Source organism: Amblyomma americanum, chromosome 8 (genome assembly GCF_052857255.1).
Source record: "Amblyomma americanum isolate KBUSLIRL-KWMA chromosome 8, ASM5285725v1, whole genome shotgun sequence".
Lineage (NCBI taxonomy): Eukaryota > Metazoa > Arthropoda > Arachnida > Ixodida > Ixodidae > Amblyomma > Amblyomma americanum.
Genome location: NC_135504.1, coordinates 118,985,259 through 119,057,347, shown reverse-complemented (window position 1 = coordinate 119,057,347; position 72,089 = coordinate 118,985,259). Strand labels below are relative to the sequence as shown.

At 48.2% G+C, this 72,089-nt stretch overlaps 1 long non-coding RNA gene across 1 annotated transcript; it reads right to left on the bottom strand.

Annotated features, from left to right (window-relative positions):
• Positions 1-35,848: 35,848 nt before the first annotated feature.
• LOC144100656 (uncharacterized) lies at positions 35,849-41,547 on the bottom strand. The gene is made up of 5 exons (XR_013307781.1): positions 41,411-41,547; positions 40,141-40,198; positions 39,680-39,894; positions 36,715-36,874; positions 35,849-35,961 (listed from the first exon to the last, which is right to left on the bottom strand). It is a non-coding gene; the product is annotated as an uncharacterized LOC144100656 (long non-coding RNA).
• Positions 41,548-72,089: the final 30,542 nt, after the last annotated feature.

Genomic DNA, 72,089 nt, shown 5'->3' with positions numbered 1-72,089 from the left:
AGTCTGTTGAATACTCTGTTCTGCACAGAACCAAAAAATCATCAACATAACGAAAAATCCGTGTGACGCTATTTTCTTTCACAGATTCTTGTATTCTCTTGTCGCATGCGGCCAGGTACAAGTCACTGAGTAGTGGTGCTACCGTAGAGCCGATGCCTCTTTTTTGGACGAACAAGGAATCCCCATGAGCGACGATCGTAGAGCCAAGATAAGCGCGCAGCAGCTCTAGGAACCCTTCCACCGAAACTCCGGCCGAGTTTTGAAATGAAATAACTCCCTGCTCTTCAATGGTTTCTCTAAGTATGGTCATCAGTTTCTTGTGAGGAATTGAATAATACATTTCTTCGATGTCAATCGAGAACCCGTACATTTCGGTCGTTTTGAAACCTTTTATCTCAGACGTTACTTTTTCAGACTTCCAGATTCTAAAAGGATCTTCTACCCTCAACAGGGAAAGTTGCTTGAACAAGTGCTCTGACACCAGCTTCTGCCACGTGTCTGCTTCTGAAACGATGGCGCGGAAGGGGGTACCGATTTTGTGTGTTTTTGCGTTGAAAAACACCGACAAGGTGCAAATCTTAGTAGATTCTACCTTGGTATACAAACGGCTCATATTATTCTGTTCAAGAAGCACCTTGACTCTTCTTTTAGCTTGCTTCAGTTCTTTCTTCTCGACCTCGCGGAAATTTTTGTTGATGGCTTCTAATGCTCTTGTGTTGTAGCTACCGGAATCGAGCACTACAAAGCCGCGCTCTTTGTCTGCAAGACATAACTTTAAGTTATTCCCCTTAAGCTCTTTTACGGTCTTTTCAAAACTATGCTTACAATGTCCGCGTTCCTTTGAACAGGCCAAGACGTCAACACCTTCAGCCACAACCCGGCTAACGTCCTCTTCATTCGCTCTTGTTGCGACATGCCTGATAATGGCGAGCTTCTCTGCGGCGTGAAGTTTTGGGGGTAAGGCAAATTTAGGACCAAGTTCCAGTACTTCTTTTCAAGAACGTGAAAGCTGCACAGCTCCTATTGTAACTACTAAGTTCTTTCTTGTCGTAACATGCTTCTTCCGGCCTTGCATACATATTTTCAAACTCGGTAGGAACCAAACATTCCACATGTGCTGCGTACTAAACCTAGCGTTGGCCAAATGAAAACGATGCGATTTTTCGTCGCAACACCTCACCTTGAGGAAGCCGGTGAATAAACGTATCTGTCGCCACAACTCAGCTCTGATGATCTTCAAAACTTTCCTTGCGTGTCCTTCGGAGGGCGAAAATTCTCCAAAAATTGGCTTCAAATCTTCACAAAGTAAGTGCTTCTTGATGCAACGTGAATAGAAGCGGGCACGACAGGTGAAGAAAGCAATGTGATGGAACAATTGTTGCGGATCCAAAAGATGCGGGTAACACAAAGAAAGGCTCAGAGTGCTAGAGATGAACGTTAAAAGAGAAGAAAACTGAGCAAGTTGGTTCATTCTTCTTGATGGGAACAGCCGAAAAAACCAATACGCAGACACAGAAAGGAACACACAGAACGTAGACGAGGCTGACTGTCAACTAAAATTTTATTGGAAAATCCGCGCTTTTTGTTTCCTTGTCAAAAAGATCTTGCTTTTATCTCCCGTGGGGTTCATTCAAGAAGGAAATTTCTTTTCTTGATAGAGAGATGGATGGTGTGCTGACGCACCGCTGTCCTGTTTCCCGTATCGCCAATGCCTCAAGGATCTCACGTGTCAATTTGTCTGCATACCTTTTCATGACTTGAACTTCATGCAACTTGGGCTCACACTTGCGCACTTGTTTGCCTTTTTTCTTTTCTTTACAATCTCTGCAATGCAGGGCTAGATTGCTGCTTGGGGCACCTGATAGCGATGATGCATGTTCTCTTATCCTATCATTAAGGCACCTTCCCGTCTGTCCTATATATTGTTTTCCACAGGCCAGAGGTATATTATAAACCACACCTTTAACACACTCGCTGAATCTTGTTCGGTGTGCGATCTGGCATTGCTGCTTCTTTTGCCTGTTGACTCGAGAACACATGCTCATTGCCTTGTTCGGTGCAGAGCAAACAACCCGGACCCCGTGCCTCTTGCCAATCTTCATGAGGTTGTGGGTCAATCCATGAACATGCGGAACCACAGCTAATTTCTCCCTTTCTATGCCTTCTTCATGTCCACCTTTCCTTTCTTGCACTCCTTTCACTTTCCGCAGCAAGCTTTCAGCTACGCTGCTAAGCATCAGAACGGGATAGTCCGCATTTTTTAGCCTTTCGATCTGCCGCCGAAAACTTGTCACCATCTGATGCTCACACGATTTCTTCAGAGCTGAAAAAAGCGCGGCACCCGATATTGCCTTTTTCACGGTCTTTGAATGGCTTCATGAAAAAGGGAGAAACTGTTTCTTTGCCAAGGCTCGTACCTCCAACATAAGTGTCCGGGTTGGAATTCAAGGCGTAAGTCCAGGAATTGCAGCGAATCCTTGGCTGGAAGCTCGTGGGTGAATTTCAACTCTGGGCAGGTTTTGCGAAAGGTCCCCAGTACGCTATCCTTGAGTCGCTCAAAGTCTGTTGGATCCTCTGTTCTGCACAGAACCAAAAAATCATCAACATAACGAAAAATCTGTGTGACGCTATTTTCTTTCACAGATTCTTGTATTCTCTTGTCGCATGCGGCCAGGTACAAGTCACTGAGTAGTGGTGCTACCTTAGAGCCGATGCTGACGCCTCTTTTTTGGACGAACAAGGAATCCCCATGAGCGATAATCGTAGAGCCAAGATAAGCGCGCAGCAGCTCTAGGAACCCTTCCACCGAAACTCCGGCCGAGTTTTGAAATGAAATAACTCCCTGCTCTTCAATAGTTTCTCTAAGTATGGCCATCAGTTTCTTGTGCGGAATTGAATAATACATTTCTTCGATGTCAATCGAGAACCCGTACATTTCGGTCGATTTGAACCCTTTTATCTCAGACGTTACTTCTTCAGACTTCCAGATTCTAAAAGGATCTTCTACCCTCAACAGGGAAAGTTGCTTGAACAAGTGCTCTGACACCAGCTTCTGCCACGTGTCTGCTTCTGAAACGATGGCGCGGAAGGGGGTACCGATTTTGTGTGTTTTTGCGTTGAAGAACACCGACAAGGTGCACGAAGGTGCAAGGTGCAAGAAGGTGCAAGAAGTACTGGAACTTGGTCCTAAATTTGCCTTACCCCCAAAACTTCACGCCGCAGAGAAGCTCGCCATTATCAGGCATGTCGCAACAAGAGCGAATGAAGAGGACGTTAGCCGGGTTGTGGCTGAAGGTGTTGACCTCTTGGCCCGTTCAAAGGAACGCGGACATTGTAAGCATAGTTTTGAAAAGACCGTAAAAGAGCTTAAGGAGAATAACTTAAAGTTATGTCTTGCAGATAAAGAGCGCGGCTTTGTAGTGCTCGATTCAGGTAGCTACAACACAAGAGCATTAGAAGCCATCAACAAAAATTTCCGCAAGATCGAGAAGAAAGAACTGAAGCAAGCTAAAAGAAGAGTCAAGGTGCTTCTTGAACAGAATAATATGAGCCGTTTGTATTCCAAGGTAGAATCTACCAAGATTTGCACCTTGTCGGTGTTTTTCAACGCAAAAACACACAAAATCGGTACCCCCTTCCGCGCCATCGTTTCAGAAGCAGACACGTGGCAGAAGCTGGTGTCAGAGCACTTGTTCAAGCAACTTTCCCTGTTGAGGGTAGAAGATCCTTTTAGAATCTGGAAGTCTGAAAAATTAACGTCTGAGATAAAAGGTTTCAAAACGACCGAAATGTACGGGTTCTCGATTGACATCGAAGAAATGTGTTATTCAATTCCTCACAAGAAACTGATGACCATACTTAGAGAAACCATTGAAGAGCAGGGAGTTATTTCATTTCAAAACTCGGCCGGAGTTTCGGTGGAAGGGTTCCTAGAGCTGCTGCGCGCTTATCTTGGCTCTACGATCGTCGCTCATGGGGATTCCTTGTTCGTCCAAAAAAGAGGCGTCAGCATCGGCTCTAAGGTAGCACCACTACTCAGTGACTTGTACCTGGCCGCATGCGACAAGAGAATACAAGAATCTGTGAAAGAAAATAGCGTCACACGGATTTTTCGTTATGTTGATGATTTTTTGGTTCTGTGCAGAACAGAGTATTCAACAGACTTTGAGCGACTCAAGGATAGTGTACTGGAGACCTTTCGCAAAACCTGCCCAGAGTTGAAATTCACCCGCGAGCTTCCAGCCAAGGATTCGCTGAAATTCCTGGACTTACGCCTTGAATTCACACCCGGACACTTATGTTGGAGGTACGAGCCTAGGGCAAAGAAACAGTTTCTCCCTTTTTCATCAAGCCATTCAAAGACCGTGAAAAGGGCAATATCGAGTGCCGCGCTTTTTTCAGCTCTGAAGAAATCGTGTGAGCATCAGATGAAGACAAGTTTTCGGCGGCAGATCGAAAGGCTAAAAAATGCGGACTATCCACTTCTGATGCTTAGCAGCGTAGCGAAAAGCCTGCTGCGGAAAGTGAAAGGAGTGCAAGAAAGGAAAGGTGGACATGAAGAAGGCATAGAAAGGGAGAAATTAGCTGTGGTTCCGTATGTTCATGGATTGACCCACAACCTCATGAAGATTGGCAAGAGGCACGGGGTCCGGGTTGTTTGCTCTGCACCGAACAAGGCAATGAGCATGTGTTCTCGAGTCAACAGGCAAAAGAAGCAGCAATGCCAGATCGCACAGCGAACAAGATTCAGCGAGTGTGTTAAAGGTGTGGTTTATAATATCCCTCTGGCCTGTGGAAAACAATACATAGGACAGACGGGAAGGTGCCTTAATGATAGGATAAGAGAACATGCATCATCGCTATCAGGTGCCCCAAGCAGCAATCTAGCCCTGCATTGCAGAGATTGTAAAGAAAGCAAAAAAGGCAAACAAGTGCGCAAGTGTGAGCCCAAGTTGCATTAAGTTGAAGTCATGAAAAGGTATGCAGACAAATTGACACGTGAGATACTTGAGGCATTGGCGATACGGGAAACAGGACAGCGGTGCGTCAGCACACCATCCATCTCTCTATCAAGAAAAGACATTTCCTTCTTGAATGAACCCCACGGGAGATAAAAGCAAGATCTTTTTGACAAGGAAACAAAAAGCGCGGATTTTCCAATAAAATTTTAGTTGACAGTCAGCCTCGTCTACGTTCTGTGTGTTCCTTTCTGTGTCTGCGTATTGGTTTTTTCGGCTGTTCCCACCAAGAAGGTGTTTGAAGTCATAGGTTGTTTTCCGGGAGGCGTGGCAGGCGTCAGTGTTCCGGCAGGCAATGGTGCGACAGTAGGCAAGAAGGGAAGTAAATTCGTCATAGGAAAGGCCGGAAGAGGTTGTGGAGGCAGAGAAGAAAGATGCTTCGAGAGTGAAGGTAGGGGGGCGACCGAACACAAGAAAAAACGGGAAGAAACTGGTTGTTCGTTGCACGGCAGTATTGTAGGCAAAGGTTACAGAGGGGAGCATGGCGTCTCAGTTGGTGTGGGCGGGGTGAACGTACATAGACAGCATATCTGACAGGGTGCGGTGAAACTGTTCGGTGAGCCCATTGGTCTGGGGGTGATAGGCTGAAGTTGTTTTATGGGCGGTCTGAGAAGCATGAAGAACTTCGGCAAGGATGCTGGAGAGGAATGACTTGCCGCGGTCACTGATAAGGACACGTGGGGCTCCATGGCGCAGAAGAATGGCGTTGAGGAAGAAATGGGCGATTTCGGAGGCAGAGCCAGACGGAACGGGGGCTGTTTCAGCGTACCGTGTTAAATGGTCGACGGCTGTGACGATCCAGCGGTTGCCCGATGAGGTTAGTTGCAAGGGACCGTACAGGTCGATACCAACGACTTCGAAGGGGGAGAAAGGACAGGGAAGAGGTTGCAGAAGGCCAGCAGGAGGAGACGTGGAGCGTTTGCGGCGTTGGCAAGGGATGCAAGATGCAATATATTTGGCGACAGAGGTGGAGAGACCACGCCAAAAGAAACGGCGCTTTATACGGTCATATGTTTTCTGGAATCCTAAGTGGCCGGCCACGGGGTCGTCATGAAGCGCCTGCAAAACCTCACGGCGATGAGAATGTGGAATGACAGGCACCCAGGCGTGACCCAGGGGGCTATGATTGTGCCAAGGAAGGGTGCCGTCAACCAGCTTGAAACAGTTGAGTTGGCGTCGAAGGCGGGCATTTGGAGGCCGCATAGCACCACTCAGGCGTTCAATGAGAGTCCGGCAGTAAGGGTCGGCCCGCTGTGCTGAAGCGAGATCGCCGAGAGCGGGAGCGGGCACGAGATCAATGCCTGCGGCCGTCGATGCGCGGGTAGCGATGGAATTAGTAGTTGGGAGCGATGAAGCAACAGGAGCAGAGCACAGAGGTTCTGCGGAGGCGAGGGGGCAACGAGAGAGCGCATCGGCGTCTTTCTGTTTTTTTCCCGATTTGTAGGTGACTGTGAAATCATACTCCTGGAGGCGGAGAAAACAGCAGCCGAGGCGCCCAGACAAGTTCTTCTCTGACGACAACCAGCACAGCGCATGATGGTCAGTTACAAAGGTGAACTGGCGACCGTACAAATAGGGGCGAAATTTCTGAACGGACCACACTACTGCAAGATACTCTTGTTCAGTGATCGTGTAGTTCTGCTCCGCTGCATTCAGGGTACGACTTGCGTAAGCAATCACGCGCTCAGTCGAAGATTGCTGGCGCTGCAGAAGAATGGCACCAATGTCGTGTCCACTGGCGTCAGTGTGCAAAATCGTTGAAGCGCTGTCATCAAAATGAGCCAGTATCGGATCAGATGTGAGAGCCTGCTTTAGAGAAGTAAAGGCGGCCTCGCAGGCCACAGACCAAACGAAGGGCGTGCTGACTTCAAGAAGCTGATGCAAAGATGCGGCGATGGATGCGAAACCTCGGATGAAACGACGAAAGTATGAGGCGAGTCCTAGACAAATGCGCAGGTCTTTAATCCGTGTGGGGCGGGGAAAATGCAGTACTGCAGCAACTTGATCAGGATCTGGTTTTATGCCTCTGCGACTTACAACGTGTCCGAGAACTTTGATAGAAGTGGAAGCAAAGCAACACTTCTTTGTGTTTAACTGAAGTCCGGCCGCGGAAAGAGCACTTAGAACTTCATCGAGGCGGGCGAGGTGCTCAGAAAAAGTCGAGGAGAAAATTACGATGTCGTCCAGGTAGCAGAGGCAAGTTTTCATTTCAACCCGCGGAGTACGGTGTCAATCATGCGTTCTAACGTGGCCGGAGCATTGCACAAGACGAACGGCATAACGTTAAATTCATATAAGCCATCTGGCGTGGCGAAAGCTTTCTTCTCTTTGTCCTCTTCATGCATGAGGATTTGCCAGTAGCCGGATCGGAGGTCAAGACTGGAGAAAAATTGAGCACCTTGGAGACAGTCGAGGGCGTCGTCAATCCGAGGAAGTGGATAAACATCCTTTCGAGTGATCTTATTGAGGGCGCGATAGTCGACACAAAAGCGTACGGAATTATCCTTCTTTTGTACCAGCAGGACTGGTGAGCACCAAGGACTTGAAGAAGGTCGTATGATGCGGCGCTTGAGCATGTCGGTGACATTATCTTGAATAATTTTTCGTTCACTAGAAGGCACACGATACGGGCGGCGGCGAATGATGTGCGAACCGTCAGTGTGGATGCGATGCGTAGCCGCCGATGTTTGACCCAAAATTTCGTCTGGGTATCGAAAGAAGCGGCATGTTTGTTCAAGAGGGCAAGAAATTCTGCTTTTTGAGCAGGCGTGAGATAGTCGCTGATAGTAGCGGAAATAGTTGCCGGAGAAGAAGGATGGGACGAAATGGCGAAGCTGGATGGTGGCGAGGAAAGAACGGTGACAGGTTGAATGGTAGACAGGGAAGCCACTTTAGTACCAGCGCGCAGAAGAATGGGCTCCGACGTAGTATTGAGCGCAGTCAGAAGGGCAGTCCCATTGACAAAGCGAAGAAGGGATGCGACGAGGAGAATGCCCCTGGAGAGAAGACGGGGCACGGCTGTGGCGAAAACGTCCCCAGCATGTACGTAAGCAGAAGCAACTGAGATGACATCTTCGGAGCCGGGATAAAGCACATGGTCCACGGTGTTGATCAAGTGATGAGATGGAAATGCAGGAGCGTCAGAAGGGTCGGAGTCAGCAACTTCCCGAGTAGGAGGGCAACATGTAATGACAGCTTGCGCGGAGTGCAGGAAATCTCAGCCGAGGATGAGAGGGTGAGCACAGGATGGAAGTGCACCGAACTCGATGTGGTGCAGGATGCCGTTGATAAGGATGCGTGCTGTACACAGACCGGAAGGATGCATGGATTCGTCATTAGCAGCACGGAGAGAAGGACCGCAGTAAGGAGTGCGCACTTTACGAAGATGGGAACACAAAGCAGAACTGATGACGGAAACAGCGGCGCCGGTGTCAATCAATGCGTGTACAATGCTGCCTTCAACATTAACAGCTAACAAGTTCGACGGCAGCGTAGGAGGAATTGAAGGGTGGGCGAGTGGTGCAGCTTTACCTCCGGGCAACTGCACAATTTAGTTTTCCGTATTGCGACCAGGTGCCTGAGAGGCTGGACGTAGAGGCGATGAAGAGCGCCGGAACGGTGACGGGGAGCGGCGGCGCGACGAGCGGACAATCGGCGAGCGGTCGGGAGACGTGGAAAGAGAGAAGAAGCGGGGAGGACCGTCGGGGTGAAACGTTGGCCGATAAGGAAACGATCAGTATGTGTCGTCGTGATGAGGTGTATTGGAGGCAAAAGTAGGGCGGTAACTACACGATGAGTAGGTTTCGTCGTTGCGAACGGGACCAAACTGGTTACGCTCGTCGCGCTGACGCCGACGACAAACGCGGGCAACATGTCCACGAATTCCGCAGTAGTAGCAGATAGGGCGAGGCGAAGGCGGCCGCCAAACCCCTGGGTACATTGCGGGCCGCTGGGATAAGGAGGCGACAGTCGGCTGTACGGGCGGCGAATGTGAGGCATAAACGGGAGGAGCAGGAGACGCAGCGACCTGGGCATACGTGGACGCACAAAGAGGCACAGATGGTTCGGACGCCGCGGGACGAGTGACGGAAGCGAGCTCGTCCTTGATTATATCACGCAATGGCGAGGTCGGAGGCCGGTGCTGATGGGAATCCAGCGGCGGTAAGGTGGAGCCGTGCAGCTCCTCGCGGATGATGGAGCGGATGATAGAGCACAAGTCCACATCAGTTGAAAGGCGGTGGTCCCAGGCGTCTTGCAAGCGGAGGGATTGGAGGTCGTCAAGACGGTGACATGTGGTGCGGATATCGTTGACTGAGGTAGGGTTTTGGCCAGCCAGCGTGGTAAAAGCAAAGGAGCCGATGCCTTTAAGAATGTGACGGACCCGATCGTACTCGGACATGGCACTGTTGACACATCGACACAGGCTCAAGACATCTTCAATGTAAGACGTGTAAGATTCGCCGGGCAGCTGGGCACGCGCATCTAACTTTTGTTTGTAGAGGGCCGGGCTGGCACCAACAGTGCCAAAAATTTGCGATGTAAACTGGGTTCAGTCCGGGATGGTATCTTTATGGTTGACGAACCAAGTCTTTGCCACAGCGGTTAAATAGAATGGCACGTGGAGAAGCTTCATGGCAGAGTCCCAGCGATTGTAGGCACTGACCTGATTGTACTGATCGAGCCAGTTCTCGACGTCATCACCACGGAGACCCGAAAATGTAGGAGGCTCGCGCTGAAGGGTCGTGACGGTCCATGTCGGGTGTCCACGTGACATAGGAGCAGCGGGGGCGTTGGAGTCAGGGTTGCGGGCGGAGGGATCAGCAGGTAGGGGTAGCACACCTGCTGAGGCACCGGCAAGGCGTGCGGAAGCGTCACGGCGTTGTTGGTCGACGGTTTCCATCTTCGGAGATGGTCCGACCAGGTGACGACCGGAACGGAGCTGCAGTGTGGCGACGGAGAGGGCGCGGGATCTAGAGAAGCCTCCACCACTTGTGAGACTGTGGACCAAGCGAGCTCTTTATTCCCGCTGGCAAATGTAGCGCCCACTCCTCAAAAGACACAAGATGCGAGATGATGATGAATATTCACAGATGAAGACGAGGGTCACGCACTGTGCTCACAAAGTAAAATTTAATTGAAACTATTTAAGGAATTACAATAAAACAGAATTCAAACATTGATACAAAAATCTAAAGAAAAACAAAAGTAAAAACAACAAAAAAATGCAATGCCTACAGGTGCCGTGAAAAAAGCCCACGTTCTAGAAAGCTCCATGGTTTCGCATTCCTGCACGTAAACAGACAAATTCCCTCAGAATTTTTGACGAAAGGAAAGGGCGCAGTACAGATCTCATCTAATACAAATTAGAAATCGGCTTTTAGGGAAAGGAAATGGCGCAGTATCTGTGTCACATCTCGGAGGGCACCTGTTGCTGTCGGAAAACTTTGCCCAGCATTACAGAGGGGGGCCAACCCCCTTACATGGCACGAGACAACCGTTAGGGGGCTGCCCTTACAGGGCAAAGGGCAGCCCTTGGAGGTCTATCCGCTTCAGGGCGTCGGTAATTGTCCGGCGCTGACACCTGAATAGCGCCTTAAGGGAAGGGATAAAGGACTGACTGAGAGATGAAAGGAACAAAAGAGATGGCGTAGTGGAGGGCTCCGGAATAATTTCGACCACCCGGAGATCTTTTTCGTGCACTGAAATCGCACAGCACACAGGTGCCTTTTGCGTTTCGCCTGCATCGCAATGCGCCCGCCACGGTCGGGCATAGAGTAAAATAAAAGTAAACAGTGGACACTCAGGCCGTTTTGCGGCCCGATTTCAGCGTTGTGCTGTGCCCACCAGATGACGCTGCACACTCAAATAAAAATAAAGAAAAAGCGCACGTTCTTGGATGGGAGTGGCTAACGCTGCGGCTACGGCCGCGTCTCGGCTAGCGAGGGAGAAATAGAGTGACTGATTTTTTTAGCGAACGAAAAGTCAACGGCGTCGCCGGTCGCTTCTTGTTGCGGGCTCCGCATGCTGATTTTCGCCTCGTAAGTGTTTTAAGCGCGTCCATTCTGCCCAAGAGTACTGCTGAGGTTCGGCGACCATTGTTTCTTTGTGAGTCCGCAGTTAAGAACTGTTTTGTGCGGCACGGTGTGCATGCAAATATCTGGCTACTGGCACACTCGTGTTATTGTTTGTAACTTCAGCAAAGTTTGATCTCGGTTATGTATTTCTGCTTTGCAGCCTGAGAAGATGTTTTCAGGTTTGATCTGGGCTGTCACCGGAGATTTTTTTGTTCCGTGGCCTTATTAAATAGTCGACAGTATCTAACTTTTCTAATGTGGCTAGAAATGCATGGATGTGAATAATAAAGCTTTAGAGCAACGCAAAAACGGTCCATTCCAGGTGGAATTGCGACCGAGTAGTATTAGCGCAGCTCATTTGATTAAAGGGAAAGAAAACCCCGCGAAGTTTAAAAAATAAAATGCGCTGCTCTTAATATTCTTTGTCGCAACCATCTGGAACGGACCTTTTTCGCGGTGCTCTAAAGCTTTGTTATTGACATCAAAGCATTTCTAGCTATATTACAAAGCCATATTACAAAAGTTAAATAACCAATGTCGATTAATTAATAAAGCTGGCGGAACGAAAAACAATAGCTGGAGATAGTCTAGACAAATTTTATCATTTTAATAATTTCTAATCTGAAGATCAGTTTTATTTAAAATGTTTGCGCATGTTAGTGGGATTCCTTGAACGTAAATATAATTGCATGTTTTCATCAACTGTAAAATATGGCTTAGGTATGTCGTCTTCCTTGAGAAGCTTCAGGTAAACAACGTTTCTCTAGTATCGGTTTCGGTTTTTCACGCACGCTTGTTTGTGCTGCTTTTACTATTCAGAAATGAGCGACAGTTTCTTGTATGTGACTGTTTAGTATGAAAATTTCGCCACATTGACTTATACAAATAAATCCTAAATAACTGATCAACATCTGGTGTCATTCTGTCGTTGTTCTGCGTGTCCTCTCTTTTCCTGTATGTTACTCTAGGGGTCGCGTTTGAACCCGGGTACTTGGGATCAGTAGCTGAGTGCCTCAACCACTGAGCCACCGCGGCGGTTAAACTGGCTTTCACGTTTGAAGCTGTCCTCTACCGACAGACCATATTTTGGATCATGCGCCACAAAATTGCCCAAGACAATGCCGAGGGTCAAGGGCGGAATTAAATATCCCACGCTGAATGTCGCGTAATTGCTGCCACACTGAACTTCTCATCGCCTTCTTCGCCTCCATCTTTTATAAAGTGCGACTGATAATGGTTCCTCCCCAATCACGTGACCTAAGGCTGTAAGTTCTCTGGGAGGCCCTACCCAGGAACAGATGGAAGTGATGGTACTTAAGTGTGAATCGGCGTAATAATAATTGGTTTTGGTGGAAAGAAAATAGCGCACTATCTGTCTTTCTGTCTCATATATCGTTGGACACCTGAACCGCGCCGTAAGGAAAGGGATAAAGGAGGGAATAAACGAAGAAAGGAAGAAATAGGTGCCGTAGCGGAGAACTCCGGAATAATTTCGACCACCTGGGGATCTTTAACGTCCACTGATATCACACAGCACACAGGCGCCTTAGCGTTTTTCCTCCATCGTGACCAGTCTAAATAACTGGAACGGTGTCCGCACTTGACAAGCTAGAGATTCGAGAACCAATATATATGCCCTGAAAGTTTCCTGCTGCAAAGCGCTGATGGTTAATGGCACTCCTTTCGTTATAGTTGTATAGGCGTATATTATTGTATTTGATTGTGCACCATATGTTGAACATAGCAGAAAACCGCAATATGTATTTCAAAGAGAAAAGGTTTGTTTTTAGACGAAGCCGCAAGATCAATAGCTAAGAAATTATGTCCACAAGTCCGAACTAAGCGCTGGATAAAACATTTTGATTGTCTCCTACCCCTAGCATAACATATACTGAAAGAAGTAGCTGTGCATCTTGTAGTTTTCATCAATAAAATTAGTAAGCCACTGGGCATTCTACAGAATTTACGCGACTTAAAGAAAATTGGAACTGGTGCCCGCCTGTAGGGCGAGAGAAACGTTGCAAAACTTAAGCCACATACACAGCCGTGCAGGCAGCAAGCGAATTTCGTTCTGCAGTTCTAGTTCCGACGGACAACAAGAAAATTCCTGCTCTAAGAAAACAATATAAAACGTAAGGCTGGAACGAGGACGCCTCTCGAATATAGAAAGGTTTGAAACATACTAAGGGGCGCATGAACGAAAAAAAAATATTGCTACTTTCTTGTATACGGCTTGCAAAGAAAAAATCAGTTTCTTTACGGCTCCTACAACTATGGAAGGCCCTTGCTTGAGAACATCATTTGCGCCCGCAAGTGAGGGCTTTCTGCCTTCATTTGACTTGAACAGCCGCTATCAGCTTAGGTTCCTTGTACGAAGGCGCATTTAGTCAAGAGGGACTTCGGGAAAGGCGTACGAAGTGTGACGCAATGTACACAATGATTTTCCTCCGAGCTCCGATATTTCTTGTGGCTGACAAGCTTTCGCGTCATAAGCGTAAAATGTTAATCTCCTTACACACTGCATCCGCAAATTCGGCCTGAAGGGACATGTTATGAACAACGACCGACGCCAATTGGTTTCCATTCGCTCTCGACTACAGATGCCGCATACCAAAAAGCCCATCACATTTACGGCCACTGTATAAGCCGCGCATGGAAGGTCATGAAAGTGTAAATCGGCATCATCTGAAAAATATTAGAAAATCCTTATCAATTCCATATATTTCCATTATGGTTTTCGTTTTTATCTTGCACTGCTTTCACACCAGTTTAAGATGATGTAAACAGCATGTTGCGCGGTCTGTAGGCAGTCCCACCAGTCTGTACTTCCACCTACAGTCAGCAGTGATTAGAATGTTCGTTAAAGTCATGCGAAAGTGGAAGAATAATAACAATTCTTGTTTGGAGAAAGGAAATGGCGCAGTATCTGGCTGATATATTGTTGTACACCTGAACCGCGCCGTAACGGAATGAATAAAGGAGGGAGTATAAGAAGAAAGGTAGAAAAAAATGCCGCAGCGGAGGGTTCCGGAATAATTTCGACCACCTGGGGATTTTTAACGTGCACTAACATCAGACAGCACACGAGCTTTTAGAGTTTTGCCTCCATAAAACGCAGCCTCCGAGGTCGGGATCCAACCCGGCAAGTCCGGATCAGTGGCCGAGCGTCCTAACTACTGAGCCATCGCAGCATAACGATTTCATACTCATGACTAAAGATATTTTATCAATGCAACAAGACGACGAAGGCCCCCTGAGTGCAGAACATTTACTTTAAGAATAAGGAGATTGTCTTGAAATGCGCTGCGAGACAGAGCCTTACAAAGAAAGCCAGACAGGTGTGCCACGGTGATGCTTTTATGGGCTTCTACTGTGCACAACGGATTGGGAAGAGAAGAGGGAACTTATTTATCATGTCTGACAATGTGGGCAATAGAGGTCCCAGAATACATGAGATCATTAATAATGCTTCTGATTACATTCGTGAGTAGTGGTTTGCGTTGCGCCTGAAACGAAGCTAACACGTGTCGCCGGTACAGATTTCCAAGCCTCTGGTTAAGAACCTGATATATGAGCCAAATACTGCGCCATTTCCTTCTCCCCTCCCCCACCCCCCCCCCAAAAAAAAAACAATTATGGTTAAGAACCTAGCAAAAAATTCTCTAGCAGTGTATGGCTGTCGAAAAGCACCTATGATGCGGCCAACGGCGGCCATTCGCGCGTGTGATATGGCAACTATGTGGTCTAAAGTACAATGAACCTGCGTCTAAGGAGAAGGTGGTGGTGGTGAAAAGCCTTTATTTAATGAAAGTGGTGAGGCTCTTTAAAAAGCCCTGCAATCGATGGAGTCCTTATTCCGGGACCCCATTGGTCGAAGCCGCCAGCTTAGCCCTCTTGACCAAAGCCTTTTGGGACTGAAGGTCCAAACAGCCAAGAAGGGCCACCTCCCATTCCTCTCTGGTAGGGTTGGGTTGGGGGGAGAGAGCTGAGTTGCGCTGGTAAGCCCAAACTATGTGGTAGGTGTCAGCCACATGCCCACAGTGTTTGCACCGGCCAGTGAACGCGGGATCGAAGTGTTTTAGTACTGCCAGGCACAGCATTGTGTTCGTGAATAATCGGAGTAGAACGCGTTCGTTTGCTTTCCCCAGTCCTTTTGCAGGGGCCGAGTAGAGGCGATGCCTATCCTTATAATAGGATGTGATAGCTTTGAAGGAGAGTAAGTAGCTACCTTCAGGTTTCAGGTGCTCAGGAGCCAATGGGAACGCCTCGTGAATGAGTGCTCGGGCCGCCGCGTCTGCAGCTTCGTTTCCTGCTAGGCCCTGATCGCCCGGAGTCCAAACCAGGCAGCGGTGTGTAGGATCGGTATCCCGGCTGCAGTTCCTTAGTATTCGTTCAGCTATTGGAGTTATCCAGCCAGCCTCATAATTGCGACATGCCGAACGTGAGTCTGTTATTATGTGTTTGGATTTTGAATCAGAAGGAGCTAGGGCGATGGCAACCTCTTCAGCTTGTGTTGTGCCTGAGGCTCGAAAGGAAAGCCCATCCACCTGTATTTCTTGATGTATGACCGCGGCCGTGTACCACCCCCCGTGGGTAGGCCCAGCTACATCTACGTAAAAGGCACCATGTTTGTTGCCGTAGTGGTGAGCTAAGCCTTCCGCCCTAGCCTGACGACGACCACTATGATCCTCCTTATCCATCTTTGTGGGGAGGGGTCGAACTCTGACGGCGCGTCTCCAGATTTCGGGCACTCGGACCCGCTCCTGAATGTGAAAATCATGTTGGATGTGAAGGCGGGCTAGCAATTGTGCCGACCCGACTTCGTTTGCGCAAGCCTCGTGTATTGATTTATGAGATGGGCTTCCTTGAGTTCCTGAAAATTGGTCACTCCCAATGCAAGAAGTCTCGCATTGGAGGTGGACACAGGAAGGTCAAGTGCCCTCTTCATCATTTTGCGGAGTATTACCTCAACTTTGTCTTTGTCGTGTTTCCGCAAGGGTAGATAAGAGACCGAATAGGGGATTCGGCTTATTACGAAAGCATGGGCCAGCCGCACGGCATCCCTGCTTCGCAAACCCCCTCTCTTGTTGGAGACGCGACGGACCATACGGCCTACTTTGTCTCCAACTTTGCGGAGTTTGTGCAATGTTGTGTCTACTCTTCTTTGGTTATGGATGAAGAGCCCGAGTATTCGAATCTCTTTGGCCTCGTGTATGGGGCCACTTGTTAAGGAGAGATGTATTTGGGTAGTGTCCTTAGGGGATGTCATAAGGTGCACAAATTCAGGCTTGTTGGGTGCGCACTGGAGACCACAGTGTCCTGCGTAGCGATCCACTACGTGACCGGCTGTTTGCAGGCATTCCTCCATGCGCCCTAAGTTTCCCTCTGTGGCCCAGATTGTGATATCATCGGCATACAGCGCATGCCGTATGCCTTCGATACCATTCAACTTGTTTGGGAGATGCAGCATCGCCAAATCAAAGAGTAGGGGGATAGCACCGCGCCTTGTGGTTCCCCCGTGTACTCATTTGATACGAACCAAATTCTTCCTCTTGAATTCTGATTAGTGCGGCTCGATCGGTCAGGAAGACTTTGATATAGTTGAAAGTGTTGCGGCCACAGTCGGTTTCATAGAGGTGTTTCAATATGACGCTGTGTTTGATTTTGTCGAAGGCTCCTTACAAGTCCAAGGCCAGGACGACCTTGTCATTGTGTGGGTTTTCGACTGGTTGTCTTATGTCTCTGTTGAGCTGGAGGAGTACATCCTGTGCCGACTTATGTGGGCGAAAGCCAAAAATAGTGTCTGGAAATTTGTTTCGTTGCTCCAAGTATTCGGAGAGCCTATCCCGCACCATGGTTTCCATTAACTTGCCCACACACGAGGTGAGCGAGATAGGCCTCAAGTTGTCTGTGTTGATTTCCTTTCCCGCCTTGGGGATGAAGGTTACTAGGGCTGATTTCCAATCAAGCGGGAGCGGGTTCTCGCCCTTCCATATAGTGTTGATGTGTTTCAGAAGGGCCTCATACGTCTGGTCAGGGAGATTGGCCAGCAGTTTAACTGTGACTTTGTCCCGACCAGGCGCAGTTCCTCTCCTCATTTTGGTCAGGCCTGCCTTGAAATCAAATAATTGGAACGGTTGGTCCAACTCAGGATTATCTTTGCCTGCGTAAAGATACTCCTGACCGCGAGGGTCCTGTTTGCAGCAGAGATACTTGTCCCTGAGTGTCTCTGGAAGTTGAGTTTTGCTGCCCTTGAAATTATGGAGTGCTCGTTGTAATTGGCGCTGTGTTTCGCCCCGGGTCTGCGCGGGGTCTATAAGGCTGCGGAAAAGCCTCCACGTGTTCCTTGCGGACATCTGTCTGGCAGCCGTGTTACAGCGATCTATCCAGTTGGAGTCAGCAAGCTGCGAGGAATACTGAGCTGCTTTGTGAGTGAGATCTAGGATGCGCTTCTTGAGTATTCTGTTATGTTTGTCTTTTCCACCACGTTTGGTTAGGCTGCGGCGGGCTTCTCAGATATGTAATAGATGGTTGTCCACTGCCGGGCAGTCTTCCGTGGTCTGTATCTGTGTTTCGTGTTGCTTGAGTGTTGTCATAAGTGTTTGGGCCCACTGATCGTATCCATCTTTAATCAGGTTGACTGAGGGCAGGGACTTTCTGAAATCCTGCCAGTCTGGGAGTCGAGCTTGTGTGAGGGGCTTTTTGAGGGGTCGCGTGTGAATAAGTGTGTTAATGATGCAGTGGTCACTGCGTAGTGTCTCTTCCGTGTTGTTCCATTCCACGTGTTGGATGTGTTTGGAAAGTGTGAGATCACGACACGTGTCCCGAGTCACAGAGTTTCCCATTCGTGTGGGATGCGCTGGGTCGGTCTGGTGGGTGATGCCTAGCGTAGAGATAAGCTCCGATAGCTTTCTACCTCGCGCGTTCCCCTTTTTGTAGCCCCATAATTGGCTGGGGGCATTGAAATCTCCCACAATCAAAAATGGGTCCCGACCCACTATCTTCAGTGCCCGGCTTAAGATATCTGAGAAAGTAATATGTTTGAGCTTGGGCGGACAGTATATGTTCAGAGCGTCGCAGAGCTAACACGGTGACCATAGTGTAAGAGTATGTTATCTGTATGTCGAGGTCTACCTCCTGTGCTGTGTACGACTTATGTACAAGAATACAGGTGGATGGGTCCCTCTGAAAAGTTTTGCATCCAGAAATTTTGGCCATTGCCCCAGGTTCTTGAAGCGCGACAATGGCAGCATGAAAGTCCAATGCTTCAAGGTAAAGGCGTAGGCGTGCTCGTTTCGCGCGGTCGCGAAAGCCTCTACAATTCCATTGTATGATGGCCAAAGGTTCCTCTTTTATTTTACGAGGTGTCCTCTTAGTGCTCTCAGCCATGATGAAGGCTAGAGGCTGGCTGGCTCGCCCCACCCACTGCGCTGGTGCCCTGCATGGTAGAAAGGGGGTTATCCTGATTTTCTTCCTCAATAGTTTCGCGAAAAATTTTGGATGGACGGCCTACCTCCCTTACGGGTCCTGCCCGCCTAAGCATTTTTGGGTTAGCCTGTATCCAGGCTTTAATGTTTTGTGTGACTTGCTGCGTAACGGACACAGTTGCTGAGTAATGGTTGTTACCAGCTGCTGCATTTGTGTTGGGATGATTTGTGTAATTATCGCTGGCAGTTGGGTCATGTGATCAGCCACATTTTTCTCAATATCCGTCATGCGGCTTTCCAGATTTGCAGTGAGCGGAGCACCTGACAACGGAGCGACGCTCGAGCACTCAAACGCCGATTCATCAGCGTCCTCCATTGTTTCCGATGGAGGTGGCTCTGCCCTAGCGTTTTTTAGTGCGTTCAATTTGGATTCTAACTGCGCGTTGTGGTTTTTGAGAAACACTAGCTCTTTTCTCAGCTCAAGTTCGAGGGGGGAAGGGGAGGGAGAGGAAATAGAGGCGACGCACGTCCAGCTGCTTACCTTTGATGTTGAAATTGGGCTGTTGCTAAGGAGGGGAAAATCCCCGGCTTGGAAAGCTGGCGGCTTGTCACCGGTCCCGAATTTCGCCTTTTTGGAAGCGGGAGGTGGTTGTTTCCTGCTGCCTTGTTTCCCAACCGCTTCGCCGGACTTGCCCGTCTTGTTCCCAGAGGACTTGCTTGACTTGTTTGGTTGCTACCCTTGGTGCTGCTGGGCTAGCGGTCTCGATCGCTGGAGACGCCGAAATTTACCATTGCAGTCAGCGGAGCCAGTCAGGTGCGCTTGCCCGCAGATCATGCAGCATGGGGTACAGTCACGTTCTTTAAGACCCTGCCCGGAAGCGCCCACATGTTGCCCGCAAAATCCACACCTTCCGATGTCCGGGTGTGGGCAGTTGCAACCCGGTGGCCGATGGTCCCGCAGCGGAAGCATGCAGGGATCGTCCGTTTGTATTCTCGCACAAGCGTCCATTCACAATTGTAGTGAACGTAGCGCGGCACCTTGCGGCCCACAAAGGTGAGCACCGCTACATTTGATTTTCCCAGTTTGCGCACAAAGGCTATCTCACCTTCGCGCCACTTCACCTTGTTCTTGAGGGAAGCCTTCGTCTCATCAGCCCGCACCTTGATCACACCTCGGCACACCTCACCATTAATCTTTACGTGGCCCCGAAATGGATGGCGGTCCGCTCCGGTATTGAGGTCAAAGTCTTTAGTCAGCTTATTGGCTGCTTCGATGTGTTGGGTCCCACAAACGACGAGGTTCTGGGTCCAGAATGGCCATATGCTGAGCGCGGCACCAGCGTCTCCTCCCACGTACTGGGCAATAGCCGCTCCCAACTCGCCGTGCTGGAAAATTCCCTTGAGGTTCATGGTTTGCCTTGGCTTGATATCCACGATTATATCTTCTGAGCTCATTTTCGGCGTCCCTTTCGGGCGCCATAAAGCAGCCCTGTTATCCAGTGGCAGCGCAGCGCGATCGCTGCTGGAGAAGAGGCGGCCGTTGAGCCCAGCTGCCTGTGTTTTCTTGAGCGACGCCATCGTGGTACCGTCCTTGCATGTCTTGAAACGCTGGGTCCGCTTACGCATGGAAATCAGCTTAAAGAGTCCATCATCTTCAATGGATGGAGACCTGTCTTCGGGTTGTTGAATGTCGATTTCAGGCCACGCCATTGCAGTGGGATCGTAGCCGCGTTGAGTAGTGGTCGCGATAGCGTTCCGCGGCGTGGCAATGATGCAAAATTGCCATAGAACAGCCAGTTTCGGGCCTACCTTCTCAGGACCAGGACCAGCAGGTTCCTCTCGATGTTGGGGAGGTGATAGTGACGGTTTCGGTGGGGTCACACGAAAAGTTTCACGTTTCCTGGGTAAAATAGCCGGAGCGGATACGGCGCTCGTCTGGTCGCTTCGCGCGCTCGCAGCGCCCCCTAAGGAGAAGCATTGTTTCTAGAGTTCGCGCATATTTCGAAGATGCCGTTAATCTTTCCTCCGAAGCTGAACGGCTGCCTTCGGGTTGGATCGTAACGAGAAAATACCATCCACAGGGAAGCGTTGCACAAGGTTGGGTACTTTTTGCTTGTCGAATTTCTGTTTTCCCTTGGAAGGGGCAAGCTCGTCAAGATAACATTCCGTTGGAGCCTTGAGAGGTGAACTAGGAGCTTTCGACGCCGGACGGCGTTCATGCGCCATTTTTCTTTCCACTCGCTACCTCCGTCGAGTTCTAGAGAAGGGGAGTTTGACATTTGCGGCTGCGACAGCGTACTCGCTGCGTTTACCTCTGCCTTTAAACTCTGTCGGCAACAGGGTTATTCAAAATTCTACGCTTATTCCTTTCTGTATTATATCGCCTCCCTCGTATTTGTCGTGTTAACTTTCTTCCCTGGATGCTTTGACGAGTGAACGTGGACGGGCCTCATCCAAGCTACGACACGAGTTGGGCTTCCTATGACAGCTCACACCGCAAAGATTTCTGGTCTAAGGAGGAAGCTTTAAATCTACAGTGAACTGATTGTTTGGAAAAAGGTTTGTGTCGCCTGACTCGTGGCGAGCTAACAAAACTTGCGCACGCCTAATTTCGTGCTGTCAGCATAGTCGGTGATATTATCCCAAACATTTATCTCGACTAATCGGCAGCCTGTATGAAAATATCCTTTCTCTTCTACCCCAAATGGAGAATCTAATCATTTTAAAAAGGCCTTTAAGCATTCGTCTGCACATTTACACGTAAATAACGTTTTATTCTAGTTCATAATTCGTTCTAGAAAGAGTTATTTGCTAATATCTGTTTCACGCATGTATTAAAAATAGCGTTCTGTTCAAAATTGTTCAAAAGTTTTCAGTGTTTTGCTGTTTTGTATTTCTTATCAAAACAAGCTTCCCTCTTGCTTCGCACAACCGCGTGGTGGAATACCTTTGGAAGCTCTTGAACAAGTTGCGCGTTTTCTGAAGTGAGATTTTGTGGTGCTTACGGGGCAATACCTGCAACTGGAGCCTTCATGCACGTATTTAGTTCAGACTATCGCAGATTACATATCTGAAAAAACGGATCAGCTCCTCACCGCATATAACCGCACGCCCACATTTAGCAGTTTCGGTCGAGTAAGGCTTGCCTTGAAAGCTGTGGAGAAAGAGCGAAACGAAGGATAACGAATATAAACGTACTACGCCCAAATTCGTTGTGTAGAAAAAAAATCGCGAACCCGCTGTGGTGGCTCAGTGGTTAGGGTGCTCGACTACTGATCCGGAGTTCCCGGGTTAGACCCCGACCGCGGCGGCCGCGTTTCAATGGAGGCAAAACGCTAATGCGCCCGTGCGCTGTGCGATGTCAGTGCATGTTAAAGATCCCCAGGTGGTCGAATTTATTCCGGAGCTCTCCCCTAGGGCGCCCCTTTCTGCCTTCATTCACTCCCTCCTTTATCCCTTCTCTTAGAACGCGGTTCAGGTGTCCGCCGATATGTGAGACAGATACTGCGCCATTTCTTTTCCTCAATAACCAAATTTTCACTTTCAAGAAAAATGGAAGTAGAAACGAGGGACAAAAAACGCGCAGTGCTTAATGGCGAGGCAATGTGCAGACTGTTTCGTGTTAGGAATTGAGCAGGGAATACAAAAAAATTGAAGAGGACTGAGGTGAAGTTGTGATATAGCTGCGGAAGTAAATTGTGCGTCCATAGCGATCTGGACCTTACTCAGTCCATTCGCTATGTATCCTGTCATAGTGTTCATTAAAATGAAATGTGATATGCACGTTGAACGAGTTGAAACTTCCGCGATTCTTTCCGGGTAAGCCATTCAGCTTAGGGTTCAGTGAAACGGGCTACGCTTCATGAATGCCTTCTTAAACCCGCCCATTAATGCTGTCCCTTGCTTTACTTACTGCAATGCTTGCTCTAAGTGGGAATTTAAAAAATAGTTATGATACGCATGTACAAAATTTGAGAAGTGAACAATAATTGACCTTCATCTCCAACGTTCCCACGGCTTTTTCGGCTTGTCTTCATATTCGAAAAAAACAGTCGTGCTCATTACGTTCGTTATACAAGGTAATCGCTTCGAAAGCACATCCTACCATCGTCTTATTCTGACGTGCACGTTGTTACGTCTCGCCTACGACGCGCGGTATAGCCGGCGCGGATGCAACGGACGCCGGGGCTTTGTTCAAAGCGGCGGTCATTTGGACCCGTTCAGTGCTGCCGTAACGCCTCCCGACAAGCGCGTCCAGGCAGGTTTCAATGCCACGTGTCGTCGTGTGTGCGTGTGTGTGTGTGTGCATGTTGGTGCGCACGCTTGTCAAAGCGCGGCAGCCGGGGAGAGGAGCTCCCCAACTGGGAGGCGAGGAGGTCTGACCGGCGCCGGCCCGGCGGACGCGCACGTCACGTCTTAACATGTTCGAGCGTCGCCGTATCGGACGCCTCTTCCCAAGCCGTTCCTTCTTGCCCTCGACTCCGTGGGTATAAAGGGAGCTGCCCCGGACGCCAACGAGGGACTTCGATTTCTTCCTTCGAGTAACGTGGTCGCCCTGACCGGCTGCTCTTTTGCGATGCCAGAATAAACAAGTTGTTCTGTTGTCAGTCGACTCATCCTTTGCCGGGACCTTCGGATGTTTCCATTTGTGCCCCAGGCCGCCAGGCCAACGCTACCCTTGGGGCTTGCAACCCTTTTGCAACAACTGGTTGCCAGCGGTGAGATCCCGACAACGGAGGCCAGCAGCGAAGATATGCGGTCAACTGTATGCTGAGCAGCACAACGACCATCCGGGAGCAGTGCAACGAGCCCTGTGTGATGACTGGTTGCCTGCAGCAGAACGACTGCGCTGAATTCTTGGCTGCGAGGTTTGGTGAGTGCGGGACTTTCTTCTTCTGAGTTTTGCCAGGCTTTTGTTAGTGTCAGAAACAGAGCTGGTAATTGTGTTGTCGTTGCTGCCGGGTTAGTTTGCGGCAAGACAATAGTAGGCAGTAGAGAAAGCAGTATTCGGAGCAGCCATGGATTTGAAGTCGTTGCGCAAACCGAAATTGCTGGAGCTTGCAAGAGAGTTGGGTCTGGATGTCTCAGACAAACTCAGAAAACCAGAACTGCTAAGGGCTATTCTTGTGTTGGAGGCTGAGGATGACGACCTGTCGGAATGCCTTGAGACAATTGAGGAGAGGGAGCAAAAAGACGAGCGCGAACGTAAAGAACAAAAAGAGAAAGACGAGCGCGAACGTAAAGAACAAAAAGAAAAAGAGAAAGACGAGCGCGAACGTAAAGAGCAAAAAGAGGAGCGCGAACGTAAAGAGCAAAAAGAGAAAGAAGAGCGCGACCACGCTTTAGAAATGAAGCGTCTCGAGGTAGAGATGGAACGCGCTCGTAATGGAAGTCAGGCACACGGTGCAGGAGAACGGGTATCGTTCAAAATGACGGACCTGATGCGGCCGTTTAAGCTTGGAGAGGACATTGGTTTGTTCCTGGTTAACTTTGAGCGAACGTGCGAGAAGCAGGGGTTCTCTCGGGAAACGTGGCCACAGCGCTTGCTCACTTTGTTACCCGGCGAGGCGGCCGACGTAGTCGCTCGCTTGAAGAGAGAGGAGGCAGAGGATTTCGACCAAGTGAAATCGAGTCTGCTAAAAAAGTACAGGCTGTCAGCGGAGGCGTTCCGTCGGAAGTTTCGGGAAAATGAAAAAGGCAGAAGTGAGTCATATACAGAGTTTGCCTACAGGCTTATGTCAAACATGCAGGAGTGGCTCAAAGAAGAGAAAGCGTTTGGTGACCACGAGAAAATTCTGCAGTGTTTCGGGCTAGAACAGTTTTATAGTCGGTTACCTGAGAACGTGCGGTACTGGCTCTTGGATAGGCCAGACGTTAGTACAGTGGCTAAAGCCGCCGAGCTAGCCGAGGAGTTTGTGACGCGTCGGGCTCGCGGAGCTAAGGACGGTCAAAAGGATGAATTTGGCGCCAAGTCTGAGAGGCCGAAGTTCACACCCATGAGAGCAAGGGGGGACACACGTAGTGCGGATGCGAGTGAAAGCAGTCCGACCGAACGTAAGGAGACGGCGGCAGCCGAAGCCGAACGCAGAAAGCGGTTCGAGACGAGGCAAGCGCGCGTGTGTTATACGTGCCAGAAGCCGGGTCACTTTTCGGCGCAGTGTCCAGAAACAAAAACAAAAGTCGTGTTTTTGTCATTATGCAGCACTGACGAGAACATGAAGCTTCTCGAGCCTTAGATGCGAGACTTCCTCGTGAACGGGAAAGAGTGCCGAGTGCTTCGTGATTCCGCAGCTACAATGGATGTAGTTCACCCCTCTTACGTAGAACCCGATATGTTCACGGGCGAGTGCGCATGGATCAAGCAAGCCGTGGAAGCTCACAGCTTGTGTCTGCCCGCAGCAAAAGTGCTTATTGAAGGACCTTTCGGAGCAATTGAGACGGAGGCCGCAGTGTCATCTATGCTGCCCCCCCCCCCCCCCCCCCCCAGTACCCGTACCTATTTTCGAACAGGTCCGATCACCTCCTGCGCGAGAAGGGGCTTTTGTTTGGTGAGGCTAGCGTTCAGGCCTTAACCAGATATAGAGTTCGGGAGCTCGCTGCAAAGGCGGTAGTTGCGGGGCCGACGTTGTCGAACAATGAGAAAGGGTCGGAGGCGCAGCAAGCTGATATTCAGAGCACGTCCGAACTGAATAAAATTGAGCCTGTAGCGTTGAAGGCACCAGGTACTGGAGAGGAAATGCCCGACACGGGAAAGTTAGAAGAGCTATCTGCAGATTTGCTCATCGCGCCTACGTCCGATGGACTTAATAGGTTGCTAAAAGTCAGCCGGTCGGCTTTGATAGCCGAGCAAAAAAAGGATGGCAGCCTAGAAAACATGCGCTGCAATGTCAAAGAAGGTATCGCCAAGAAAAATGCTCGTTTTGTGGAAAGAGGTGGGGTCCTGTACCGGAAGTATCTAGACCGCAGAGGAGTCGAGTTCGATCAGCTGATCGTGCCTCAGTGCTACCGTCAGTTTCTGTTGCGCTTGTCGCATGGCGGTTCGTGGTCCGGACACCTAGGAGTTAAGAAGACTAAGGACCGTCTCTTGCAAGAGTACTATTGGCCAGGGTGTTTTCGTGACGTAGAACACTTTGTGAGGACATGTGACACCTGTCAGCGGGTTGGCAAACCAGGGGACAAATCGAGGGCGCCGTTGATGATGGTACCTATCATTACGGAGCCTTTTATACGGCTCGTTATTGATACAGTGGGACCTCTGCCGGTAACAGCCACGGGGTACAGACACATTTTGACTGTGATCTGCCCAGCGACAAAGTTCCCTGAAGCAGCGCCGCTTAAAAAACTCAGCTCAGTTGAGATAGTCAATGCACTATTGTCCATATTTGCGCGAGTTGGTTTTCCTGCGGAAATCCAGTCAGATCAGGGCACAGTGTTTACTAGCGCTTTGACGACAGCCTTTATCGAAAGGTGTGGGGTAAAGCTGTTACACAGCTCAGTGTACCACCCACAGTCGAATTCCGTTGAGAAGCTCCACTCCATCATGAAGCGCGTGTTGAGAGCATTGTGTTTTGAGCAACAAAGTGATTGGGAGCTGTGTCTGCCTGGGGTGATGTTTGCATTAAGGACCGCGCCGCATGCGGCTACGGGGTTTTCGCCAGCTGAGCTGGTGTACGGTCGCTCGCTGCGGTCTCCGCTTCGCATGCTTCGAGACTCGTGGGAAGGCAGGGGCGACGACCCAGTCGTGGTCGAGTACGTGCTTAGTCTCCTCGAACGCTTAAGAAGGGCACAGGAGTTGTCAGGTGAAGCAATGGCAAAGGCCCAGCAGAGGGCCAAGGTTTATTATGATCGGACAGCCAGGGCCCGTCGTTTTGAGGTGGGCGATGAGGTAATGGTATTGCGCACATCGCTAAAAAACAAACTCGACGTGCAGTGGGAGGGCCCAGCACGGATTGTTCAAAAACTGTCGGATGTTAACTACGTGGTGAGTCTGCCAGGAAAGCGGAAAGCACAGCAAGTTTACCACTGTAATCTGCTCAAACCCTATAGACAACGGGAAGCAGTGGTGTGTATGATGGTAAACGTTCCCGAAGAGCTTCCGGTCGAGCTTCCGGGACTAGGCTCAGTGACGAACAGGGAAGACACTGATCAGGTCATTAGTGACTTAATCATTAAAGCACCGCTGTCGCCTGAGCAGAAAACCGAACTACACCAACTCTTACAAGAGTTTCAAGGTCAGTTCTCTGAGATGCCTGGTAGGACTTCTGTCCTTACTCATGATATAGAACTTACCTCGCCAGAGCCAGTACGATCCAAGGCGTACCGGGTGTCACCCCGCCAGCGCGATATTATGGAGGCTGAGGTAAAGAAAATGCTACAGCTCGGTGTTATTGAGGCGGGTGAGAGTGATTATACCTCCCCTTTGATTTTAGTTGAGGTACCGGGCAAGGAACCTCGTCCTTGCGTCGACTACCGCAGGCTTAATTCCATCACTAAGGATCAAAATTATCCGATCCCTAACATCGAGGAGCGCCTTGAGAAAGTTAGTAGCGCTCAGTTTATTTCCACCCTAGATCTTGTCAGGGGTTATTGGCAGGTTCCACTTACAGAAGAGGCTAGTAGGTATGCGGCGTTCATTTCACCAATGGGAACATTCCGTCCTAAAGTTTTGAGTTTTGGTTTGAAGAACGCGCCATACTGCTTTTCAAGCCTCATGGACAAAGTGTTGCGGGGACAGGAAGAATTCGCTTTACCGTATTTAGACGACGTAGCGATATTCTCCGCATCCTGGTCTGAGCATATGGCACACTTGCGGGCAGTGCTAACCCGCCTGCGCGAAGTGGGCTTGACAGTCAAGGCTCCCAAGTGCCAATTAGCACAGGCCGAGGTTGTCTACCTCGGTCACGTGATTGGACAGGGTCGTCGCCGCCCCTCTGAAATAAAGGTAGCCGCTGTGCGAGACTTCCCGCAACCGCGCACGAAGACCGATATTCGGTCGTTCTTAGGTGTCGCCGGCTACTATCAGAGGTACATCCCCAGGTACTCCGATATCGCGGCTCCCCTGACGGATGCTCTAAGAAAAACAGAGCCCCAAACAGTCGTCTGGAGCGAGACAAAGGAAAGAGCTTTTAGCGCCTTAAAGAGCGCCCTAACAAGCCAGCCTGTGCTACGATCGCCAGACTACACAAAAGGGTTCGTTGTTCAGTGCGATGCTAGTGAGCGAGGCATGGGCGTTGTACTGTGCCAAAGGGACAATGGAGAAGTGGAACACCCCGTCCTGTATGCTAGTCGTAAGCTGACCTGTCGTGAGCAGGCGTACAGTGCCACCGAGAAAGAGTGTGCGTGTCTCGTGTGGGTCGTTCAGAAATTGTCATGCTACCTAGCCGGCTCGAGGTTTATCATTGAGACGGATCACTGCCCTCTCCAATGGCTGCAGACCATCTCTCCCAAAAATGGCCGCCTCCTGCGCTGGAGCCTCGCTTTGCAACAATATTCCTTTGAGGTGCGTTACAAAAAGGGGAGTCTCAACGGTAACGCCGATGGCTTAAGTCGAAGCCCCTAACGTAGGAATCCGCCTCAAAGTTGTTTGTTAGTGATGTTTTCTTCCTGAGGCAGGATTTTTAACATATTGCTTTTGTTTAGTGTTTCAAAGTGATTATGTGCTTTCTAGTGCAATTTTCCAATTTGTGGACGCGTTCTGAGTGCTGCTTGACTACTGTAAGGAACTAGGAAGTAGTATAAAAGGGGAAAGAGCCTGGCAGAGCTTAGTGAGGGTTGTCTCGTGCTTGCTGACTGAGCGGTTGCGTTTCGGCGTAGATCTAACGCTTGCTCGGAACGAGCACAAAAATGGCAACTCTCCCGAAGTCACTTTGCAGTGTCCTGTGTGATCCTGAACATGAGAACGAGGCCTTCTCTGTGCGCTGCGCTCAAGCAACGTCGAGGGACGACCGGTTTCGATTATGAGCATCATCGAGCGACATCCCTCTGGACAGCGGATGCAGTCCCCTGACCATCGGGATCTCCTTCTCCCGGCGGGGCGGTCTGTTACGTCTCGCCTACGACGCGCGGTATAGCCGGCGCGGATGCAACGGACGCCGGGGCTTCGTTCAAAGCGGCGGTCATTTGGACCCGTTCAGTGCTGCCGTAACGCCTCCCGACAAGCGCGTCCAGGCAGGTTTCAATGCCACGTGTCGTCGTGTGTGCGTGTGTGTGTGTGTGCATGTTGGTGCGCACGCTTGTCAAAGCGCGGCAGCCGGGGAGAGGAGCTCCCCAACTGGGAGGCGAGGAGGTCTGACCGGCGCCGGCCCGGCGGACGCGCACGTCACGTCTTAACATGTTCGAGCGTCGCCGTATCGGACGCCTCTTCCCAAGCCGTTCCTTCTTGCCCTCGACTCCGTGGGTATAAAGGGAACTGCCCCGGACGCCAACGAGGGACTTCGATTTCTTCCTTCGAGTAACGTGGTCGTCCTGACCGGCTGCTCTTTTGCGATGCCAGAATAAACAAGTTGTTCTGTTGCCAGTCGACTCATCCTTTGCCGGGACCTTCGGATGTTTCCATCTGTGCCCCAGGCCGCCAGGCCAACGCTACCCTTGGGGCTTGCAACCCATTTGCAACAACGTCTGAGTAGCAACCTTTGTAAGTTATGCAAATTAAAAGCATACTAACAATGATTGTGAAACCACACGCATTGTGACAGAACACTCTGCCCTTCATGAACAAAAAAGTGTATGTGACATGTAGAATTTATCGATCTGAGGCTGTAGTTTTGCCACAATATAGAACACAAGACTAGAGGGCTCCGTATTAATTTTCTGCCACCTGGGGTTCGACGCGCGGATTTATCGCTAGGATTGCGGCCGGAGAGGACGGGATTGTATACCTACCCAGTGACAACAATGACATCCAAGGGATGTGCTTAGGAAATCTTGAAAGGCTATGCGGTTATCCCTAGGACGTGCTGAGAAACTCCCGCGGACATCCCTCGCATATCTTTTTTGCCGCAGCTTCTGTATCCCACGGAGGTCCACAGGAAATTCCTGTGGATTATCATATGTCTTGATGAGGACATTAGTCAAATATGAAATGTCCCAATGGATTAATACAGGAAAAGAAGAGAACATATTGGCCCTTTTTCTGGGGTGGTATGGGATGTCCATGGGAATTTTTACAGGACTCTACAGGGACATAGTTGTAAATGATCTTTCTAGACAAACTGCTGTTTTTGCAGGCAGGTCGGAGGCATTAAAGGCGCCCAAAGCTCCCCTGGAAGACAAAGTAGTGTGGGCTGTTAAAAGGAAATAGAAATAATATTGCCTTGTCTGAACCACTCGAAGAACAATGGGTTATCCAGAAAGACAGGACAAAGCACTTATACAAATATGCTATGTCGTAAGGCTGCTTCAGTCACTAGGAATACAAGATAGTTGCATGCAAAAACTGGCAAACGAGAATATAATTTTTGCAGAGTCATAATTCTATTCATACAAGTGTAGTGTTGATAGCAGACTTCCAGTAAATTTTAAGGTATATACAGCTCGCTGAACAGACAGCTTCAGCATCAAATATAGTTTTATTTTAGAAATTACAAAAGTCTCAGTCAATATGATATATATATATATATATATATATATATATATATATATATATATATATATATATATATATATATACTGATCAAAAGCTCTGCACATAATTTTTGCGCTTTCATTACGAGTAACCAGTCATTTTGTAAACTCCACAAAGATATTTCCACAGATGCAGAATTCAAGACTGCAAATTTATAACAATATTGTGAACAAGCCTACCATCTGAAAACTTACCGAAATAAAATTTAAAGAAAATATGCATAAAGCCAGTTCACTTTGGCATTCAAAAGGGGTACAAAAGTTGTGCACACATCAAAAAGGCTCTTTATTCATTGGCAGTGATCCACACGCTTGTGATGTATATAAATGCAATAACAGTTCACAAGAGGCGGAATGGACTAGTTTCACGCATCACAAGGACACTTTTTTCATGTCAACAGCATAAGGCTAGCTGCCACAAAAAAAAGTTAACCTGACTAAGAGTGGGGCGCCCACGGTAAAGAGAGGGCCGAAAGACAGAAACACTTTTTTTTGGCTAGCAAAAGCAGACCGAAATCTGTGCATACCTTGTGAGAGAAGAAAATTTGACGGCATTCGTAATATCAAAATGCGGCAGCTATATTTCAGCTTGTAATACGCCAAAATGTAAAATTCCTGACGTATTTCAAAACCCTAGCAGGATATGTACAAAAAAAGACAACATCGAAAATACAATGGTAAAAACACATCAACTGAGTAAAAACTCAATTAATTGATCTGAATTAAAAACAATCGATACAACTACGAACACAGCGACAAAGGACATTCAAAGGAGGCCTTTCAGCCAATTGCATCGACAGTTCTGATGATGTCGTGATTAACCCCCACACATGAAATCGCAGGTGACTGCAAGTAGCTTGGTAGTGGTAAATGGGGATAATGGGAATGATTCGACATAAGGTCGACAACGTTGATTGCAGAATCTTCATCGAAGGGTATATACCACTGCAATCTTGAATAACATCATGCATAAAAATAAGAAAGGCTTTACAGAACACTTGCAAGAGCTGGTAGGCTTTTAGTATTCAGGTGAGGTACATTTGCTAGTTCGGGGCAGCCATAGAAGTTCAGAAACAAGCGCTAACCTGATCCACTAATAGGACAACAGGCTAAGGTGAGGCACAAAGTGATGAGCACACACTGTGCAATACAAATTGTGCTATACTGCCAGTGATCTTGGTAGTCTGTAAGGAAGCACGAGACAGCGCTGCAACACAAGGAAACAATAGTGCAAAAAAATTCAAAAGAAGCAGTTCACCACGATTTAAAAGTAAACAATAAGTACAAAATAATGAGCACAGTTTGGGGCACCAAGAATATGTGCAAATCAGAAGGAAACAATAATGAAAAAAATTCAAAAGATGCAGTTTCCCACATTTAAAATTAAACAATAAGTACAAAATAATCAGTACGCTATGGGGCACCCCAGAAAATTTGCAAAGCACAAGGAAACAAAAATGCAAAAAACAAAAGAAGCAGTTAACCACAATTTATAAGTAAAAAATAAGTACAAAATAATCACAACATTGTGGGGCACCATAAAAACGTGCAAAGCACAAGGAAACAATAATGCAAATATTCAAAAGCAGCAGTTTGCTACGTTTTAAAAGAAAACAATAAGTACTAAATTATCAGTCAACTGTGGGGCAACCAAGAAAAAGTGCAAAGCAAGATAGTTTGCAAAACATTGTCCGAAACTAATGGCATACAACATGGAAAACACTCGGCTAAACTTTCAGGTAAGAATCGTCATTTTGCACTTTTATATCCAGCAGCCTGTGAGATGCTCTCTCCACGATTCTTGCTTCTCCCAGGTCAGTAGGAAGTGCTGCTTCGTCATGGTTCTGCAGGTTAATATCAACATTTGCATGCGGCAGGTGCTATAAGTATTTTGCTGTATTTCAACAAATAAATTTAAAATACAACCTTCGACTTCACATATTAATTATGTAATCCTGTTTTTAAACAGAGAATTTTTGCATTTTCATTCCAATAACCATCCTGAAAGCGGCGTGACACACATTTGACACAAGTCTTCACCTTGAGTATACATGCTTTTGTGAATAATCATTGACCAATGACATGCCGCCAATGATTTAAATGCTAACGGATATTTTTTTTAAATCTGCACCAAATTAGACATTCTGTACCTGTTCCACTATGTGTCAGGTGATTAATAGATTGAGTAGTGCATCAACTGTCAGCTGTTCCGCTACTGGCATGTGCCGACACAACGCTGTGCCTAAAGACGACGAAGTTGCCCCACTCTCTTGGTGCTCGATACATCTGAGCACGGTGCAAGATCTCACACCGCGTCTCCAAGGACGCATAATAAACGGACCCCTACAATTGCTTTGGACGTCCCTTCCTAAGTTTAAACTGGAAACATCATCATCATCAGCCTGACTCTACCCATTGCAAAGCAAAGGCCTGAGGTTGAGGTTGAGGTGTTGAATGCTACAGGTGGGGTTAGCCTTGCTTTATCTGCCGGAAATTGCTCCGCCGCAGCGTCCCTTCGATATTAACAATGCCGCATCTACCCCGTTAAGCGCACAGTCTTATAATAGCAGACATTCTCTCCCGCGGTCACCATATATGCACACAATCAATTCACACAGTTCACATCACAGTCCACTCCAGAAGTCACCATCTATGCACATATTCAGTCACAGTAGAACATAGGCCATTGTAGTGCCACACTCCATACACACATTCACTCACAGTGTAAAGTAGTCCACTCCGGAAGACACCATCTACGCACACATTTAATCACAGTAGGCCGTAGTCCGTTCCTGCTGTCACCATTTAAAAACAAGATTCGTGTTCTGCAGAAATGTTAAAATAAGGCGTGCAGCCTCCCTTCTGCATGTCTGGTTTCCACTCGGGTAGACAATATCCTGCACTGTGCTGTGACGGGTTCCTGTCTTCTTGAAGGAAGCGAACATCACATGGCTTTCCGAGTTGTACTCTGGCCAGTACATAATATAATATTCGATATCCCCGCACACACCACATAAAGAGCAGAGCGGAGGCGATGCTATGCCGGTCTTATGCATCCATGCCGGAGTGCGAGCAGAGGCCGTGTGAATTCGATGTAGAAGGGTCGCCTGAGATCTTCTCAGTCCCTTGGTCACACACGGCTTGTGGGACGCACTCCACAGGGTACTGAAGTGATCGAGCACCGTTTTCCTGCAGAGACTTTTCCCATCTTGAGGTACTTTTTTTGATGGAATCCTTGACAGAGCTTTACGGGCGAGACTGTCTGCCACCTCATTACCGTTGAGTCCTATGAGAGAGGGCATCCACTGGAAATGTAGAGTAAAGCCTTTTCTGTGCATATTCTGCACCAAGCGCAGAGAGCTTAGAGACAAGGCGTCAGTAGGGAATCCGCGCTCTAACCTCTGAAGGGCAGATTTTTAATCAGTTAGGATGACAACAGGTTGAGCCGGACAAGACCCTAACTTCCGTAAAGCCGCCTCAATAGCAACACTTTTCGCCGTAGTGGAGGATACGAAAGCAGTACAGCGTACGGACCACTTACAATCCAAAGAAGGAATGTAAAAAGCCGCTGCGCTAGCTTGTTTGACCTTGTCCACAGAACCATCAGTGAAAATTTGGAGATGGCAGGCATACTCTGTTTCCAAGTATTCCAGTACAAGCGAACGCGTTGCTGCCAAAGGAGAGCTGCGCTTTGCGTTCACATGGGGAATTGTGACCTTACAGTCGAGGGTCGGAAAAAGCCAGAGGGGTTTCAACCGTTTCCTTTACCTTCGGACATTAATGCCTAAAGAACTAAGAGTATTGAGTGCCAAGTAAGCCTTCGACTCATATCTCTTGCAGAGCCGCTGGAGAAGGGATCGCCCAGCTACCGTCTCTCATAAGCGGTCAAGATGCATTAATAGTCTCTGAGAAGCGATAAGGCTAAGAGGTTTCGATAGGGGCTCATGAAGTACTGCCTTATCCGCAGCCGCCAGGGGAACTCCAATGGCTCTTCTTAGGCCCTTTCTGTGGACAGCTTCGAGACGCTCAAGTTGTGATGCCGAGGGGAAAATGAAAGGTAATTGATACATTATCCGGCTGACCACCAGCGCTTCATGAAGTTTGACCATTGAAGAAGGATGGTTTCCCCATTGCTCACGTGCAATTCTACGGATCACATTGAGACGAGAAGATATAGATGAAAAAATCGCGTCTACAGCTTTTCGCCACTGTAGACGGGAGTCAATAATGACGCCAAGAAACGCGCATGGTTGAATTGACGGATGCAAGAGTGACCGAGGTCTATCTTCAACCGCGCTTGACGTCTTCCTACACCTGGAAACAGAATAAAGCCGGATTTGTCCACTGACAGAGACAACCCCACACCGAAAGTATAGCCTGTCGAGCTATTAGGGCTAATCGCTTGTGTTGGTAGCACGTAATCCAAATACAGATGTCGTCAGCATAAAGTGACATACGCACTTGCCTGCAAATTTTTTCAACGAATCGGGTAGGCCAGCCATTACGGCCTTAAAGAGCGTGGGGAAAAGAACACTTCCTTGAGGCACACCTCGTGATAGAACCCTCTCGGTGCTTAACATACTCCCTAACCGTACACGAACCGCGCGATCACTTATAAACTTGTAAATGAATCTTAACATATGGCCCTGTATGCCCATGCTTTGCAAACTGTTTAGAATTGAGCTCTGAAGCACGCTGTCGTAAGCTTTCGCAACATCAAGAAAAATGTCTAAGGTGGAAAGGCCGAAAGCTCTCTGGTGTTCAATGTGACTGATCAAGTCTAAGATGCTATCTTGGGCTCTAAGACCTCGGCGGAATCCTGTCATACATGATGTCAGTGCCTTTCTCTCCTCAAGCCACCATGATAAGCGTTCATTTACCAGCTTCTCCATCAACTTAGCTACACATGAGGTCAATGACACAGGGCGATACGAGGCAAGGTCTGCCATGTCTTTACCAGGCTTCAGTATTGGAACTACATGTGCCACCTTCCATGACGGAGGAACATTGCCAGTCTCCCAAACTCGATTGCTGAAGTTGAGGAGCTCCTTTCTGAGTTGCAAGGGCAAATTATTTAGCATTTGATCGGTGATGCCGTCGGTACCTGGTGAACACCGGCGCCGCAGGCCACTGAGCGCAGTCTGAAGCTCACGAAGCGTGAACGGGACGTCCATTATAGACCTGGAGGAAGCAGGTGGTGTATATATATCTATTCCAGAATCAGCGCGTACGAGTGCGTCTGCAAATTCCTCTGCCAAGCAGGCAATAGGTGTTTCCTTGCGTATTGCAAGAGCTTCAAAAGGCTTCGAAGGGCGAGATTCTCCAGCAAGGCCGCCAATAACTCGCCATATTCTCGTTATCGGTGAGAACACAGTCAAACTAGCACAGGATGAGGCCCATTGGACCTGTACAGCTTGTTTGTACAGCAAAGGCCTCTCCATGTCCCTCCAATTAACCCTCTCTTTTGCCAGCTGCGCCCACCCTATTCCTGTGAACTTCTTAATCTCATCCGCTGATCTAACCTTCTGCCGCCTCCTGCTACGCTTGCTTTCTCTTGGACACAGAGTCCCACAAAACAGAGGATAACGCCTGACTCTCCGTTTGTTAAAGCCTTAACGGACTGGCAATCAAGAAAAGCAGGCAGTGATACTTGAACCCTCAAGGTTTGGTGCCAGCTCACTAGATTTGTATACACACCTGCTGTTATCTCGGAGTTTTTCTTGCACTGCATTCTTTCTTTTGCGTGTCGGAACCATGACTTTGTCATTTTCTCTATTTCAGCTACTGTTCCATCACAAGTAGCTCTGCTTGTTAGGACAGCTGAAAAAATAAGGAAGACGTGCTTCAGTTTACTGTTACACGAGACCCTTCGTGCACAATGGTAGCGAATGGCTTGAGAGCACCTGCTTGTTTTGAATATTACCTAAATTGTAGATAATTTCCACAACATCATCCAGTTTGTAGCATCATGACAGAAAATACATTTTTGAAATCAGTGCTGGCAACATTAAACTGATACATAGAAAAGTAAGGCAGAAAAGTCAAGTTTAAACTATATGCAAGAATTTCCAGCATTACTGTACAAGATTTCTTTACTGACGGAGTGAAACAATCTATGCAAGTCTGCAGTTATTTTAATGTCTCAGGCGTCAGGAAAGATGAGTTAACAGCTCACAATGGTTTGCCAAATATCTGGCTAGCTGGTCATGGCGAATAAACAAAGAATGCAATTCTGACCTTGACACTTTCTTGTGAACTGTCGCTAATATTCGGCTTTCCTTTTATCAGTCATGGCATGTGGGTAGAGGCAAATTGTATCTTCTTTTTGGCACACCTAAAGGTATCATATTTAGTTTTCTATTCATTTGATAACTGTTAAATTAGGATATATCTAAAATGCATGTCCTGTTAAATTAAGGCACCCGTTCCTAAGAAATGCAACTTGAAGTTTTCTATCAACCTGCAGGGCGCATAAAAACAGTTATGCTGTACAGTCACTTTGAATTTGTGGCACCTTGGCAGTGACAAATTCTCTTACGAATCAACAATTTGATTGCATGTATGTGGTCATACCTAGCATAACTTCGCAGCAAGCTCTCTTCCAGAAGTGGCGCTTGCCTTTTCCTCCCTGCCAACTGTAGTGCATTGCCACTTAATCAGAAATCAGGTCATTCAGGACCCTCCTTGTAACATCTACGATGCCAGTTCCTCCTAATTTTTTCCATCGTGTCTTCTGCAAATAAAAAGTGCATCATAGTGAGTAGACGGAGTTAACACAGACAATAAAAGCCTGCATCTCAAAAACACTACCAAGCACCCACTTACGAATCTATGTGCCAATCCTTCCTTTAGTAAATTTTCATTACCCAGGTATTTCTTCAGTATAAAATCTTGCCACACAAGCAGTTTCATTTCTCTGAGTGAAATACGAAGCTGTTTTGGCTATTGCGCTTACATGATGGCCAGAGCTTCAGATACTATGCCATGCTAGCCACAGCTTTCTAGCGAAATATATTTCTTAAATATGAATGGTGTCCAAGAGAACATATTCATGTCATGCAGTCATTTGTTTTTAATTTACAACTACAACAACTACTACTTAATTTACAAAATTAAGACAGTAAATGACGGGATCAATAAAAAAACTTTAAAAATTGAGTCAGGATTTTATCGCATTAATCAGCAAGAGCTACATTACTGTGCTAAGCAGCAAAGCTTGATTGACGACACAAGCTGCAACAATGGTGCCGGTGTTCTGTGTACTGATGTTTAAACCTTGGAGGTAATTTAGTGCAATGGTAAACTGACGAGTGTGACCTGTTTTGTGGTTCTGCAATTAACTACTGCACATTTATGTGACAGCATTTGAAAGTTGGCACAAAAGTGCGAATGAAACGCATTGGTGAGACAACCTTGGCAGTGCATTCTCTGCACCTTGCATTTGCTTTGGCAGCTTGCACCACAAGATCTTGCCTCCAGGCTAGGCGAAATTCGTTTTACCAGCTTCAGTCATCGCTTTCGTCAAATACTACGCAGGTGTTTAGCAAATGCTTAGCAGTTACTATACATTATTTAGTACTTGAATCTCATGCAGATGTGCACAATGCGTCCCAAGAGCAACTTGGCAGGATATATGATGGCGTTCCTTACCAAAAAACAAAAACGTATGCATGATACACAAGGTACAGCCTGCATACGTGATGTGGTCACCCAGGCAAAGAAATTAGCTGTGCATGGTCATGTAGGAAGTGAAAGCCAACAAAGGTAGTGCAAAACACAAGCGCTCTATATGCCCTTCTCATAATCTTTTTGTGCCGCTTCCAGCCACAGATGCAGTGCAACAAGTAGCATTGAGGACAAAGCCAATTAGTCTCCCTAAAGGTGTATCCAGACGGCGGGCAACGGACCGGTCACCTGGGGTCAACCGCGCGTGGCCCGGCCTGGTCTGGTCGGCGACAGCATTTACACGACGGACCAAAAGAGCAGACGACAAGGCGGGCCGAGCCTCTTTGATCACCCTGCGGCAACGCCCGTCTCACGCTTCGACATTCGTCGGCGAGAACAAGCGGAATCCGCCTAAATACCCAGCGGAAAGCTCGACCGGTACGGAGCAGATTTCCGCCGTGGTGAAGAGGATGTAGCATCGGTAGTATTCCCGCGGCGACAAACATGGCGGAGCGCTTCCAAGCAGGATCGCTCGCTTCGGACTGTATTCATCATTGTTACTGCCTGTTTTGTTGCGTTCACTGGCAATAAATGGCGCACCCATTTCTCACTTGGTCTCACCTCGCCTATGAGAAGAAGTAGGAGTGAAATATTTGCTTAATTTTTTTATTTAAAGTGACGATTGTGCACCTTCTAGGCTTAAGCGGAGCGTACGTTTGTTCACAGAAATAGTTACCCGTCCTAACAACTAGATGGCGCCACAAGGGGGAGCGTATCCTTCCGTCTGTGTTTGCATGCGCTGAACTAAACGTAGGAGATGTGAGAAATGCTGTAACATGCCGAAAAATACCTGCGTTTAGCGTACATGAGAGTACATACGCTTATGGCACGTAGACAGCGTCAATTGTTCTTTTCTATACCGTATCTGTGCACGTTGCGAATAATTTCGCCCCGCCGCGGTGGCTCAGTGGTTAGGGCGCTCGACTACTGATCCGGAGTTCCCGGGTTCGAACCCGACCGCGGCGGCTGCGTTTTTATGGAGGAAAAACGCTAAGGCGCCCGTGTGCTGTGCGATGTCAGTACACGTTAAAGATCCGCAGGTGGTCGAAATTATTCCGGAGCCCTCCACTACGGCACCTCTTCTTCCTTTCTTCTTTCACTCCCTCCTTTATCCCTTCCCTTATGGCGTGGTTCAGGTGTCCAACGATTTATGAGACAGATACTGCGCCATTTCCTTTCCCTCCAAAACCAATTATTATTATTATTATTATTATTATTATTATTATTGCGAATAATTTCACTCGCTCTCGCCGCCGAATGCCCAATTATAAACGAGCCCTAAAGCTGTGCTAAGGCTAGAAAGTAAAACGTGGCGTCGCCCGACCAGGTTGACATGATAACAGTGAAAGCAAAACTACTTTCGCTGGTGTCGCCTCGACTGCCGGCAGCACTGAGTGGGGGAAAGACTAGTGTGGTGTAGTTGCCAGACTTGATTTGTGCGAGTAGGCTAAAAAGTCCGTGGTCCGCCGCCAGAAAAAATGATCTCGCAATTCTCGCACGATCCGGCCCGCGGACCATGCGCGGACCTCGTAGACCGGGAGCGAAACCCCACGTGACCGCTTGTCCGCGAGCCAAACAGGTCCGTGGTCCGTCGTCTGTATACACCTTAAGCAGCTTTCGAAGAAATATTTTTCAACCGGTTAGATGCTCTCCTCAAACACTCCCTCAATAAGCAGTAGCATGAGGACTTGTACAGATGTGACCTGGCATGAACACCTTTTGAAAGCAAGCACCACACAAGCATAAATGCTGAGCACTGCCTTTTGCACACGGCATGCAGAATCATGTTATGTCACTAGGAAAGTGTAGTTACCAGTTGCTTTTTCATGGATGCCGAATCTTTCAGCGAATCATCAAATTCCAAAAATGCGTCCATGTTTTGCGGTACTCCGATGTCATCCACATCATCCTCCAGATTATTCATCCGTGATCTCAACCAGGATGTTATGAAGTTCAATTGTGACGACTGTTCAAGCTGCCGGTACCGGATGCTATGAAGCAGTCGTAGGAGCTCTGGCTGTAGTGCACCTAGATATTGCAGCATCGCATTATTATTGGAAATAAAATCTTGAAAATAAAATGTTAAATTATCCTTCATATATGTGCACACTCCTTGCAATGCTTGTCAAGCACTTGTGATGCAGTCTGCATTGATGTCCATAAATACCACCTTTTGACATTGCATATTGTGACACAGATTTTATTTTGAAGGCAGTGCAATAAGTACAAAATTAATATGCTAGCATTCAAATCAAATGAGCTTGCAATACTAACTTTGGTCACATTTTGGTGTTTGTGTCATGTCCTTCCTTCGCATAGCTTCTTTCGCAACCTACAGAGGAAAAAAATACCACTCTTCAGCGCAGTCACCTCAACATACATACAAAGATCATTGCAAGCAATATTAATAATGTTTATGGCTTTACAGAGCAAAAAAAAATCTGGAATCAAAAGAAAAGCAAGCTTAGCCGCCGCAGAGATTACGAATGTTTTCCTATATATTAAGAGCAGTGAGCTCGTCAGGAGACAGCTCGTAGAATTAAGAGTGCACCTATGGAAATCAGTGAAAGAAGCAACTTTATTCTTTTAGCTACACAGAACTGATGTCGAGAAAGGATTAAAAAAGGTCTAAAAATTCAAGCACGCTATACAGCAAGTTTCACTTGCGCAGATAACACATGCAATGAAAGCAAGGGTAATATGTCATGCTTGAAAGAATGGAAGGTTTGTCTGCAGTGCTATTTGCACATGCACTTAAAGATAGAGGTTAAAGAAACTACAAAAAAGATAAGTTAACAGAGTTCCTAAAGAGTAACACATGCAGTCTATTGAATGCTAATATGCATTCAGTGTGTTAATTATTAAACACTCTTAAAGTCACCAAAAATACTTCATTTCACTGGTCAGTCAATACGTCCAGACTGACCCGTGTCGTGTCCTGCGTATCAATGAAGGTTGCTCTTAAAGATGGATGGCTTTCACATCATAAATGTATAAAAAAATCAGTTTTCAAAAAGTGAAAGGTTTGTCTGTCCGAACTGGTATCTCATGCAAGCTGAGATTCACCAGGAAGTGTTTGTGAAAAAAGTCAACTGCGTGCTGCAGTATATTCTAAGCGCTCGAAAAATTGGCACATTCTACATATTTTTTCAGTGCAGAAACCGAGCGGCATTTATCTTAATTGTTCTCGGCACAAAGTTTACTATCCCACACTTTCATATCTGGTGTCACAGTTCCGTGCAAACGGACATAACAAAAAAATTCAAGCACTTGCCGTGCGTCTACATAATTGGCCATCTTGGCTTCCGCCCAGCGTTCTCCGCCGCAGGTGGGTTTGCGCGGGAACACCAGAAAGAAACGCCATGCATAGCGAGTTGCGGTGCCGTGTTGATCTTATGCAGCTAAACAACGCATGCATACAGTCATGCTCCTTTAGGACGAATACCACACGCCATACAGGACTAAGACTAAATACAGCTCCATGGCTACCTTAGGCCCTCCGTGCAAAGGAGGTGTATGAAAAAAGATGTGAAAAATGGCTTACCTTTGAACGTCGTGCTCATGGCCACGCCAGCGCCGGTGGCTCCAACGCGTGTTGCAATCGGTGACCGACCGCACGGCGCGCACAGACAATGCAGACAAAGACAAGAGAGCCAAACGCAAAGCGCGCCAAAACACACGCCGCCCACGCCAGCGCTGCCAAAAGAAAGAACACGGTACACGGCAGGACCGCAGCGCTTCAAAGGCTTCATATATGCATTATTTATTATTTGTTTCAACGTAGGCATAAATGATAAAACGCATTTGTTTCTAAATTTATCTCGGAATATTTTTAAATTTGGTTCTTATTTTTATTTATTATCCACTGCCGACATCTGAGCCCGGGAATCTTGAAAGTTCGAGGAAGAACCTATAAATAGACTGCGTTGCATTCGTGCTGAACATGAGGTCGTGTTTAGATGCCAGATTGATCGAAAAGCGAAGAAATGACTCGAACGTTCCCCTCAAGGCCGCAGTGTTTATTATATATCTGGCGAGGCGAAAATATTTATGCATGTTATTTGAGAGACATTCATCCCTCTAAAAGGCACCAGATATAAAAAGAGAACATATATCGAGGTAAAGAAAGCTACTGCGAGAGCAGCTCTTACGAAGCTTTGCAGAAAATTACAGTAAGAATGCATATCAAGTAAGCATCCACATTATAACCTGAACAGCACATGTAAAAGGAGGAATTTTCAAGGACATCATGCGGAAGTACGCAAATTAGTATATGCGGATACGATTCGGATATCCCTGGAACCTGGTGTTGTCACTGGGTGAAACTAGGGCTAGAAGCCAGACACAAAACCGTGACTGCTGAAATCGGATGTCCCGCCGCGGTGGCTCAGTGGTTAGGGCGCTCGACTACTGCTCCGGAGTTCCCGGGTTCGAACCCGTCCGCGGCGGCTGCGTTTTTATGGAGGAAAGACGCTAAGGCGCCCGTGTGCTCTGCGATGTAAGTGCACGTTAAAGATCCCCAGGTAGTCCAAATTATTCCGGAGCCCTCCACTATGGCACCTCTCTCTTCCTTTCTTCTTTCACTCCCTCCTTTACCCTTCCCTTAAGGCGCGGTTCAGGTGTCCAACGATATATGAGACAGATACTGTGCCATTTCCTTTCCCCCCAAAAAACAATTATTATTAATATTATTATTATTATTAAATCGGATGTATTATTTGTACTCTGAAATTTTGTGGAAAGGTAAGTCCTCATTGGCATTTTCGAAACATCAGCGGTTTCTTTCAGATTTAGCAGTTGTTTTGTAACATTTTCCACACAAACTTCACATTCATCTTTTCCGCCTCAACTACTTTATGCCATCGGGTTCTTTATCATTTAACTGTCTGCAGAGCGCTAGCCTCCGCGAGACACAACAAAACGCTTTTCTTCATCGGTTTTAGTCATGCTTATTGGTGACGTTATCTTTTCTAAGAAAAGCTTCTGTTTTTAAATTTCTTCTGTTATTCTACAGGCCATCTTTCGATTCAATACTGCTCACTCTCGTGTACAGCGTCGGTAGTATAAAATCAGGATGGCACGCATTGCTCTCCTCAAAATGTTGTTTATGCATTTTTGTTCGTGGGCAAACCAAGATTTTGGCTTTGCATCGGTGAACTACACAACACAACAAAAAATCCAATATTCTGAAACCAACAAGCGTCAAGTGCGTATGAAAGGAAAGTAAATGTCGACAATTTTGAACGAACCACACGTTTTGCAAATGCAAAGTAGCCTACTAGACGTACAGCGCACAGCTTTTGTTTTGCGAAATGGATGAGTGAACTAAAAATATATTTCCTTTTTAACAAAGTGATCTCCGCCTCGTAATTTTCTTCATGACAGTTTAATAACAATAATAATAATTGGTTTTGGGGGAAAGGAAGTGGCGCAGTATCTGTCTCATATATCGTTGGACACCTGAACCGCGCCGTAAGGGAAGGGATAAGGGAGGGAGTGAAAGAAGAAAGGAAGAAGGAGGTGCCGTAGTGGAGGGCTGCGGAATAATTTCGACCACCTGGGTATCTTTAACGTGCACTGACATCGCACAGCACACGGACGCCTTAGCGTTTTCCCTCCATAAAAACGCAGCCGCCGCGGTCGGGTTCGAACCCGGGAACTCCGGGTCAGTAGTCGAGCGCCCTAACCACTGAGCCACCGCGGCGGGTTAAGGCAGCACATTTTAGTCTGCAATACAGATTCAGTTGCGCTTGATTGCATATTTCTTGCGTTGGTGACCTTCTTGTGGACAGGAAAATATATTACCTGAGTACAAGATGGGAATTCATCATGTCTTTAAAAAACGCACGCTCACCGATACGTCTCGTTTATTTTGAAACTTAATCGCGCTTCCTACTTCACTATGCGTCCTATTAAATTACTGAATCTTAGGGGCAAAGCTATTTCATAATTTCATTCTCTCAAGCATGCACTCTCTGAAATGAGGCATGTAATCACAGGCGTGTAACTGACTCTGTAATGCTTATTCTCTACGCAGGTTGCTGCGCAGCCTGCGGTCATCGGAAGACCCAGCGCGTAGAGAGATGACACTCTGCGACACCGTCATTAAATTATAAAGTGCGACATTGGGAGCGAGTAGACCACCGTTTCCGCTTCTGGAGACCCTCAGGCGTAGTTTCTCAAGACCACGGTAGCCACTACAAAGTGGAAGCGTTCTGCGGACGACACTTTAAACTCAGAGCTATTTAGAGACGGGCAGAAAAAGGCTACTGGGAAAATAAACTCTACCGCGGCGGCTGCGTTTTTATGGAGGAAAAACGCTAAGGCGCCCGTGACCTGTGCGATGTCAGTGCACGTTAAAGATCCCCAGGTTTTCGAAATTATTCCGGAGCCCTCCACTACGGGACCTCTCTCTTCCTTTCTTCTTTCACTCCCTCCTTTATCCCTTGCCTTACGGCGCGGTTCAGGTGTCCAACGATATATGAGACAGATACTGCGCCATTTCACTTCCCCAAAAACCAATTAAAAAAATAAAAAGAAAATAAACTCTATGTTCCGAGAAGCTGCAAAGTGAAGTCCGGGGATTAGAGAGATTAGGCGCGCCTGGGAGAGAGCAGCCGCAATGCTAGGAACGCGCGTTAAATAGTGCGATAAGCATAACGTTTACGCATGGCACAGTTAGCACTGAAAAAAGTTAAAGGAAGAAGTAGGAACGAAACAATACGCCGGCTGATTCCTTTCGCTGTTTTCGTAGCCGGCTCTACTCCAGCAGGGTGATCTTTATGGTCTTAAACGTAGTAGAAATTAAACTGAAACATTTCGATAGCTCACTAGTTTCACTGCAGTAATTTCTCTGATCGGTATACTTTCCCCCAAAAAAATAGGAGACATGTAGAGACCTGAAGATAGACATCTGGAGGCACACTGCCGCCTCAAGGATCGCAAAGAGTGATTTTTCACTAAAGGACCTGCCACGGTGGCTCAGTGGTTAAGGCGCGTCATCTACTGATCAGGAGTACCAGGGTTCGAACCCAACCGCGGCGGCTGCGTTTCCAAGGAGGCGAAACGCTATGGCGCCCGTGTGCTGTGCGACGTTAGTGCACGTTAAACATCCCAAGGTGGTCGAAATTATTCCGGAGACTTCCACTACGGCACCTCTTTTCTTCCCTCACTCGCTCCTTTATCCCTTCCCTTATGGCGCGGTTCAGGTGCCCGCCGTTATGTTACAAATACTGCGTCATTTCTTTTCCTCAAAAATCAATTTACATTTCATTTCACCGTTGAAAAAAAGATATTTGGAGTATCCTTCGCTAACCCGCCGCGGTGGCTCAGTGGTTATGGAGCTTGGCTACTCATCCGGAGTTTCCGGGTTCGAACCGGACCGCGGCGGCCGCATTTCGATGGAGGCGAAACGCTAAGGCGCCCGCGTGCTGTGCGATATAAGTGCACTTTAAAGATGCCCAGGTGGTCCAAATTTTCTGGAGCCCTCCACTACGGCACTATTTCTTCCTTTCTTCTTTCATTCCCTCCTTACTCACTTCCGTTACGGCGCCGTTCAGGTGTCTGCCGATATGTGAGGCAGATATTGCGCCATTTCTTTTCCCCAAAAACCCACCAATTTAGTATCCTCCTCTTGCGTCCATAATTTCGGATAGGGCGACAAGGCCCAATTTCCTAGCCTTACATGGTCGCCCTAACTAAAAATATTCCCACTCCTCCTACAGGTTAAAATCTACAGCATTACCTCGTGCGCATTTTAGTAGAACCATTCCTTACACACTTCTCTAGCTGGACACGTGGCACATTATGTTCACACAAATCTAGAAATCCAAACCACATAACCTGGTGTGTTTCTCTAGTAGAAAAACCAACCTGGCGACAGATAGGAGGAGAGCGGAGTCACGGTCTCCGCAAGTTCCATTTCTCTTTTTCTTAACTGCCTTGTACCTTGCCTCCCATCCCTAATAGATTATTTCCGTTACGTAGGTAGAAGTTGACTGGTACAGCCGGGGACGTTTCGCCGGGCGAGCGTACGAAGACACAAGTGCTCTTTATACTGCTAACTGCCTTGCACGATCACCGACCATCGTGCCATAATATTTCTCATCGACCGTGGCAATCATCTGGTCAGCTTTAACAGGCTCCTTCAAAGGTTAACTAGCACTTGAAGCGGCACATGGAGTTCCTTTGCTGTTCGGCGCTTGTAAATCGAGGCGCGTCAAAAACGAAACCACGGGGCACGCGAAGCTCCTAGACGCGAAGCACCATAACAAATCGAAACTTTCCTGGGTGCCTGTGGCGCCGCCAAGCATCGGTTTTCTTTGCTTCCAACACTCAGGTTGTCTTTTGTCTGTCTTCCTTGTGTGATATAAGTGCACAATCGGTTTCAAAACAATCCTTAGTTCAATATTGAAACGCACAACCTTCCATTGCAGCCTCAGATATTCATAGACTCCATGTAGGAACGAAAATTCCTCCGAGGTGGCGTCTCTTGTCCTATGACGTCATCAAGCTTCTTCTTGTGAGATAGCACAGGAGGACGGCGATGGACGCGGCACTGCTCGGACGTGCGTCCGTTTGCTCCGTAGAAATCCGCTGCGTATGAAAACTAGGAGCACCATCGATAGAATATATCGCTGGATTTGGCTCCGATTGTACAAGCCCTTCCTACGGATACCATTATTTCGAAGGTAGGCCGAATTTTGAGGGTTTACGACCAGTTTAAGTTCGACCACGTGTTGAGGCAGAAGGGCAGCCTTTGCTGCCTAGCCATGCACGCCGGGTCTTCGCCGGCCCCGGTAGCGGAAGTGGTCGCTACGAGCTTCAACATGGTTACTGTAGATGAACGAACAGCTACGGAAGAATTACGGGAAGGAAATTGGTTCGAGAGGAAGAAAAAGCGGGATGTGCCAGTGCTGGCCAACGTCGGCGGTGGAGAGGAGCCCGCGAGGATGAAGGGATACCGGCCGCTACGCGGCAGAAGACTAGCGGAGAGGTCGGTTGAAAAACTACCGATCAGACTGCCAAACGAAGCTTTGAAGATAGTGCTGAGACCAAGCGGAGGAGTGGAAAGCATCCTACATAAGATTGGAAGCCTGAACTTAGCCTGCGTGATCGCCCAGGCAGCTGGAGTCGACCTGATGGAAGCGGCGAAGGACACGGTTATCCCGAACTTAAAGCAGCAGCCCATCTTGATCGCTACCACGAATGAAGATAGGGCACGTTAATACTTGAGGATCAAGGGCCTGGCCACGAGCACGGACTCCGTCGTAGACGTCACGGCCTACGAGGTCGCCCCAGAAAACTGCGGGAAAGGTGTTATCCATGGGATAGACACCGCACTCACCAGTGAACAGCTGAAAGAAATCATCACATGGATGAACGCAACCCGCCCATCCTGGGGATGAGAAGATTCGGAAAGGGACAGACCATCATGGTACTTTTTGAGGACTGGCGAGTTCCCATGCGGATTTTTATGTTGAGAATGAGTATGAGGTGCTACTTGTACCGAAAGAAATATGAGGTCTGTTACGAGTGTGGCAAACTAGGACACAGGGCAGACGTATGCCCAAACCCAAATGAGAGGACGTGTCGTGGATGCGGCCAAGAAAACCCAGAGAAAGAGCACGATTGTCATCCTGAGTGCCAACTTTGCGGAAAACCACATCTGTTGGGAGACAACAGGTGCAAGAACATCTATAGGATCCCTTACCTCACGTAGAAAAGGATATGGGAGAAAACAGAAATACAACAACAGCACCAAAAAGAAGAGGAAGCAACTGGCAGCTTCGACAGGAGCCGCCCCAAGTCTAGAACAAAACCAGGCCACAGGGAGAGATCCAACTCGGAGTCCAGTCGAGTTCGAGGCCAGGATCCAGGACCGCATCGAGATCCCGGTCCAAATCTGCAAGCAGGGACAACGCTGCGGCGGATGCAGAGGTGACCACGACAGGAAGTGGGCAGAGCCTGGCGGCGACACGAAAAGGTCCTGGGCTGCCGTCCAGGGACTCGACAAACCCCTGGGGACAGCAGAATGGAGCAGAAGCCAAAGGGGTGAGCTTTGCTAGCAGCGCCTCCCAGGCTATAAATCAAGACCTAGAGGAGCTAAAGAAAGCAAATGCAACGCAGAGGGAGCTCATAACATCCTTAACTCAGGAAATTAAGGTGCTTAAAGCTCAGATCTCAAACGGCCAGGCTCTCCAGGATGCCACGGCGACAGCTAAGAGACCAGCAGTGGAGGAAAACACTACGACAGGCCTGGTACAAACAAAGTCAGCTGATTGCATGGAACAAGACGAGGCCAGACCCCCACCGCCAAAAAGGAAAAGTGGGGACTTGGACCCATTAGAAAAACAAGTCAGAGATCAGGCAAACAAAAATACGGAATGCGAGGGATATTTTAAGATTTTGCAGGAACAGATAAAAGACATAACCGAAAAAATGCAAGCATTCTCGGCTGCGCTCAACAGTATCGGGACAAGCCTCGGGGCCAAAATTGTCCGAATAGAGGAATTTTTAAACGAACAAAATGGCAGGGAAACCCAATCACAGTAATCCCAAGGAAAGCCCGGAGCTTAAAGCTCTGTGGCAGTGGAACTGCAGAGGCTTTGCCAGAAAACGAGCGCTACTGCAACAGTACATAACGATGTGCGGTGTCGAACCCATAGCCGTGGCCCTGCAGGAAACATCGAAAACAGGGGCGACAATAGCCGGCTATAAGTTTTACGGGAACGGGAAGACGGACTCCAGGGTGGCAACTTTGGTTAAAAAGAATCTGGCCGTCATAAAACATGACATAGAGTCCGAAGGACCAGACTCCGTCTTTGTTGAAATAATCACCGGAAGGAGGGAATATAACAGTATTTTTCTTCTTAACTTTTACAGCAACCCAAGGTAGAAATTCAACTTAGAAGCCACCTTTAAGGAGGCAATCAAAATCGCAGGCAGATGTCCCTTAGTTATTATGGGTGATTTCAACGCGGCCCCATCCGGAGTGGGGCTACAAGCAGGCAAATTCCAAGGGTCGGCAATTGCTAGAATGCATTCAAGACCTAGGAATCACACTGCATAACGATCCCTGCACGCCAACGAGAGAAGGATCAGGAGGAAAGGTGGATACTTCTCCGGACCTCACCCTCAGCAGAAACATTACTAAGGCAACCTGGGCCACCACAGGGCAGAACCTAGGTAGCGACCACATCATCATATCCCTCACTTTATTAAAGGGTATCGCGGTGAAAAAATTTAAGAAGCCAACCATCACGGAGTGGGATAAATTTAGGGCCATAAGAGAAGCAGAACACATGGGCAGCATAACCGACATATGCGAGTGGACCACCCTGCTGAAAAAACACGTAGAGGACACTACAGTTGAGGTAGAAGACAAGGACGCCCCACAAAACGTAGACAGCAGGCTTCTCAGTCTTTTTCGGCAGAAAACGACCCTCGAGGAAAGGAAAAAGAAAAATAAGAACGGCAGGCGGATAACGAGAGACCTAAGCAAACTCAACAGGGAAATAGAAAAGCATGCCTTTCAGGTATGCGAGCAAAATTGGCTAAGCGCTTGCGACCAGATGGAAAAGGGAATGAGTCTGACAAAGACGTGGAATTAATCAGACACTTATTGGACCCAGATAAAACCAAATCAGAGGCAAGAGTTAGACAAACGAAAGTCAGGCACAGTTTCAGCGGCACAGATGAACAACTATGCGAGCGTATGGCAGAAGTATATATCAACCAGGAACCGGCTGGGCCTCTACCAGAATATGGTGGTGAGGACAACCCGGAGCTGGATGCATCAATCACGGAAGCGGAGGTGCGTGCTGCGTTATGCAATCTAAAAACTAAGTCGGCACCCGGCTCAGATGGCATTGGCAACAAGGTACTTAAAAACCTTGATGATGTATCCGTCACCAACCTCACGGCCTACATTGGGAAAGTATGGGAAACCGGACAGATTTCCAAAGCCTGGAAACAGGCAGAAGTAGTATTTATGCCAAAACCGGGAAAACCCGAGAAACTCAATAGTTTGCGACCAATCTCACTTACATCCTGTGTAGGAAAGGTAATGGAGCATGTAGTGCTCAACAGACTTTCCAGGCATATGGAGGACATTGGTTGGTTGTGAAACTTTATTTCCAGCAGATATAGAGGAGCGACACGAAGTCGCCCCCCGCTTAAACGGCGGCCGCTATCCCTTGGGCAGCGGCGGCGTCTTCAGCCAGCTGGAGGAGCTTGATCTGTATCCCCGGGTCGGGGCTGAGCAATAGAGCCTCCCAATGAGCAGAGTCGGTAATGAAGTGACTCGCGGGTAGGGACTGCGGGCAGTTCCAGATCATATGATTTAGATCGGCTTTCGCATCACAATTTTTGCATTTGTTTGAGTAGAGTCCTTCCGAATAGAAGCTACACAATTGGGGATTTGGATAGGTGTTAGTTTGAAGTTTACGCCAGGCTTTGGCCTGTTGCTTGGAGAGCGTTTTATCTGCTGGGGGGAATCTGAGTCTTGCAAGCCTGTAGTGCTGCAGGATTTCTCTGTAAGAAAACAACCTGTCCTTGCCAGAGTATAAGGCGGGTGGGCTGCACGACCCAGCTCGGCGGGACAGTTCTCGAGCTAGGTTATGAGCCGCCTCATTACCAGCAAGCGAAGCATGAGCAGGCGTCCAGATTAGGCGAATGCGCCGCGTGGGCTGATACTTTAGCAGAATCCGTGCTGCTTGTGGGGAGATTCTTCCAAACGTGTAGTTACGTATAGCCAATTTTGAGTCGCTGACAATGGTTTCTGCCGAGGATCCCACAATGGCTAGAGCGATGGCTGTTTCTTCTCCAACAAGTGTGTGCTGAGTGCGTATAGTGCCCCCAGTTATGAGTGTACCACGTTCCGTGGTGACCACAGCTACCATCTTGTCAGCCGAAGAATCTGCCGCATCTACATATACCACAGAGGTATCATTAATAAAGCGTTTGCCTAATGATTTGGCTCTCTCTGTACGATGTTCAGCGTGGAAATCTGGGTGCATGTTCCGAGGTAGTGGAGGAATGACCAGAAGCTGGCGTATATGTTTGGGAAGGTCAGTTGTGGGTCCGCCTTGTCGTTCGTATGTTATGCCTAGTGTGGACAGAATGTGTCTGCCAGTTGGTGTGGCCGATAGTCGCTCGTACTGCGAGATGGTTACCGCTTCAATAATCTCGCTTAGGGTGTTATGAAGACCAAGACCTAACACTTTCTCAGTCGCTGTGTGCATGGGTAGCCCAACTGCCTGTTTGACGCATTTTCTGATTATGGCCTCCACTTTTTCTTTTTCAGCTGACTTGAGATGTAGGTAAGGGCATACGTAAGCTATGCGGCTTACCACAAAGGCTTGTACTAAACGGAGAGTATTGCTTTCCTTCAAGCCCGAGTGGCGGTTACTAATGCGGCGAATGAGTCGCATAATTTGCTGCGAGGTTCCCTGAAGCTTCCGAATTACGTCACCATTGAAGCCGTGTTCTTGTAGAATTAGGCCCATAACAAATGGCCACATGAGATGGTTGGCTTCAGACCAGGGTTAAGCACTCAGGATATAATGCTAAGACTAGAGCAGGATATAATCAGGAACCGTTCACATGAGTTGAAACTTATATTAGGCCTAGACCTAACTAAGGCATTCGATAATGTTAGGCATGAAGGTATACTTAGAGGCATACAGGAAGCAAACCTGGGCCTAAGAACATACAACTACATAAAGGACTTTCTCGCAAACAGAGAAGCGATACTGAGGTTTCAGGATGCAAAGTCGGAACCAATTAAAATAGGGGGGTCCGGCACGCCACAAGGGGCAGTACTATCCCCATTTCTTTTCAATATAGCAATGAGAGGACTCCTACCCCTGCTCAACAGAATTAGCAACCCCTAAGTTTGCCTGTAAATACATCCACTGAAGAACTAGAAAAGATGTGGGTTCATAACACATGGGCGGAGCTTAAGGAACCAGTTAGAATTTCACAGCTTGAACGACTTAGCAAAACCCGGACAGGCAGGAAAATTATGGAATGGGTGGGGGTACAGCCTGACAGCAAAATAGAAGGCAAGGTAGATATACCTCTCGCCATCAGGACCAAAATAAAATATCCTCCCATACCAAAAAACATGCACCCTCAGTTCAACAAAGATAGACGAAAACAGGGCCAAGGCTATGACAAAAAAGTTCAGAGAGCTGCCTGCTGAGGAGGTAGCATACGTAGACGCTGCTGGGGGTCTGGAGGGGGCTGCGGTTTCGGCCGTTGTTGACGGTCACGGAAAACCCCTGATCACAGCCTCAGTCAGAACCCAGAACACGGAAACTGCTGAAGAAGTGGCGGTGGCGCTCGCCCTGGCAGGATCTAATGCAGGGTACATTCTTTGCGACAGTAAATCCACTGCCAGAAATTTTAGTAAGGGCTTAGTCTCATGGGAAGCCAAACGCATTCTGGAAAGCATGCCAAAACATAGGTCTGCTGCACTATTCTGGATACCAGCACATGAAGAAATAGCTGGTAACGAGGCCGCTCACCTGCTAGCCCGAGTAACCTACATCCGGGCAGCAGCGGAGCAACCGGTGTGAACAAATCTTAAGGATGCCCCAATCACGTGCAAGGAAATTACGGATGGTTACAAATTAGGAAGAAGAATATACCCTCCTCCAGACGTATCCATTACTCACAAAGAGGCGTATATCTGGAGGAGGATCCAAGCAGGGGTATATATATCGCCAGTCAAAATTGCTAAGAACCCAGGTGACGAAAATTGTATCGACTGTGGGGAAAGGGGTACACTAAACCACATTACATGGGAAGGTCTTAGCTCACCAGGGGCTAAGGAAGAAATAAATAGTTTTGAAGCCTGGGAGGCGCTGCTGCGGAGCGAGGACCCCAACGCGCAGCTCAAAGCCACCCGCGTGGCGGCTGAGGCCGTGAAGCATCAGCTACACCGTCCTCAGCCGACGGCCTCTTCTCCTAATCGGGCTTAGGCTTCGGCCGAGCCTGAGAGGGGGTAGGGAGACCACCATCTGCCGGAAATAAAGTTTTTCTGAACTGAACTGAACTGAACTGTGAGATTTCACTGTGGCGGCGTTCCCTGTATTTTCGTCCTTGCAATTTTCTACCTTGCAAGAGCTTTGTTTTCAGTACGAGTGGCATTTTTGTGATCAGGAGCTGGTATTCTATCGATACAAGCCAACTTCAATTTCTCCTCTGTGTCCGTTTAAGCTTTTTGAGCGTGAAACCAACACATTTACACCCACGGGTACGAAATTGCATCAACCTTTACGAAAACGAGAAGTCGACTGCATCCTGTTGTCTTTGATGTTCTGTGGCGAGACCACGTTTTCTTACTCATAGCCATGGCTTATTCACTAACTCTGATCAATATAGCTCTTAAATGGGGTTCCATATGAGCTGTTTAGCAAGTCGCATAGTGCATGTTTGCTCGGAGGCTTCTGCGTGCAAACACGCCATGCCAGGTCATCTTACTTTTGAGCATGAAATTGAATCCTGCCGCCTGCCTGCTTGAAGCTCCCGAGAGACGGCCTTCATTCAGCGCACAGTACACACTTTTTGAGTGAGGTCTGCAGAACGCAAAACAAGACGACTGAAACTGAAAACTGAGCCACCGCGGCGGGGACCATTTCCATTCCCAAAAAAACCAATTATTATTACTCTGCACTCTATCCCTAAAAATAAATGTAAACTCCGAAGTGTTTGGTCTGAACGTCCTTCTTAACACGGGAACTTTCGAACCTGAGGTCTCGGGGCGTCGAGTCTATTTAGCACGCTGGTACAGGGTAGTGATTGAACTGACTTTAAATTCGGATATTTCTTTACAGTGATTAGGAGCCTTATTTTTGCAGCTTAGCACATTATTGCCTTCACAGGTGCAATGTGTGTCTGGCTTTATTGCAGAGATGAACATGTGACGTGTGAAGACCTTTGGTACCTATAAATTTTCGAAATTGATGAGACTCGTTGTAACGCCTAAATGTTTTCTCTTAATAATTCTGAATCGTGTGCATTATTAATTAAACTATAAAAGGTAGCAGAGGAAACTAATCAAGTCTCCCAGAGCGAAATGCATCAAATTTTTTGCAAATGCATTCTGGGAAATGCTACAATGATCATACATGAAGTATACTGCGAAGAAAGCGCGCTAAGAGACAATATACGTAAAGCTGCATAAAATAATAAAACATTCTGAAGGCACTTAAGTTTGCTTGCGTGAAATGAAATAAAAATGAAAATTAGTTTTTGCGGAGATGAAATGGCAGAGCGTCTCACATATCGGCGGACACCTGAACCGCGCCGTCTGAGAAGAGATAAAAGAGAGACAAAGAGAAGAAAGGAATAATAATAATAATTGGTTTTGGGGGGAAAAGGAAATGGCGCAGTATCTGTCTCATATATCGTTGGAGACCTGAACCGCGCCGTAAGGGAAGGGATAAAGGAGGGAGTGAAAGAAGAAAGGAAGAAGAGGTGCCGTAGTGGAGGGCTCCGGAATAATTTCGACCACCTGGGGATCTTTAACGTGCACTGACATCGCACAGCACACGGGAGAAAGAGATTTCGGTGTGGAAGCTCCGGAATAATTTTGACCACCTGGAGATCCTTAACGTGCGCTGACATCTCACAGCACACGGGCGCCTTGTACGTTTCCACTCCATCGCAACGCGGCTTCCGCGGTCGGGATCGAACAGAGGTACTCCGGATCAGCAGTCGTGCGCCCTAACCATTGAGCCACCGCGGCGGACTCTACTTACGGGGAGGAATGCGAAAACATATTTTGAGGAAAGGAAACGATGAAGTAGCTCTCTCGATATCGTGGTGGACACCTGAACCGCGCCTTAGAGCATGCAACTAAGGTGCATGTCATCTGTCCGAACCCCTGTCGCAAGTCTCAGATAGCATGCAGTTGAGGATGCACATGTCATTGGTCCGAAACCCTGTCGCAAGCTAGAGTCTAACTTGACTAAAACATGCAAGCTATATGCAAAGAGAAATGCTATGACAGCACCCACAATGCTGTACAAATGGTTGCTGAAAATTTTCGTGAATTTATTTGTGACTACCGCCATTACATTTTGGTCAACCAATAATTACATAGCTGGAATTTTTCCTGTACCTTCGATGTCTGTTTATAAAACTATCGTCGTTGCCACTGTATTCGCTGTTTTGAGAAAAGAAAACTATGTAAGGGGAAAGCGTTTAATGGTTCATTTTTGACCGTCCGCGAAATCTGACACGATCTGAAGATATCAACGGCCTAATTGCTATAACTCATATACTTTTCGCAATTGCTTAGAATAAAATGATACTGTATGGTAATCAGCCATAATTATTTAGTAAATTCGTCTGTAGCTAGTTATCGTGAACAAATAAAGCAAAAACGAAATTAAAAATAAAATAATTGCAGTACCAATTAACAGCACTAACAAAAAGTAATGAAACAATAATAATTGAAAATTTAGAAGGAATTGAAATAAAAAATAATGCAAACATTGAAAACAAAAATAAATATAAACAATCAAAATCAAACAAAAAATAAAATAAAAGAAAACTGAAAAATGCAATGCCTGCAGGCGCTGTGGAAAAAGCCCACGTTCTGTCTTAAAAGCCCATGTAGGCAGACATAAATGCCCCGAGAATTTTTGACGAAATGAAAGGGCGCACTACAGACCTCATCGAATACATTTTGAAAATCGGTTTTGGGAGAAAGGAAATGGCGCAGTATCTGTCTCACATCTCGGCGGACACTTGTAGCTGTCGGAAAACATGTAATGCTCAGCAATGCAGAGGGGGCAAACCCCCTAACATAGCACGAGGCAACCGTTAGGGAGCTGCCCATACTGGGCAAAGCACAGCCCTTGGACGGCTATCCGCTTCAGGGCGTCGGCAATTATCCGGCGTTGACACCTGAATCGCGCCGTTAGGGAAGGGTTAAAGGACAGACTAAGAGATGAAAGAAAGAAAGTGATGGCGTAGTGGTGGGCTCCGGAATAATTTCGACCACCTAGAGATCTGTAACTTGCACTGACATCGCACAGCACACGGGTGCCTTTTGCGATTCGCCTCCATTGAAACACGGTCTCCGTGGTCAGGCATAGAGTAAAATAAAAGTAGAGTGGACACTCGGGCCGTTTCGCGGCCGAGTTCGGAGTTGTGTCGTGTGCACCAGATGACGCTGTGCGCCAATAAAAAAAAAAACGAAAAAGCGCACTTTATGGGCTCGGACTGGCTAACGGTTCGGCTACGGCCGCGATTACGTCATCAGCAGCGTCTTGGCTAGCGAGAGAGCAAGGGAGCAATTGACAGATTGCGCGAGTAACAAGTCAACGGCGTCGCCGGTCGCATTTTGTTGCGGGCTCTGCATGCTGATTTTCGCCTCGTAAGTGCTGTAAGCGCGTCCATTCTGCCCAAGAGTACTGCTGAGGTGCGGCGACTATTGTTTCTTTGTGAGTCCGGAGTTAAGTATTGTTTTCTGCGGCACGGTGTGCATGCAAGTATCTGGCTACCGGCACACCAGTTTTATTGTTTGTAACTTCAGCAAAGTTTGATTTCGGTTATGTGTTTCTACTTTGCAGCCTGAAAAGATGTTTTTAGGTTTGATATGGGCTATCCCCGGAGATTTTTTCGTTCCGTGGCCTTATTAATTAGTCGACAGTATCTAACTTTTCTAATGTGGCTAGAAATGCTTGGGTGAGAATAATAATGACTTAGAGGACCGCGAAAACGGTCCGTTCCAGGTGGTTGCGACCAAGTAGCATTAGCGCGGCTCATTTTATTTAAGAAAAACGATAGTCTCCGAAGTTTAAAAAATAAAATGCGCTGCGCTAATTCTTCTTAGCCGCAACCACCTGGAACAGACCTTTTTAGCAGTGCTCTAACACTTTATTATTCACTTCCCAGCATTTTTAGCCATTGAAAAGTTAATCAATGTCGACTAATTGATAAAGCTCGCGCTGAGAAAAAATGCCCGGAGATGGTCTAGATAAATCATATCATTTTATTATTTCTAATAGAAAGAACACTTTTATTTAAAATGTTTGCGCATGTTAGTGGGATACCTTATACAATATGTACATAATTGCATGTTTTTCAGAACTGTAAATAATGGCTTGGGTATGTCATCTTCCTTGAGAACCTTCAGGTCAACAGCTTTCCTCTAGTATCGGTTTCGATTTTAACGCGAATGCGTTGAGGAGCTCGTGTCGCAGAAAAGCTGGTGTCGTAGGCGTCGGCGTCTTTGGCCGTGAGCGAAAAATGCGCATCTAGGTGGACACCTCAACCGCGCCGTAAGGGAAGCGAGTTTAACACGATAGAGTTAAGGATTGATGGATGGATGGATGGATTGATTGATGGATGTATTGAATGATTGATTGATTGATTGATTGATTGATTGACGGGTTGACTGATTGATTGATGGATTGATTGATGGAATGATGGATTGATTTATGAATTGCTTGCTTGCTTGATTGATTGATTGATTGACTGACTGACCGATCGATCGATTTTTCCTTCAATTACGGCGCAATCCGGGTGTCCAGCGAGAAATGTGACAGGCGTCGTTTCCTTTCCTTAAAAGGAATTTTTCATTCCATTTACCTTCCCTTACAGCCCTGTTCGGACCATCTCCTCGTGTACACCGACGGCTCAGTGGGCCGGGACAGCTGCTTCCTTGCTGCGGCGGCTACCATCCCCGCCCTGCGACTGCACAGACGGCAACACGCAGCCTTCCTGGGCTCCTCCACCATGGCGGAGTTGATGGGGATCAGGCTCGGGCTGGACCTGCTGCTCACCCTAGGTCCTCCGCCGCCCAGGAGTGCTCTGCTGTGCGACTCCCGCGCCGCCCTCAGCCGCCTGCAGTCTAACGGCCGCGGTACCCCACTAGTGCGGGAAATTCGCTCGCGCATCGAGCGCCTCGCGCAGAGAGGTTGTGCCGTGCGTGCACAGTAGGTGCCCGGTCACTGCGGCATCGCCGGCAACGAAGAAGCTGACGACCTCGCGACCGCTGCACACCAACAACCTGCCAGCGATCTGCCCCTTGCGCTGGAGGACGTGCGTGCGGCCATTTACGACCATCTCCGAAAGCAGCACCCCGACCCACGCATCGCGGGAGGTGAGCGCATCGACAGTGTCACCGGCTGTCGCGCACTTACACGGTCACAACGTGCAATGATCCTCCGCGCGCGCATTGGCTGCGTGTGGCCCGGGGAACGACGGGTGCGTCACGGAATCGCGACGAGTGATGTGTGTGACGGATGCGGTGCAGTGGAAATACTAGAACACCTGCTCCTTCACTGTGCCGCGTTCGCCGATGCTCGTCGCGATATGCTCGCGGCCTATAGGGCGCAGGGCATACTACCTGACTCCATCAAGGCGCTATTGTGGCCGCAGGGCAGTGCGCGCACTCGTGAGTGAACTTTGGTGACCCTCTGTGCATTCCTCGAACACACGGGCTTGACGTCCCGTCTGTTCTTCGTCAGGTAGTTACACGCAATGACAGAACGCTCCGCGAGTTCTACCTTGAACGATTAATAACTGGACGCCCCACTACAATTGTAACCAACACAGTGCTGTGCGCGTGTGATTTAATTCCTCAAAAATGAACTAATCACGCGCACAACCTGGACACATTTCTTATTGTATAAATAGTTTGTACATTTTACTTCTCCCCCTATCCTCTCTTTCTGTCCCCTCACCTCTATCACTTCATTTCTTCATTTTGCCTGCTGTCCTTTATTTCCGCTGCCCCTACTCAGGTGCTTCAGTATCGATGGCAGATGCCGGGGCTAGCAAAAATCTTTTCCTTTCTTTTTACTATTATTTTTAATAAAATCACTACCACCACCACCAGCCCTGTTCGGGTGTCCGCCGAGATATGCGAGACAGGCGTGCTTTCCTTAAATTGCCAAACGGGCCATGCATCGCGCCGAACGGGCGATGGGCGTTCCGTGTACTCCTCGGCAACGCTGCGAAGCGCTGTCGCGTCTCACTCTTAAAGACGGAGCTCAAGCGTCCTCCAATTTTTTTGCACACGCTTATTTGTGCTGCTCTTGACTGTTCAGAAATGTGCGACAATTTCTTGTATGTGGCAGTTTTGTACAATTCACCACTTTGACTTATCAATTCAGCCTACCTAACTGATCAACACCTGGTGTTTTTTTGTCGTTATTCTGCATGAAATTCTTCTACATGATTCGATGCGGTAGAGCAGTAGCTCCGGGATGTGGTCGCCGTCAAGAATAAATTGAAAGTGCAATAGCATGAGCGCCAGCACACACCGATGCAATGCACGCGAAAACGAAACCGAAAGCGAAAGTACAGCCTGGGAGATTTAAGCAAAAGCGGCCATCTCTGAGGCCACTATGTGTGCCGGTTGCGCTCGGCGCTGTGCGCGCTAAGTTGGCCGCTGGGGCCTACGGAAGTCTTCTGTCTTTTCCTGTGTGTTACTCTAGGGTCGCGTTAGAGCCCGGGTACACCGGATCAGTAGCCTAGAGCCATAACCACCCAGCCACCACGGCGGGGGCTCTGCCTTTCATGTTTTAAGCTGTCCTCTTTCGACAGACCATATTCTGGATCATGCGCTCCTAGACTACCCAAGGCAATACCGAGCAGCAATCGGGAAATTAAATATTCCACGCAGAATATCGCGTAATTGCCGCCACACTGAACTTTTCATCGCATTCTTCACTTCCATCTTTTATAAAGTGTGCTTGATCATGGGCCCTCCCCAGTCACGTGACCTAATGCTGTAAGTTCGCTGGAAGAGCCCTACCCACGAACAGATTGGAAATGTGGTACTTAACTGTGCATCGGCGTTTTTTAATTGGTTTTTGGGGAAAGGAAATGGCGCAGTATCTGTCTCGTATATCGTTACACACCTTAACCGTGCCGTAAGGGAAGGGATGAAGGAGGCAGTGAAAGAAGAAAGGAAGAAAGAGGTGCCGTAGTGGAGGGCTCCAGAATAATTTCGACCACCTGGAGATCTTTAACGTGCACTCACATCGCACAGCACACGGGCGCCTTTGCGTTTCGCCTTTATCGTGATCAGTCCGAAGAATTGGATAGCTGGCCGTACTTGACGAGCTAGCGATTCGAGCACAGCATTATATGTCCCGAAAGCTTGCTGCTGCAAAGCGCTGATGGTTAACGGCACGCTTTTCAATATTCGTGTATATTCCCACACTGTTAGCCGTTTACTGGCACCGCCATGCGGTGCGAGAGCCCCCGCTGGTCTTCGTTGTCTTCCCCGGCCCTTGCGTTGGTTCGCTGTGTGTCTGCTTTGCTAGTCTTGGTGTGCCTTTCTGCCCTTTCTGCTGAATTTCGGTGACATTTTGTTGTAGGTGCTGGGTATTTCCCAGTGCACGAAGAGCTCTCGGGCGCCTCCGACTACACCCAACTACATCCAATGGTCACGACACCTGTCCACAAGGCAAGCCGCCCCTTGAGAGGCTTAGATCCTGAGTTCCGACCCCTGACGGCACCAACCCGCGCAGTGACGTCCACTCGGCTAAGCCAAGCCACCCAGAACGCCGTCAGTTCACCACCGCTACTTCTCTATGCGCCTCGCACTCCCGCATCGTTTCATAGCGACAAGTTCGAAGACGTGAAAGACTGGTTGGCCAGCTACGACCGGGTCGCTGCTTTTAATCTGTGGGATGAGGACCGCAAGCTACGGACTGTTTATTTTGTCCTAAGAGACTCCGCCAAGACATGGTTCGAAAACCACGAGTCCGCTATCCCCACCTGGCGAGACTTCCGCCGACAGTTGCTCGACACCTTCGGTAGCAACGAATGGAAGGAGCGAGCTGAATTCGCCCTGCAGTCCCGAGCGCAGCGGCCAAATATGAGCGTCGCCATGTTCGTAGAAGACATGACGCGGCTCTTCAACCACGCACATCCTACCATGTCTTAAACGAAGAAGGTACATCATCTTATGCGAGGAGTGAAAGAGCAGCATTTCGTAGGACTTGTGCGCGACCCTCTTAGCACAGTGGTTGACTTTGCTCGGGAGGCGACGAGCATAGAGCGCGCCTTGCAACAGAGGTTTGCGCATTACGGCCGTCCGGCAAATATAACTGCTATGGACGCCAACATGGCGCTGCCCGGCACCGTGAGTAGGGCCCTCCGTGAGCTTGTCAGGAGCACTGTGGGTGAAGAGCTACAGAAGCTTCTCCCTGTCGTGCAACACCCGCGTGGCGAGCCATCTCGGATGTCATTCGTGACCAAGTCCGTCGAGCGGTGCAGCCAATGGCCTGTCCCCAGCCGCCGCCTGAGCCGTATATCATGACGTAAAGTGAATCGTTACGCAGATCTGCGCCAGCACCACCGGCGTTTTACTGCTTTGCTCTTCCTACACTACAACAACGGTATTCGACTTCACCTGCCCTCTCGGGCGCACGACCACCCCTCAGCAAAGCTCACGCGTGGCGCACATCGAACAACCGACCCTTGTGCTTCAACTGCGGTGAAGCCGGCCACATACTGCGCCACTGCCCGTATCGTCGGATAGGCCTGCGAGGCTTTGCACCTGATGCGCCCCGGCCACGCTATGGTGAACGACCCCGTTACATCGAGCAGTACCTGACGGCCCGGGTACCCCCTACGCCTTCGTCACAGCGCCCATCATGGTCACCGTCGCCCCTTCGGTTCTCTTCCCCAGGTCGCCAGCCGTCCATCCGGCAGTCCTGTAGTCCACGCAGGGAAAACTGAAGGCGGCGACCTCTGGGGGTAGGGCCGTCGTTGCTCCGCAATTCGGACAAGATCCTCCCCTCGCCGACTTGACCCTTCAACCCTATCTTCGAGCCCCTGCTTCGACCACCTTCCAACGCCCGGAACAGCCTCTGCTCGACGCCCCATTTCGACGAGCACCTCGACCCTCCACTTCGGAATCTCCCACAACGCGCGTTTCAGAAAATGAGTTTGTTTCAGCCGAAATACCGGTCCTCGTTGACAACCACCATGTACTGCTCTCGTCGATGCCGGCGCAGATTTCTCCATTATGATTCCTGGTCTTGCTACCCTCTTGAGAAAAGTGCTGGCACCCTGGCGCGAAACACAAATTCGGACAGCTGGCGGTCACGTGGTGATGCCGCTCGGCGTCTGCACCGATAGGATAGAGATTCGCGTGGTCATCTTCGCTGGTTGCTTCGCTGTGCTGGCTCAGTGCTCTAAGGACCTGATCCTCGGTCTCGATTTTCTTCGCGAAAATGGGGCTGTCATCGACCTCCGCCAACTCATGGTGACATTCTCCGCTCCACGCACCGTATCCGACGATAGTGCGCCAGGCGGACTCGTTTTTCGCGTTTCCAACGACCACATCACTCTCATCATCACATCACCGCGTACCAGCTTGTTTGTTACTGTGGACTGCGACGACCCCCGCGTGTCCAACATCATCGCAGAAGCAAACATTACTGCTGAGCCAACAAGTCTTCATCGCACGTGCGTCGTTGCCCTGCAGAACCAGCGAACTCAGCTGATAGTTACCAACTTCAGTGCCGAATACCACCACTTTGCGAAAAATATAGCCATCGCCTATTTCGATGAAATTAGCGAGTCCGCCACCCACTGCGCGTTGTCAACGTCCCGGGACACCCCTCCAGGAGGACCTATTCAAACAGTTAAGGCTGACGTGATCCCTGCGTTAAACCCTGATCAGAATCGCCGCTTGCAAACCATCCTTGACTTTTTTCATGACTGCTTTGCAACCACCTCTACGCTCAGGCAGACCTCCTTAACGAAACATCGCATCATAGTTGATGATAATGAGCGGCCTATCCGCAAACACCACTATCGAGTGTCGGCGAAAGAACGTGAGGCGACACGGCTGAATGTCGGGATGATGCCATACAACCGTCTACAAGCCCATGGCTTCGTCCGTTGTGCTGGTCGCCAAGAAGGATGGGACGCTCAGATTTTGTGTCGACTATCAAAGACTTAACAAAATTACCAAAAAGGACGTTTACCCGTTATCTCGCATCGATGACTATTTCGACCAGCTGCATCATGCCCGCTACTTTTATTCTCTTGACCTCCGAAGTGGGTACTGGCAGATTGAGGTAGATAAACAGGACCACGAGAAGACAGCGTTCGTTACTCCAGACGGGTTGTATGGGTTCAAGGTGCTTCCCTTCGGCTTGTGCTTCGCTCCTGCCACCTTTCAGAGATTGATGGACACTGTCCTCGTTGGCCTCAAATGACAGTCCTGCCTCGTCTACCTTGAAGATATTGTGAGTTTTTCTGCCACCTACGACGAGCATCTGAAGCGCTTGAGTGCTGTACTGGAAGCCTTACGATCGGCCGGCCTCTCGCTGAAACTAGAAAAATGCCACTTTGCGTTCCAACCGCTGAAGTTTCTGGGCCATGTCGTGAGCGCTGAAGGTGTTAGCCCTGACCCCGACAAGACGGCTGCCGTCTCTGCGTTTCCGACCCCCACAGATAAGTGTACTATGCGCCGTTTGTTGGGTCTCTGCGCCTATTAACGACGTTTTCTGCGAGACTTCTCCCGACTAACCGAGCCTCTAACTCAACTGACAAAAGACGAGCATCCTGGCCCAAGAACAACAGAAGGCCTTCGGCGACCTCAAGAACCGCCTCCAAACTACGGCTATTCTTGGCCACTTCGACGAGGAGGCGGACACGGAGCTACAAACCGATGCCAGCAACGTCGGTCTGGGTGCCGTCGTCGTTCAGTGGCAAGATGGTGTTGGGCGCGTGGTTGCTTATGCAAGCCGCACTCTGCCGCGATCTGAAGCAAATTATTCACCACGGAAAAGGAGTGCCTTGCTGTCGTTTGGGCGTTAACGAAATTTCGCCCATACTTGTATGGTCGCCCATTTAGAGTCGTGAGCGATCACCTCTCGCTTTGTTGGTTCGCAAACCTTAAAGACCCATCAGGGAGGCTAGCGCGTTGGAGCCTCCGCTTGCAAGAATTCGATGTTACCATCGCGTACAAGTCGGGCAACAAGCACAGCCATGCAGACTGCCTTTCCCGTGCTCCTCTCCCGTGCACCACTGCTGACACTGAAGACGATCCCAAACCGCCGCGGTGGCTCAGTGGTTAGAGCGCTCGGCTACTGATCCGGACTTCTCGGGTTCGAACCCGACCGGGGCGGCTGCGTTTTTATGGAAGCAAAACGCTAAGGCGCCCGTGTGCTGTGCGATGTCAGTGCACGTTAAAGATCCCCAGGTGGTCGAAATTATTCCGGAGCCCTCTACTACGGCAACTCTTCCTTTCTTCTTTCACTCCCTCCTTTACACTTTCCCTTACTGCGTGGTTCAGGTGCCCGCCGATACATGAGACAGATACTGCGCCATTTCCATTCCCAAATAAACCAATTATTGAGACGATCCCGCTTTTCTTGGCGCTTTAACCACGTCCGTTCTTGCTCAACAACAGCGAGATGACGCCGGGCTACGACCCCTCACAGATTACCCCGAAGGCCGCACATCGTCGCCGCCCCGCTTCTTCACACGCGGGCTATCGTCGTTCTGCCTTCGGGGCGGCATCCTCCACAAGAGAAACTACGGTCGCGCGGACACTCCGTACCTGCTCGTGGTTCCAACGGTGCTTCGAGACGAAGTCCTGCGCGCATGCCACGACGAGCTTTCTTTCGGTCACCTCGGCTTTTCGCGCACGTTGGCGCGGATACGGAAGAATTATTATTGGCCCCGGCTTGCTACAGTTGTCCAGCACTATGTTAGCTCTTGCCGCGAGTGCCAACGTCGGAAGACACCACCTGTGAAGCCGGACGGCCAATTGAAGCCCATTGACCAGCCTCGAATTCCTTTCCACCAGGTCGGCATGGACTTGCTGGGACCATTTCCGACATCATCATTGAGCAACAGGTACATTAGAGTTGCCACCGACTACCTCACCCTGTATTGTGAATCGAAAGCCCTTCCCTGCGGCGCCGCTGCCGAAATCGCGAACTTTTTCATCCTTAACATTGTCCTCCGTCACGGTGCCTCTGCGCTAGTTTTAACTGGTAGAAGCACGGCTGTTACATCAGCCTTTACTCAGGAAGTTATGCGTCTCAGTGGCACTAGTCAGCGTCGAACCACTGCCTACCATCCTAAAACAAATGGGCTGACTGAGTGGCTCAATAAGACCATTGTCGGCATGCTTTCCATGTACGTCAACACCGACGATAAAAACTGGGATCAGATCTTGCCTTACGTCAAGTTCGCATATAACACTGCTTTTCAAGGGACAACGCGCTTCACGTCGTTCCGCTTTGTGCATGGTCGCGAAGCCACTACTATACTGGACGCAATGTTACTGCCAGACGTTGCACGTCCCTCCGTCGCTGGCGCTGAAGAGTTCGTCCGGCACGCAGAAGCCACCCGCCAGCTATCTAGACAGAGAACCCGTACCCAAAGGAAAGCGACGCTCAACGTTACAAGCTTCATCACCAGGCGGTGCTTTACCACCCTGGCGATCAAGTTTGGGTTTGGACCCCAATCCGTCTGCGGGGTCGCTCCGAGAAATTTCTGCGCCGCTACTTCGACCCCTACGAGGTACTGCGAGAACTTAGTGACGTTAACTATGAAGAGCTTCCGCAAGAGTCTGTTCGCTCCTTCAGGCGGCAGACGGCATGCGCAATCGTCCACTTTGCCAGGATGCAGCCCTAAAACGCCCGCTAGGACTTATTCTGCCAAGACCGGCGCCACAGACTTTATACCGGCTTCCCGTGATTCCGCGGTATCGGGGCGATCCTTTTCCAAGAGGAGGGGCAATGCCACACTGTTAGCCATTTGTTGTGGTTAGCCTATCAAAAGATGGCAGATACCCACATTGGGGGATTGGCCAAGAATCGGGTGGCTATTTACTGGCGCCACCGCTGGTCTTCGTTGTCTTCCCCGGCTTGTGCGTTGGTTCGCTGAGTGTGTATGCTTTGCTAGTTTTGGTGTGCGTTACTGCCCTTTCTGCCTCCTTTCGGTGGCAATATTCTTGTATTTGATTGTGCACTATATGTTGAACATAGCAGAAAAGCGCAACAATTATTTTAAAGAGAATAGGTTTGTTTTTCTGCGAACCCGCGAGTTCTGTCGCTAAGAAATTATTATCGCAAACCCAAACTAAGCGCTGGATAAAAAATTTTTATTGCCTCCTACCCCTACCATAACAGTTACTGAAAGTAGTAGCCGTGTATCTTGTAGCTTTCGTCAATAAAAAAAGTGAGGCACTGCTCATTCAACACAATTTCATGTGACTTAAAGAAAATAAGGAACTGGTGCCCGCCTGTAGGGCGAGAGAACCGTTTCAAAAATTTAGCCTCATACAAAGCCGTGAATGAAGGGAGCGAATTTTGTTCTGCAGTTCTAGTTACGACGAACGACAAGAAAATTCCCGCTCTCAGAAAATAAAATAAAACGTATGGCTGGAACGAGGACATCTCCCGAATATAGAAACGTTCGAAACATACAAGGGAGCGCATGAACGAAAACAAAAATTGCTTGTTTCTGGTATACGGACTGCAATACACGTAAATTTCGTTACGGCTTCAACTACGGAAGGGCCTTGCTTGAGAACATCCTTCACGTCCGCAAGTGAAGGTTTTCTATTTTCATTGGACTTCAACAGCCGCTATCAGCTTAAGACTCCTTCTACAGAAGCGAATCTACTAAAGAGGGAACTTTGTAAAAGGCGGACGTCGTGCCACGCAATGCACACAGAAATAATCTTCACAGGTCCACTATTTCTTGCGGCTCACAAGCTTTCGCATCATACGCGTAAAATGGGAATCTCGTTAGCGACCGCATCCTCGTGTTCGGCCGGAAGGGACAAATTGTTCTGAATAACGGCCGATGCCGACTGATTTTCATTCGCTCTCGCCTACAGATGGCGCATACCAAAAATATCACTACATTTACGGCATCGTGTGTAAGCCGCGCATGCAATGTCATTAAAGTGTAAATCGGCATCACGAGAGAAACATTAGAAAATTCGTGTGAATTCCTTATATTTCCATTATGATTTTCGTTTTTATCTTGCACTGTTTCCACACCTGTTTCAAATGATGTAAGCGGCGTTTTGCACGGTTTTTAGGCATTCCTACCAGTCATTACTTGCACCTACAGTTTCCAGTGATTTAATGTTCGTTAAAGGCATGCAAAAGTGGAATAAGAATTTAACAATCATGAAAAAAGGTATTTTGTGAATGCAACAATGCGACGAAGGCCTCCCTGTGTGCAGAACGTTTACATTAAGGATAAGGAGATATCGGTCTTGAAATGCGCTGCGAGACGGAGTCTTACAAAGAAAGCCAGACAAGTAGGCCGCGGAGGTCATTATATGGGCTCCAACTCTGCACAGCGGATTGGGAATAGAAGAGAGAAATTAGTTGTTATGACTGACAATGTGGGCTACAGAGGTGCCAGAATACATGAGATCATTAACAATGCGTCTGATTACAGCCGCGAGTAGTGGTTTGCGTTCCGCCTGAAATGAAGCTAACAGGCGTCGCCGGTACAAATTTCCAAGCCTCTGGTTAAGAACCCAGTGCAAAGTTCTCTAGAAGTGTTTCGCTCTCGAAAAGCACCTATGATGCGGCCAACGGCTGTCATTCGCGCGTATCATATTGCGATTATATGGTCTAAAGTACAATTAACCTGCTTCTAACGAGAAGCGTTGTTTCTAGAGTTGGCGCATATTTTGAAAATACTGTTAATCTTTCCACCGAAGCTGAACGGCTGCGTTGGGGTTAGATGGTTACGAGAAAAAAAACCATCCACAGGGAAACGTTTCACAAGGTCGGGCACTTTTAGCTTGTAGAGTTTCTGTGTTCCCTTGGAAGGGGCAAGCTCGTCATGATAACATTCCGTTTGGGCCTTAAGAGGTGAATTAGGAGCTTTCGATGCCGGATGGCGTTCATGCGTCATTTTTCTTTCCACTCGCTACCTCCGTCGAGTTCTAGAGAACGGGATTTGTTTTTTATGGCATTTGCGGCTGCGACAGCGTACTCGCTGCGTTTATCTATGCCTTGGATCTCTGTCGGCAACAGGGTTATTCAAATTTCTAGGCTTGTTTCTTTCTGTATTCTATCGCCCCCCTCGTATGCGTCGTGTTAACTTTCTTTCCTGGACGCTTTGATCAGTGACCGTGGACAGGCCTCATCCAAGCTAAGGCACGAGTTGGGCTTCCTATGACAGCTTACACCGTAAAGATTTCTGGACTAAGGAGGAAGCTTTAAATCTACAGTGAACTGATTGTTTGGAAAAACGTTTGTGTCTCCTGACTCGTGGCGAGCTAACATAACTTGCGCACGCCTAATTTCGTGCTGTCAGCATAGTCGGCGTTATTGCCCCAAACATTTCTCTGTACATTTTGGCAGCCTGCATGAATATATCTTTACCCTGTAGCCCAAATACGGAATCTAATCAGTTTAAAAAGGCTGTAAAACAAGCGTCGGTACATTTACACATAAATAACGTTTGATTCTAGTTCATGATATATTCAAGAAAGTGTTATTTGCAGATACCTGTCTCACACATGTTTAAAAAATGCCGCTTTGGTGTAAATTTGTTCAAAAGATTTTTCGTCTTTCTCTTTTTCGTGTTTCTTATCAAAACTAGTTTCCCTCAGGCTTCGGAAAGCCCCATGGTGGAATACCTTTTGAAGCTCTTGCATAGTTTACGTGTTTGGTGAATAAATTAAGGTTACGTGGTGCTGACGGGTGCTTATCTTCTAATGAAGCCTGTAAGCACTCATTAAGTTCAAACTGCCGCCGAAAATACATTTGAAAAAAGCGATCAGGTCTTTCACCGCACGCCCACATTTACCAGTTTGGGTTAATGGAGGCTTGCCCTTTCAACTGAGAGCCATTGAACTGAAAGATCAGTGAAACGTGCTACATTATGAAGGCCTTCTTAAGCACACCCTATAAGGCGGTCGCTAGCGTTACGCAATGCTTGTTCTAAGTGCGAAATAGAAAATATATGTGACAAGCCGGCACAAAGTTTGAGTGGCGACAACAGTTTGACCTTCATCTCTCCATTTTCAAGGCATTCTGGGCTGGTCTTCACACGTGCATGAAGCAAACATGTTCATTGCTTTCTTTATATCAGGCAATCGCTTAAAATACACTTCCTACCAGTGTCTTGATTTGACGTGCATGTATGCGCAAAAGCGTTAGTAAATTATGCAAATAGGAAGCACTTTATTATTGAATGTGAAACCGCACACATTGCGCGAGAACATTCTGACCTCCATGAACTGAAAGTGTATGTAGCATGTAGGATTTATCGTTCCTGCCTTGCAGTTATGCCACAATATAAAACACCAGACGTGAAGGCTCCTTATTAATTTTCTACCACCTGAGATTCGACTCGCAGTACTATCACCAGGATCAGATTGCAGCCGGAGGAGTCGGGACTTTTTACCTAAATCAAGGGCTAGAATCTAAAGCCACTCAACCGTGACTGTTGCAATGAGACGTATTATTTGTAGTCTGAAATTTTGTGGAAAGATAAGCTGTTTTTGGCATTTTGAAAAGATCGGTGGTTTCTTTCGAATTCAACAGTAATTATGTAGCATTTACCGAAAAGCATCACTTTTATCTTATGCACCTAAAATACTTCGTGCCACCGGTTTGTATCTCATTTAACTGTTCGCAAAGCGCTACCCTCCTCGAGAGACCATAAAACGCTCTGCTTCATCAATTTTATTCATACTTATTGGTCACGTTATGTTTTCCGAAAAACCTTCTGCTTCTAAATTTCTTCTCCAGTTATTCTACTGTCCATTTTTTGATTAAATTCGTGCTCACTCTCGTGTGCAGCGGCGGTAGTATCAAATCCACATGGCAAGCATTGCTTTCCTCAAAATGTTTTAATGCATGTTTGTATGTGGGCAAACCAAGATTTTGTTTTTGCATCGGTAAACTACACAACACAACAAAAAATCAAATATTCTAAAACCAACAAGCGTGAAGCGTATATGAAAGGAATGTAAATGTCGACAATTTTCTACGAACTACACATTTTGCGAATGCAAAGTAGCTTACTATTCGTAGAGCGCACTGCTTTCGATTCGTGAACTGGATGAGTAAAGTAAAAATAAATTTCCTCTTTGACAGCGTGATCTCCGTCTCGTAATTTTTTTCATGATACCTAAGGCAAACCCTATTAGTCTACAATGCACATTCAGTTGCGCTTGATTGTATATTTTTTTCCTTGGTGATCTTTTTGTCGCTAGCAAAATATATTACCGAAGCACAAGCTGAGAATTGATCATGTCTTAAAAAACGCACAGTCCCTTGTACAGCTCGTTTATCTTGAAACAAAATCCCGCTTCCTTCTCCACAATGCGTCCTATGCAATTACTGAATCTTAGTGGCAAAGTTCTTTCATAATTTCATCCTCTCAAGCATGCACTCTCTGAAATGGGGATTATAATCACAGGCGTGTAACTGACTCTGTAATGCTTATCCTCACGCGGTGCAGGTTGTTGTGAAGCCTATGGTCATCAGAAGACCAAGCGCGTAGAGAGATGAAACTCTGCAAAACCGTCATTAAATTTTAAAGTGCGACCTTGAGAGGGAGTAGTCAACTGGTTTCGCTTTTGAAAACCCCCAGGCGTAGTTTCCCAAGACCACGGCAGCCACTATGTAATGGAAGCGTTCTCCGGAGGACACATTAACCTAGACCTATTAGAGACGGGCAGCAAAAGCTTACTGGGAAAGTACACTCTGTGTTCCGAGAAGCAGCAAAGTGGAGTCCGGGGATTAGAAAGCTTTCGCGCGCCTGATAGGGAGCAGCCGCTATGCTAGGAACGCGCGTTGAATAGTTCCATAAACAAGACGTAGTAGAAAACATTTATTCCAAAAAGGTTGGATAGAGAGGCGAAAATACATATTTTGGGGTGAGTCCTTATTCCAGGACCCCAATGTCCACCGCAGTTGCTCTTGCTTGGGATGTCAGCTTTCGCTGCGTCGCCAAGTCAGAGCTGAGCAGGGCAGACTCCCACTGTTCCTAGGAGTGATGTTTGTCTAGTTCGGGGGGCTTGGGACCAGAGCAGCCCCATGTTTCATGATATATTGTTGGACTTCCGCCACACCAGGGGCAGATTCTTTCATATCTGAGGGGGAAGATTATGTGGTACTTGTGTAGGTTAGGAAAGGTGTTTGTCTGTAGTTGTCGCCATTCCCTCGCCTCTGCCGCTGTTAGCTTACGGTGTGGTAGGGGATAGAGTTGTCTTTGTGTTCGAAGGAGAAGGCGCTCGCCGTACGTAGAGGGGAGAGCGGTGAGGTCGGGGAGGTTAGTCGCTCTCTTAGTATATCCTAGAGCTAGATTGTCCGCGGCCTCGTTTTCCTCGAGCCCCTCGTGCCCAGGAGTCCAAGTGATCTGGTGCTTGCACGTGGAATTTTGAACTTGTGGGGTAGTTAGAATGGGAGCGACGGAGTGTGGAAGCCTGCCAGAGAGGAAGAGGCGACACGCGGACTGGGAGTCGGTAATAATTTTTAGGTCATTTCCCGTAGCATTGCCGTGCTGGATTGCGAGGGCAATTGCAGCACTTTCTGCTACCGTGGGAGAGCAGTTTCGTAGGGAGGCGCTCGCGATTTCCTTGAAATTGGTGTCCAAGACGACCGACACCGCGTTTGTTGAATCGGGGTACATGGCTGCGTCGACGTATACAGCAATTTGTGCCTTTCGATGTGTGCGGCGCGGATAGTCCGCTCGCGCCTTTCGTCGTCCCTTTTGTCAGTCCGAGTGCATGTTCTTCGGGAGTGGAGCTACATACACACGAGTTCACAGAGTTGAGGGAAGGTTTCGGTTGTCCTGGACGGCGCGTATGTCAGCCGGGGAACCCACTCTTTCCAAGATTGTGCGCCCAGCTTTGGGGGTGCGGAGGCGTTCCTTTTGCGATGCAAGGACGGCTTCTCGAATTTCTTCTATTGTGGTGGTCAGTCCCAGGTCCTCGAGGTGGCAGCTGGCCGTGTACATCGAGAGGCCTAAAGCATGTTTGTAGGCGGTACGGATGATGGCATCTGCTTCGTCTCGCTCATTCCCCAGAGGTGGTAGGAATGGGAGACCGTATGACAGGCAGCTCATAACTAGAGCCTGTATCAGTCGAATTGTATCCTCCTCTCTCATGTCTTTTCGGTTGCGGGTGATGCGCAGAATCATGCGGGAGATCTGGAGGGCAGTTGTCCGGAGACGCTCTAACGTGTGGTTGGCTTTCCTGTCGCTCTGAAGCCAAAGGCCCAGGA